This window comes from Macrobrachium rosenbergii, chromosome 32, assembly GCF_040412425.1.
Source record: "Macrobrachium rosenbergii isolate ZJJX-2024 chromosome 32, ASM4041242v1, whole genome shotgun sequence".
Taxonomy (NCBI): Eukaryota; Metazoa; Arthropoda; class Malacostraca; order Decapoda; family Palaemonidae; genus Macrobrachium; species Macrobrachium rosenbergii.
Window position 1 is genome coordinate 11,770,135 of NC_089772.1, and position 72,089 is coordinate 11,842,223.

Here is a 72,089-nt window from a genome sequence, read left to right on the forward strand (position 1 = left end):
ACTCTTACGATCTAGTAATATTCAATCATTTATCTTCATTTTGCAACCAATTGGAAGTCTCTAGCACAATATTTCGATTTATGGTGAATTTCTGAAAAAACTTTTTCCTTACGTCCGCGCCAGAAATTCTTTAAATCACGTTGTCGTAATGTTTGCACTGTTTTATATTAGTAGTTACATAAAGTTTTATATATGGAAATGTGCGCAATTTCATGTAGAATACAACAGAAAATAACTCATGGTTGTAGCTTTATCAGTTTTGAAATATTTTCATATAAATCACGATAACTGCAAAATTTCAAGCTTCGGTCAACTTTTAACTCGATCGAAATGGTAAAAACGCAATTATAAGCTAAAACTCTTACATTCTAGTAATATTCAATTATGTACCTTCATTATGCAACAAACTGGAAGTCTCTAGCACAATATTTCGATTTATGGTGAATTTCTGAAAAAAATTTTTCCTTACATCTGCGCAAGACGGTAACTCGGCCGAACATCTCAGAAATTCTTTTTCGTCATGTTGTCGTAATGTTTGCATCGTTTTACATTAGTCGTTACATAAACTTTTATATATGAAAATGTGCGCAATTTCATGTAGAATACAACAGAAAATAGCTCATGGTTGTAGCTTTTATCAGTTTTGAAATATTTTCACATAAATCACGATAACTGCCAAAATTTCAACCTTCAGTCAACTTTAACTCGACCGAAATGGTCAAAAAATGCAATTGTAAGCTAAAACTCTTACATTCTAGTAATATTCAATCGTTTAACTTCATTTTGCAATAAATTGAAGTCTCTAGCACAATATTTCGATTTATGGTGAATTTTTAAAAAAACATTTTCCTACGTCTGTGCGGTAACTCGGCTTAACATCTCAGAAATTCTTTCGTCTCGTTGTCGTAATATTTGCACCGCTTTATATTAGTCGTTACATAAAGTTTTATATATGAAAAGGTGCGCAATTTCATGTACAATACAACAAAAATAACTCATGGTTTTAGCTTTTATCGGTTTGAAATATTTCCATATAAATCACGATAAATAGAAAAATTCGACTTTCGGTCAACTTTAACTCGACCGAAATGGTCGAAAACTGCAATTGTAAGCTAAAACACTTACAGTCTAGTAATATTCAATCAATTAGCTTCATTTTTTCAACAAACGGGAAGTCTCTAGCACAATATTTCGATTTATGGTGAATTTTTTAAAAACATTTTTACGTCCATGAGTTACTTAATTCATGCATCATTTTGTGATAATATTTTCTCTGTGTTGCTTTGATCGTTTTTAAAATTTGTTATATACCAAAATCATCGCAATTTAGTGTACAATACAACTAAAAAAAAATTAACTCAGCTTTAACCGTTTTGCTTACAGCGCGATTTGTATACAATTATATAAGAGTTTTTTATTTTTCGCTGTCATATATTCCAATATTTATATATGATAATGATATTTTTTGTCATTTCTGATGGTTGCATACTAAACTTCAGGCAATGACAAAAAAAATGAGCCAAAAATGAACTCTTAATCTTATAAACTAAGTGTGCTGTGATTTTTGAAAAACTTTTTTCCGCTTCGGCGCTAACTCACCGAACGCCGCCGGCATACGGGAGACGTTTTTGTAAATAGGGCTTCGGCGTTAAAGGGTTAATTACTTCATGAAATCATTGCATTTTAGCTTTGATTTCGTGAAGTAATAAAAACTATGTCCAGCATCATAAATCCATGTACTGTTTTGGGTACAAAAGTAATTGTTATGCCTCAGCTAACTCGACTGAGTGTGTATCAACTTTTGTCTTATTTTCAGAGAGAATGAGAGAGAACGAGAGAGATACCGTGATAATGAAAGAGATCGTAGGGATAGATACAGAGACAGTGATAGAGAGAAGAGGAGACGTAGGTCAAGATCAAGGTCACGATCACGGGATAGGCGACGTCGACGTTCAAGGTCAAGGGACAGACATTACCGATCCCATTCTCGTTCTAGGTCACGAGATCGTAGGTAAGGTAGAAAGATATTAACTGTTGTGCAAAGAATACTTGTAGATTAACCTTGTTTATACTGTATATGACTGGTTGAGCTATGCCCTCAAAAGAAAATAAATTATCCACATTTTTTATGTATTTGATATAAGGAGCCGAGAAAGCTCAAGGAGGTCGCGGTCAAGAAGAACAAGATCAAGAGAACGCCGTACAAGATCTCGTGATCGATCTCAATCAAAAGATAGAAATTCAAGGGACAAGATTGTTCGTGATATTGAGGAAAAAAAGGTTCTGCCAGATTTACCTGAAGAGGGTGAAGTTCAAGACAGGAGGTAAAAGAGATGACTTTTTAAGTTTTTATTTCAGTTTATTAACTTGTTCTAGTGACTCTTTTTTGATAAACTATGCAGCAAGATTTTAAAAAGTGACTTATTTTCATAAATACTTTGTAATAACATTTTCAAAGTGACTTAAATATGTTTTGTTACTGTACAAGATCTTCTTACGGAAAATATTTTGTGTAAAAGAATCAGTGTTCCAGTGTAGGAAAGTGTGAATAGGCAAGGGAAGGAGTGAAATGTTTGTTATGAAAATGTATAGCAGAGACACATAACAAGAAGAGTAAAAGGAAGGTATTTCTTGAAAATTTGTCTTGTGAATTGGAAAAGGTCGTGAAATTCAATTACTGTGAAATTTGCATAATCAGTTTTTCCCCTCTGAACTGGCTTATTATTATTAGTGATATTAATTTTGGTGTAAAATTTCAGGTGTTAAAAGAAAACTCAAGTAATAGATATTTTTCTGTTCACATTGTATTTAAGTAAAATTTTTGCTTGTCTTGGTAAAGATGTTCATTCCAAATCTTGTCCAGTATTATTTGGTGAATCTTGTGAATATGATTTATTAAGGTTTTAAGAAAGGGTTACTCAGTCGGCTATTAATCCCCCCCTCTTATTTGAATAAATTTTCAGCATTTTAATGATTAATAGATGATTTAGTGCTCACAAAACACATGCGGTAAAATTATAGTTGTACCTTATCACATATGGAACCTGTAAGAAAACTGATGGTGGAACTGGTAATGAAATAGGTTCAAGAACATTTCTATGATAAAATACTAGTCAGTAACAGAGCATGTGTATAGTGGTTGCAGTATATGCTGTAACCATAAAGGCATTTAGCTTACATTCTTGTACACTTATTGTGGTTTGGAATTTTTTCTAACACAAAGTGGTTGAACAATCAATACCATGAACTATTTGGAAATTTTATATATATATATATTTTATTCTTTTATTGCAGAGATGAAAGTCTTGAACAGGGAGAAATCAGAGATGACCATGATGGTGTGGAGTGAATCCAATGACCTTTTGTTTTATGAGGATCACATTGCAATTATTTTTTATGTGACCTGTTATCAGTATACTCCAGATACCTGTTTTTTTCATTATGCAGGATGTGCTTGTCTTTGGAGACAATTACATGTGAAAATTACTTTTCAACTGGTAAGGTAGTTTGCTAGGCTGAAAAATTATATTAATAAAAGATGTTTCATCTTTAGGGAGAATGAGTCAAGTACTTTCGTAATACTGTTGGTAATTGGTAATGCTTTGGTTGTTTAATTTTAATGTGCAAATTATACAGTAAAGAATATAGCATAACTGTATCTACCTGCACAGGGTTACATATAATTATGAACTAGTGTCAAGGTAGAAAATGCTTGCCATTGTTAAAATGATTAAGACTACCTGAAACTATGACAAATGTGACCATCACGAACTCCAAATAAAGGGGAAATGTACAAGATATATATGTAAGTTAATTTTCATGCTGACTGTCTCAGTTTTCTTTGTTTATAATTTGAAGGCTACTAGTAATTCAGATATTTTCCTTTGAGATAAGATTTCACTAAAGAGAAATGTTTAATATTGAAGTGTATAATCAATTTGGGTAGTCTTCCAACTTGCAATGACTTAGTTAAACATTACACATAACCTAGTGTATATAAACCATAAATCATATTTAGCATGTTGGATGTCACTATATTGTGACAATGTTAGCACCCTGATTTAATGTGTTAGTACTGTATCAGATGCATCTTTAATTTGGTCATTTATTTTTTATATATGTATCCTATACTTCTACATATCTGTGAAGAAACATTATGGCTGCAGTTACAAGATGATTACTGTACTTTCTAAAGTTGTGGAGAAAAGCAAAGTAACCTCTTGGAAATACTTTCTTAATGTCAAAACTAGTTTTATTTTCTGAGTTTACTCTGATAATCATTAAAATAAAAATGTGATGGAATCCAGGTGGTGAAGTAGCTAATTGTGAGACTGCAATTATCAGTCATGAACCATGTTACTGCAATGGTATTGCATGTCATGGTAAAAGTTAAGACTCAAAGTAGGTACTATGTTTTTCTAGCATATCACATTTCAGAATCTTAAATAGTGATAGAAATCTTATGATTAATTTTAATGGATGAGCACATGTATATTACAGTATTTAGTTATTTGTTATTATACAATAATAGGCCAATTTGTATATTTTATAGTAATACTTCATCCACACAGTTACCCATGTCATTAAGGGTTTGCCTGTTTTCAAAATTAACTGCTGCTGCTGGTAAAGAACTTGAGATTTTTTAAATGAGTGAAGTTCTGTAAGCAAGTGTTCCTATAATTTTTAATAAAAGAAATTATTCACTTGTTCATTTAATTTTTAGGAAAAAAAAAAAAAAAAAGATTCACTTAACTTTTGTGGTTACTGTTCTTTTTGTTCATTGGAAAAGATAAATTTCTTTTTAACTGTACAAGTGCATTACACAGTCTCCAAATTTTTTGTTTATTGAAAAAATGTATTTTCACACTGATTTACGACATGCTTGTAAGCTTGGTCTAGTGTATAGATCAAGGCTTTGGTTGATAGTAAACTGCATTTGCCTTTCAGAATCATGATTACTGACACAATAATCCAAATATGGTTATGATGGCATTTGTATTTTGTAATTATCCTTAATATATCAGTAAGCAGAAATAATTAATCCATATCGTAAGGTGTTGCATGGGTTGTGCATCTTGCCCAAACAAAAGTTTGTGGATCATAGTAATGGAGCACTGTATACTGATAGAAGTAGGTCCACAGTATTTTTAGGGGATATCATTAAGAAGTGACATGATTTTGAGGCCTTTTTTTTTTTAATTTTTATAAAAGCACATACCTTGTAGTACTAAGTTTTTGAGAGCACAACAGTGATCCAAATCAACATAAATATAATTATTAATAAACAGTTTAACCTGACCGCTGAGTTGACATTTTTAACTCTCATAGAGCTGACCCAGAAGGGATTGTTCATAATGCAAATATTATATCGTTTAAAACATTTAAACTAATAATTTGATAACTTGAAATACTGAAGAGACAAAAAATGTTTCAAGGTTTTCTTTCCTGTACCTAATGAATATATTGTTGGGGGAGTTTGACTAAGTTTGACTACTGTTCTGTATCCAGTGAAAGGGTTATTCATATACCCATATTTAAGAGTTTTTGATGAATCCGTCAATCATTTTATTCTTTGATGATGATATTCCCAGAGCAAGTAAGATGTTGATTACTGAATACCTGAGAAAGACCTGGTGTACAATGGATATTCTAAGGGATCTTAACTTTTTCCACTGAAAGTTTACCTTGCATATCAGATGATGAAACTGTCATCATCTGCTGTGAAGGAAGGGGATCCTTCCACTGCAGTGTACCTTGCAGTAACTGTTCCGTTGGTAGATTCAACTACCTTGGTTCTACCCTTGATCAAGCCATTGACATGGAAGGTGTACAACTTGTGAGAAGAGAGGAAGGAAATGCGGTCATTGTTCCATCTCTTCATCCTCATAGCTGTTTGAGAGAAGACATCTTCCCCCTCCTACTGTCCCAGAATTCATCTCTGCTATGTAGGCAAAGAAAGAAGGGAAAATTAGGACCTTGTGTAAGAAGTCCAGATGAGTGATGGTATGAAATCGCCTGCAAGTGGTTGTCATTTCCCTTGTGGGGCAGCCTCTTGTGTGTGTGTTGCCTACAGTACTTAACTACAAGACTGCTCCCACCTCATCCGCCTGTGGGCTCTCATCAGGATGAATATGCACGTTGTGCTAGCCCAGCGCATGCTTAGTATACATGCCAAATATGAATGATGGCTCAAGATACCTCTGCTCCCTGTCCCGCTAGGGAGTTTTTTGGGGATGAGCATTCACAGCCAGTTAGCTATGTGCGTGTGAACCCTTTGGGTCATGCACTCTTGAGCCATTAATGTAGTAAGTGCTCACTTACGCTCTTTTGGAGTGTGTCGAGTGGAACCTACACCATTTCCTGGTTGGGATATCAGTGTTCTCAGAAGGATGTGCAATCTGAGTGCTCTCACTTGAGGGAGATCTCTGATTGCTTCCACCTCTAGTGCTTGTGGCACACTACAGGTACTGTGGGAAGATGCGAGAGGTGGTGAACAGACTTGTTCCTCCTCATTTGGTGATTTCTGGATTAAGAACAGGGGCAGGAGGTCAAAGTCTGAACTTTTTGTCAATGGTTAGATGGTGGCTGTCCTGGATCTTGTTTGCCTTCTTTGACAAGATAAGGCTAATGTCTGCTGCCATCTCCCAAATTTAGGTGTATAGGTTTTATTTTGTTCCTTCATATTTATTATTTATCACCTTTTCCTGTAACTTTATCTCTTTGCAGGCTGATTTCCCTTTGGAGCCCTCTTGGGGTTGTAGTCTGTTGACTGTATCCATGAGGGTTTTCAGCTGAAACTGAAGAAAGAAAAAAAAAAGAAGGGGCTTGTTCTGTTCAGTACAAGATTGGGAGTGAGTGAGGGAGCTCAAGTCTAGCATGATTCCCTTGGTGCATGAAAGGGTATGGCTCATGTCTCAGGGGAGCCAGTGGGGCCTGAAGGCCCTTTTCTTCCAGAATGCCTGCAAGCCAAGCTGGAACAGCATTTCTTTTAGAATACTGTGTTCATTCATGAGTGTGACAGTCTTAGAGCAGTAACCTTGGCTTAATACCTGCCCAAGGTCTCGCCAGCAGAGCTTTCCTTGGGGGCTCTGGAAGCTCATCCTCTGGTCAAATTGCCATTCACAGTTGAATCATGGTGTCTGGTGGAGGTAAACAACGCAATTTATGGACCAGGTGGTTCCTTTACTTCTACAAACCCTTGGAGTCTGCTGTCATGGCTTCACTACAAAATTTTTTAACTTGACTTTTGGAATCACTGGTACTGGAATATCAAATTTAGGTCAAAACCAAAGCGCTGGGACCTATGAGATCATGCAGTGCTGAAAATAATGTTGAAACAATTGTTAGGAGTGGGTGGAAAGTAAGATGGAGGAAAAGAGAATGTGAATGGAGTTATAGTGAAAGAGGTTGAAGCTAGAAGCTGAAGGGACACTTCAAAGAACCTTAAATAAAATGATGGCACTACCCACTTACGGGGAGGCTGGCTTGACCTTGGTCACAGGTGTCGGGTCTCACGACAAGAAAACATGGCTCATGGGGCTGATGTCTAGAGGTAAGGCCCCAACCTCCTTAGCACAAGTATACCAAACAATGGGCTAATTTTGTCCTTTACAGGATTGATAAAGTTTATCTTCCTCTTTTTGAGGCTTTGAGGCAAGTGTCTCAGGATAGTACCATCTCACTAAGGAATAGTTTGGTGTTAGGTTCTTTGCTTCTCTTCCCTAATGGGGTAGTGCTGAAACAGCAATAAAGCTTGGAAAATTGGATTCTGTGGACACTTGCCATCAACTGTGCACTGGAAACCAAGTCTGGCTCGGAGGCTATGGAAAGTGTACCCATGTCCATGGTTCCTTGAACTGTCTGGGATGCTGAAGAAACCAACATTTCCAGACAGTCGGCTTAATTCCTCCCATTAGGAAGGCTGGGGAACAATTCCAACTTTCACTGCCCCCCCAACTCACCAGCTGCAGCCTGGAAAGGAGGAAAAAGAAACGGAAAGGGGGCAGGAGGCCACATATGTTGACTGTCTCCTTCCTCCACTGCCACAAGTAGGGGGTTGCCTCTCTCACCATGGGCCAAGTAGCAGGAATAGAGCAAATGCTTGGGTAGTAGGTCTATCTGTTTGTATGTTCTCCGGTACATGTACAGGTTTCTGTTCAAGGATTTCTTCCCTCTCCTCTCAAACACACCAATACTTTTTCCATCTTATGCTATGAATTTGTGGAAAATTCAGATGCCACGGAAGTAGATTATTATCAGTCTGGTTTTCTACAGTTGAATCTTTCTTGGAGAGAGGGGCACATGGGGTTGGAGAATAGTGACTGATCTTTCTCTCCCTGTACAGTTGTGTGTTATAGACTTGGTTCAAGATGGGAATTCCTCGCTCAGTGTTGGACTTTATCCTAGAGCGACTTCCATGCTTTTGATACACTCACATACTGTATACTTTCAAGCAGCAATTCATCACAACTCTCAGAAGTATCTCCGTTTCATTTGCAATGGTACCGTTCTTCAATTCAAAGCCACAGCTCTTCACTGAGCATTTGCTTTTGTCTCAGCTTAGGCTCTATGAGCATTCAGTTACAATGATATCTGGATGATTGGTTGGTCCTAGCTTCTTCCAAGGAACGGACGTTACAGGACAGACAAACTTCTTTTGTTCTGGCACAAATTAGATATCCTGGTCATCTAGGGGAAGCCTGATCTCATCCCAAAGCAACATTTGAAGTGCCTGGGCATGCTTTTGGATCCAAAAGTGGTGAGAGCCTTCCAGGTGAAATCTCACATAAGCAGGTTCAAGGAGGTAATATGGCAGTTCCTTTCTTAGAAGGAACAACCAGCTTGGCTTTACCAAGTAATCCTTAGAGAAGCAAATGCCTCACAACTATGAAGAGTATAAGCAGAGTTAAAGTAAAAGGAATGAAAAGGATTGCAACTATACTTTACCAAGCACGAAAGGCACCTCTGGTGTGGTGTTTAAAGATCTGCCCTGTTGCCAATTTTACAAAACAACTTGACAGACCTTTGAATGTCTTTGAGACAAACCCTGAGCCTATAATTATGAGATTTTAGGGGTTCTTTTTCATTTCCAGGTATTTTAATCTTCCTATTCTGCCCCGCTTAGGATTTGTCTTCAGTCCAACCTATGAACAATAACATATTTTTTTCAAATTTTTTTGCAAAGATTTACCATTGTATGTATAGCTCATTTGTAAATATTTAACATTTTCGTCTAGACAAGAAACATCATACAGCATTTACATCCAAGTAACTGCAGGGGGAAACTGTTTGTATAATGAATTGGCGCTCTTAAGATCCCGTGCTAGCTCAAGGCTACCTTAATCTTAATAATGATGAATGTACATCTACAAGTACTGACAAAATAGTTATCTGTTTGCATACGATTATTTTCTCATTCGTCCAACTTATGCTACGTTATGCTTTATTTCATATTTCCTTGCTTACTAATTTATTCTTCATCTATGATATTAAGAAATTAAGACAATTGTAGAAAGGGGAAATGCCTCCAAACATACCGTGACCAATGAAAGTGCCCAATGGAGACAGTCTTAAGCTGGTTATCTGTGATTTAAACACACATGAGCTGTTTGAAATATTGGCAACAGCACCAAAATGAGATGCTGTGTTGATAAAAAATCTGATTCCGTTTCTTGTTACTGCATAGAAAAAACTTTATCAATTGTGAACCTATGTAATTGATTTAGAATTCTGCCTAATGGAAAAAGATGACATTTGTTATCTGTAATGGGAGAAATGGTTTTATCTGTCTGTTGTTGTTATAGATTTGGCATATATGCAGAGATTGAACACACATGGAGGGGACCCAAACAGCCCCACCAGAGAGCTCATTTCATTTTGGTTTTAGTATAGGGTCCAAAGGGACACTGCAAAATATCTTAAGCCTACAGTGCACCACATGAGGTGCACTGACAGCAATACCCCCGTAAGGGACATGTTAAAGTTCGGGAGGTACTGGCAGCATGACTGGCACTAGTCTTCCACAAAAGCAGTTGAAAGGACACTCAAATGTTAAGGAGAGGAAATTCCACTGTAGTGGTGCATATCAAGAAATGGGAATGGTGTTGTGGTCCCTATGTCAGTTAGAGTTGAAAATGTATGAGTGGGCAATCATCAAGCTGTCAAATTGGTGACCAGGCACATTCTGGACAAGAGGAACATACTGGCAGCCCAGCTCACGAGTCACAGTCAGGTAGTGGGTACAGAATGATCGCTACATCCTTGGGTAGTGGAGAAACTTTGAGATGTGGGGGCTCCCCATACCCCATTTTCAACCAGAATAAAAAGAAAGCTTAGTATTTTGCCAGTCTCAGACCCTTGGGCAGTGATGGAGGATGCCTTTCAACTTCCATGGGAGAACCTGATTATGCATTTCCACCATTCAGTTTTCTATGTGGGGTGATCAACTGAGTATTTATCACCCCAGGGCTTTGGATATGACTGGTGGCCTCAGGCTGAGTGGTTTGCAGTTCTCCTGACACTACTGAACGAAGTGCCAAACAAGTTACCCGTGACTAAAACTCCACTCTCCTGTGTCAACCATGCGTTCACAGGTACCACAAGGCAGTCCATTCCCTGCAACTTCACTCAAGGTTATCCAGCACCTTCTGCAAGAAAAAGGCTTCTCTTGCAGGGCTGCATGGGAAATGTTAGGGTACCTCTGTCAATCCTTTGGGAAAGTGATTGATGATGAAATTTAGGTCTTGAAGACCAAGCACTGGAACCCACCTACAGTATGTGTATCAAGGAAAGTGGGTAAAATTCTGTGACTGGTGTCTTTCAAGAGATACCTCTTTGTTTGGAGAGTGTGTTCAGCAGTTATCATTCAACTTTGCCACAGATCTTCAAACTAAAGGGACTACACCTTCCCACTTTGGTGTATTTATCCATGTTACCAAAAGGTTTCAAACAGTCTGCTCTCTCCTTGAGAGCTTGGCTCTTTGGAGTGGGATGTTTCATTACTCCTGGAGAGCTTTAAAAGGCCTCCCTTTGAGCCTCTGTCCTGCTTCAAACAAGAAACTAACTTCTTTCAAGACTGTATTTCTCTTGGCTTTGGCCACAGCAATGAGGATGAGATGGGAAAATTTCAAGTCCATCATATCTTGTTCACTGCTCGGAGGGTTAGGAATCGTTTTCTTTGTCCTGGAAGTTGTGGTAAAAACTCAGAACCTCAGTTGCAGAAGAGATTTGGTTCTTAATTCATTCCCTGTGAGACAATGATGTTGGAAACAAGGATAAAATGCTGCTTTGTCCGGTCCATGCCATAAAGTACTATCTGATAAGGACCTTCTCTCTGAGGCCAGGGTGTGAAAGACTTTTCATTAGTACTGGTAGGCATAAGAATGTAGTTTCCAAGAGTATCCTGTCCTGGCTGTGTGAGGTAATAAAAATGAGCTGGTGACTCCTCTCCAGAGATGTCCTCCCTTCCTGCTCATAGCACACAAAGTCATGGGCCTTTCCCTAGGTCTTTCAGAGGAAAAAGTAAGTATCCCTTGTTTTCAGACCACTGAGCTGATTAACTCTGTCCATCAGGCTAAGAACCAATTGGTTAGGGCAGGAGTCTGTGGGTGAACCACATTATAGCGAGAATAATTTCTATCACCAGAAATAAAGTCCTCTAACTCTTCTACCAGCCGGCCGCGGGAATTGAACTCCCCGTCGATGACAGTCTGCCCACTCGGCCAACAGGATGATGTCATTTCTTTCTCTCTCTCTCTCTGCAAGTACAGTTAACATTTGGACAATTTTGTTTTCTTCCAGTACTATCTGAATTATTAATCTTAATCAGGAGTAGTGTACCACCTTCAAGCTGTAATTGTCAGCAGATGCATAGCATATGAAGGCATGAGTGCATGCACAGAGAATAAGCACAGTGGTCCACAGGTGCTCATGCATATACAACCACTTGTTTGTCTATTTATTTTATCTCTTAGACTACTGAATTTTTGTGTCTAGGGACAATCATGATAGCAATTTAGGCTCCATATGATTAAAGGGTTTGAAAGAAAAATATCTTATGGTAAGTTATACAAACCTATGGTTTAATCACTGATATGCATTTGGTCATTTTCTCAAAAGTAATTATCTGCATCACTAATTAACAATAAAAAAGAAAAAATATCCAACAATCCATTATGCTATGGTACCAAAACACATTTGTTCATAATGTAAGCAATCAGCTCTCCTCCTGACCATCATCATCATCATCATCTTCATTATCACTATCTTCCATTTCTTCCACTGCTTCCGTTTCATCCACAGCTGAAACCGCTGCCTCCTCTGGCTCTGCTGAATCACCTTCCAAAGACTGCTTTTTAAATCTTCTTAGCTTAAAATTTGTTAGGTAACGAAGTTCTCCATTCCAAGCCTTGAAGATTTTCAGTGATTCAGGATTTAGCAAATCTATGGTCTCTGTGGAATCACAAAAATATTAACATCAAGAAGCCTTTGGTCTACATAAAGACTAATATTAACAACAAGAGGCCTTGGTCTAAATAAAGGCTAACAGTTTTTGCTTGTCCTCTAACAAACATGTTACTTTGGTACAATGGGAAATATAGCAACAAATATCAGTACTATGATCACAGTACTCACCTAAGACATCTAGCCACTTCTGCATGTACTGTATAGTATTCAGTCAAGAATTTCCCTATCTACCTGTATTCCTATAAAACTCTGGACACCTACTGTGACCCTATCCTGGTCCCTGGGGCTATGGTTTGAAAAAACTTGAATGTAATCTACATCAGCAAGACTGCATATTTATCTGACACAATGCAACACTGCTGCTCTTGAGAGGAAAGTTTCCCTGGGGGCCACGGCTTGAACAAAATTTAATCTACACTACATATGGAAGTTTTGACATTTCTAGCACAATGGTTCTTGAAAAGATTTTCAAGTGACCCCACCCTATTTTAGAAAAGGGTGACCCTCTTTGAATGACACTGAATCCTCTCTACCCATGGATGCTTTATGCAAAGTTTGTTTGAAACGGGTCTGGAGGTTGTGAAGTACAAAATATGAAAAAAGTTAGGCCTAACAGATACTCACACACACACAATATATAGTTTGACCAGAAAAGCTCACCCACTTTCAGCTCTGGCGAGCTAAAAATAAAGACATTAAACAAAAGTCTGTGATAAAGTTCTTAAAATTTACCAAGTTTTCTAATTCACGTCTTCTTTTTAGGCTATACTGTTGTATTTTTTTCTTTCTATCATTATTGCTTTACAAACTTTTTTTCTCAATGCTTTTATTTGTTTTTAGGATGTGCTATTATTATTATTATTATTATCATTATTAAATAGTTTACCCCGAGCTCTATGTCAACATTCTTACTTCTTACAGGGTGTGGCCTGAAGGATTCATTCTTATTAATAAACTGCAACAACTTGAACATTTAACAATAGTAAAAATTAAACTGCTGAAGATTCTGAGAAAATTATTTTCAGACTTGTTTCTGATATTCCATTCCATTGTTGGTTGAGAGTTGGACAATCACTGAAGATATATTGGACTGTAAGTGCTGATCTATGTTCTCTGCATCCAAGGATTTGGTCATGTGGGCTTAATCAAATTACCAATAGGTTAGATCAGTGTTACCAATATGAAGATAGGATATTACTCCACTGTGGCATTCTTTTTTGGAGTGAAGGACACCACATTCCCACAGCCAGTTTAAATTGTTTAATATGCTTTTGTCAGAATTTATTCCATAATTCCTGCCATTTAGCCTACTCAAGCCAATAGGTTCTGAAGATGTGCTGGAGTAAAGAACACCACATTCCACCAGGTGGTTTAAACTGTTTTAATTTATTACTGCTAGGATTGTTATTCCATACTTCTTGCTGTTTAGCCTACTCAAGTTGATGGGTTTTAGAGATATGGTGGAGTGAAGAAAATCACATTCCAACAGTTGTTTTAAATGGTTTTGTTTCTGTTGGAATTGTTGTTCCATAATTCCTGCCACTTAGCCAACTGACTGTGTTATCTCTAAAGGAGGTGCTGAGGAGTCTAACACTGATCAGGGGTCTTTCTTTCTTTGCTTATTAACACTGATCAGGGGTCTCTCTCTCTTTGCTTATTTCTGTGACTGATTGATTGATTATGAAATTTAGGTCTTGAAGACCAAGCGCCGGAACCCATCAGAATTATTCAGGGCAGCAATGAAGATGAAATATATAAATTAATGATGTGATTGATAATGAAAAGGTGAATGATAACATACTGTGCTAGTAAAATTCAGTGTTAAAATATGAATGTAAAAATGAAGAATGATTTTAAGTAAAACCCATAAAAAATAAATAAAACTAAAACTATTATATTTAAAATATATAATTAAAACATAAATATGACAAATCTTTAATAAATATACTAAATTATATCTCATTAAAAGATCAGATGGAAGGAGCCATGATTGATGCCACCAAGTCATCCTGCATGGCTGTAAGGAAGTTGTCCGCCTGATACTGGAGAACAGGAACATCCTGATCTGCAGCAAAAATTTAAACTGATCCAAATCACCACAAGCAGAATGCAACCAAAAAAGTCAGAACTGCTTTTCCTTCTAAAAGGAACTTCAAGGCCCCTTCAATAAGTTCATAACAGACTGGCAGTGTTGCTTCCTTGAGACCATTAGGCACACCAAAAGTCTTGCGGTAACGTACAGTTGGCCCTCAGTATATGTAAGTTTACTTTACACAGTTTCACTCTTGCAGGGTTATGCATGGAAAAACAAAATTAAACGTGAAAAAAAAAATCGGTATGAGCAAGTGAAAACATGATCAGGAGATAGGTGTAAGGCAATGCTACAGCATTTCCATTTCACTGCTTTAATACTTTAATTATTAGGTTATAGAGAGAGAGAGAGAGAGAGAGAGAGAGAGAGAGAGAGAGAGAGAGAGAGAGAGAGAGAGAGAGAGAGAGAGAAGCCTGTACTGTACACACACACACCCTTTCTCCCTAATCGCGTCTAATTTTTTATTTCTTCATGCTTTGTCATAATTTTCCTTGCATAAAACAATGCCAAACCATAAAACTGATAAACCTAAATCATCACTACAGTCCAGGATAATGTGCATTTAGTGCTGTGCATAGTACAGTAGTTACATGGTCGAAACAGTGTCAGGTGACACTTAGGCATTTCCTTTACACTATGGTTAGTATTAGGTTATTGTGTGTATGTGAGAGAGAGAGAGAGAGAGAGAATTATAATGCTAGATCTTCACTCTCCAAATTCAGGATAATGCACATTTAGTGCTGTGATCTGCACAGTAAGGAAAATATACACAGTAATCATAAATTGTCTATTTACTCTATTTACGTTTAGTTTAATATTTTTGTTCTTATTAATACTGTACTGTATAATAAATATTGTATCCACGATTTTTATGTATTCTTTTCTTTGTATAACTAATAATGGTTATAAGAGGTATATAGTATCAGGATTTATATGGGCATAAACAGGCTGTTTGTACACTATGTTACATAAGGGGTTTGCACTCATGCATGGTTTCAAGATTACATAAGGGATCTTAGAACGTATTACCAGTGTATGCTGGGGCCCCCTGTTCAACACTATTCAATGGTTATAGGAAGGAGTAAAGAACATCCAAAGGTATAAATTCCCTAAGGCAAGATTTGACTTCCACAAAGAAGCTGACGCATCAATAGCCACAAGTTCTTTCTGAGGAGTGAATGTATACAAATGGCAAAGTCAATGACGATTGCTAAAAAGTGATTACAGAGTTGTAACCTTTTGAAACTGTAGTTCATTATCCTGTAGATTTTCTCACAGTAACAAATGAGAGTACAGATTGCATCTGCCCCAGAGAACATGTTTGCTGAGTGAGAAAAAGTCTGTTTCTCTCTATGCTTCCCCCTTCCCCTGAAGCATGAAGTATAAACTGTTCTGATGCTAGAACAAGCGTAGTCCTGGAGACCATGCGTGCACAGAGCAAACAGATTTCTCAAGCCTGCCCTTTTACAACTCCCTGGAGACCCAGTATGGGAAAAGTGAGGGGGGATGTGCAGTTCCACCCCAGTGCGGGCTCAGGGGTGCATGAGGGTGATGGGGAGGGAACAGTCTTCTCTTCTAAGTGGGCATGCATAGAGGCAACAACCTTACCAAAAGTATGATGATCAAAAGCAGGTGATTTGACATCTCTGCTAATCTGTGACGAGGACAAGCACGAGAGGTCATTCTGGACTTCTTACATGAGGCCTTAGACTTTACCTTTTTCTTCTTCTTCGTCTTAAGCAGAGGAAATGGGTCCAGGGACAAGGAGGGGGAGAGAAGATGATCTTGAAGATGACAATAATGGTGAGAAAATAGGAAGTGAAGAGGAATTACATATCTTCCTTTTCATTTGGAATGCCTTGTTCATCTGACACATCAAAGATCTGGTCTGGAACTGGAGATGTGGAAAAACATTTGCCAGAGGTTCAGCTACTGAAAGAGCCACTGCAACCAGAGGATTACCTTCCTTAAACAAGGAGCAGCAGCTACGGGTCATAAGACAACAGCTGCTGAATGTTGCATAATTCCTTGTTCCCTAACAAGATGAAATGAACAGAGTTTGTTATACTTAGGTTCAAAGAAAAAGAGCTGGAGGGGCCCAGTTGCATCAGAAACAGTGAGCACCTCTATTACTTCCCCCTCTTACCAAACTACAAAAAGAGTAATACTTATGTGAATCTACCGATCAGAAATAATCACATTGGTGCCTGTGTTCCTTGCATTAGTACTGATCATATTTTCACTCCATAAAGAAAGAAAAACACCACCAAGCGACACAAAAAACTAACAGAGTACACAGTGAAAAAAAATCCAATGCAAATGCAAAGAAACAAGCCACTCACCTAGTCAAACGACCACACACGTAGAGAGGAGGAGGCACGACGGTACTGTGCAACAGCCAACGAAAAAATGGCTAGCATCAGTAGGTGAGTGAGGGGTATTCCCCCTCCTCCCCACTTTGCCACCAGTGAACTAACTTGTTATCAAGCTCATTGACTGTTCCAGCTCATGCTGAAGGATGTCTCATAGGAACAAAATATCAATCAAGAATTTCTCAGCATCAATCAAAAGAAATAGACAGAATAATCTGATGCTAAATAATATAACTCCCCCTACTCAAAATATTCGACCTACCTTCATACCACCTCCCCAGCCAGCTAAACAGGCCCTGCCCAAAACCATCCTTGTATCATCACCACCTACCATTATGAGCAGAAGTTTGCACAATGGCAGCAACCTTCAAGGGTCACCACAAAACGATCATAATTCAAAACTGGAAGCAACTCCATGCAGACAGATCACTAAATTTAAATCAATAACACAGCTTTGTACTTCGTAAGTCATCATCTGATTTTCCATGAAAACATGAGACAGCTACAAATAACACTACACAACAAACTGCTGTTGAGTTTATATTGTGCCTCCTCCTCTTGGCATTTAAATTTCTTTGTTTAAGCAAGTAAATCATAAAGCAGCTGACTGAAGTTCCTTGTTTCAGCTGGTTAAGAAATGCACTTCAGACAGCTGCATCATGATTTACCTGCTGAAATGAAGTGGAAAAGGCACAATATAAGCTCAAGGATATACAAACTGCCATTGTTCTTATTAGGTGTGCCTCATGTTGAATTTGTTATTATTTTTTAATTTTTTTCATATCTGTCATCCTGTTCGACTGGATGGTATAGTCTGGGGTTCCAGGTTGCATACTGCCTCATTTGGAATCCATCACTTTTCTCACTATGTGCTCTGTTTCCAACAGCACGCTCTTCTGCATGAGCCCTGGAGCTACTTTGGCATCTAGTTTTTCCAGGTTCCTTTTCAAGGATCTTGGGATCATGCCTAGTGTTCCCATGTTTATGGGTACATGTTCCACTGGCATATCCCTTACCCTTCTTATTTCTATTTTCAGGTTTTGCTACTTATCAATTGTTTCTTTTTCTTTCAATGACATAATAATAATAATAATAATAATAATCATCATCATCATAATAATAAAAATGCTTTATTTATATTAAATGATTCAGTTCCTGGGTTGTTAGCTGAATACAGTGTTCAGACTTACATCAACTCATTTCAAAGAGCACATAATCTTCAGTGATGACTTTGCATTTCATTACCTGTACCTGTACAGCAAAAGTCTGTATCATGTGCACTATTTTCATATTAAGAGTATCCTCTCATATGCCATCTTCCATGCAATAAATCCAATGAAATAAGGACTGAGCAATTAATTAGTTCAATTTAGTATGATTCACTGTAGGCAAATTTGCCTCTAAAACCTCTCTCACCACTGCCTTTGGGGAGAAAACTACTTTAATCTCTGGTCCAAAGGGCTGTCGGAAATTCCTTAATTCCAGGTGCGGACCCGGTCAGAGATAATCATCACCCGAGGCAGGTCAGCTGGTGGGCTGAACACATGCGTTCGCCACCTTGAAATTGCAGCCACGCTGCCCGCATTTCCATGTGGTCAGAGTGATCACAACGCCACCTTGGAAGAAGAGAAAGCGTAATCCCCAAAGCCATAAAGGGCCTTGGAGAGAGACTCTTGATCTTACAATTGTTCGGGCATCCATGGAGGACAGACAGAACTCCGTCCCTTGCTCCATTAAATTGCCTATTTCCAACACGTGGCTGGCAGCATCCAAAGTAACTTTTGTTGTGACTTAATTCACTTGCCCTCCCAATCACTGGCCCCTCATAAGAAGAGAACTTCAGCTCCTAAGAAAGGTAAAGTACCAGGATTTAAGGTTTTTGTCAGCCACATTCCCTAGTTGCCTTCAATGAATTTCTCCTATTTTTCATTGTGCGATTTACCTACAGTGGGACCTGTATTGCTTTTCATATATTGTGCTGTTTAATTTGCAAAGCGTTTATGAGAAGTGTAACGTAATTGTATGATGTTCGAGTCACTGGAATCGAGTTCAGTCTCGGCATCTATGCAATTCCTTGATTCCTTCATTACAGTGCTAGTTTTGGTTGAGTAGCCATAAGTGTTTCAATTGCAGGTCAGGAGTATTCAGCTGTGGATCTGTGCACCATCTTGTGTGCGTAGTGGCCCCAACTACCTCGTTTTCAACACCCTTTGAAGCAGGCAACCCATTGTATTCCCTCCAGGGAATTCCCTGTCATTTGCTCTTCAACTTATTACACCAGAATTACGCTACCATTCTTCTGATGTGTTTCTTTTGTAAATGAAATGAATTAAGTTAAATCCCAGAGTTTATCTAATCACTCCCCTCTCAAAGTAGGCCCTCAGCCATATTTTGTTGTTTATAATTTTAGCTGTCCTTAAGACCAGAGTCCAGATTTTTGTGGTAATTAAGGTGAGTTGCATATCATCCTACTATACCCCATTCCTCTAGCAAGACCCCAGCTTTAAAATTTTACCAACGACTATTATTATTATATCATTATTATTACTACTGTATTTCTAATTTTGGTTGTTTTGTTTAACCAGACCAAAGTCAAAACAATTGACTTTTGCACTAACAGTTATATTGAAATAAAAATACAATTAAACAAAACTTACCAAATCCTGCTCCAGTAAACAGATTTGTTTCATTTTCATAAGTTATATTTATTCGATCTTTGCGACTGGCATGCTGATTGAAATTTCTTCCAGCAATGCTTTGTTTCAGGGATATTTGCTCCAGCTCTTCTGAGTTACGATCAATATACCTGGAAAATACAGATAAAGTGAATATTCTTTCATCTTAGACAATTTTGTAAAGTTTCTGTTCAAGCAAGAGAAATTTATATCACAATGACCTCTAATTTGTTTAATAACAAACCCCTAACTTATGGTGTAATGTCCTTTGTCATGATATGTTTCTGAAACAAACCTTTTCTGAAGAAAGGTCAGTCTCTAACAGGCAAGCAATGTGCCTTTGCTGTAAGGTCCAATAAGTTTTTGGGTGCCAACCAAACATTTGTTGAGAATTGTCTAATTTGTTCATTTTTACTCATTTGCATATTCTCATCATTCTCATAATAAATATTTATTATTTTGTCATATTTTTTACTAATTAGTACACAACTTAGTTCACACTAAAGCTTATTGCATCACCTCCTTTGGATGGTAGTTCAAGAGGGGTAAAACTACTATACAACTACAGTATTTTCTTTCTAGGATATTGTTGTCAGGTTGTTTTCCATATTTAAGATCAGACTTAGATCCCTTTTCTTCATGTTGCTGGCTTTCTTATATATCTGTACACACTGCCTCTTTCAGTATATATGTTAGTCAGTGTCTACAAATTTTCCTCATGATACATTGTTTGCTTTATACAACCATTTTAACTTTTTGTTTAGTGCTTGACTTAATGAATTATTTGTTTTACTTCTTCACGTTTTACAGTGAGCTTTCTTTTTGTTCTGAGCTATTCATTCATAAATGAAGTTAATGTTGCATTTCTGATGTTCTTTACTTTATCATTACTCTTAATGCTTAAGTAAAAATGGATGGTAACAAAACTCAATGACAACGGCAAGGTTTAGCAGGCAGGCGTTCCATGCTTACATTGTAACTAATGCTCAAGACCCTCCCTTGTTATTTTTGGCTAGTCTCAGAAAGGTATTTTATACTAATCTTGCCTGTCCATTACATGTGGATTGGTTTGAGTCAATTGCCGGTTTATAACAAGAGATGTTATGAAAGAGATCCCTTTTGTTCACAGTGGCTCAGTTATTTGAATAGTGGGAGACTATAATCATCTTGGAAGCAAGCATCTGATCATTAAAATAGTCACCTGGTCCTATGCAATATGTTGTCTACTATCATTAAGAGAAGCTCGAACTGGTTCCTGTCCTTATGAAAAAATAACTGGCTCCTGCCCTCTGAGGATGGGTGGTTTTTGCAATCTGAGATTGGATGGTTCCAGACCATGAGATCAAATCAGGTGTAAGGGAGTCAGGGTCATCCCTGGTCATTACCAGTGTAGTCCTGGATCTGGTAGAGACTCCATAAGTATTAGGCTGTTAGAGGAAGGTGATCAGAGGCATCCATGGGATGACTGTAACCTCCGCTAGAACTGTAGCCGTTCAGACGAAGCATGACATCCTTGTGGATGGCTTACAGAAGAAGAAGAAGAAGACCACTGTGACCATTGTTCAGGGTGATCCAGGTTTGCTTTTCCACCAAGTTACATGAAAAATTTGTTAATTAGTAATTTCCTCTGTTGTTTCCCTCTAAGGGGAGCAGGGTGTGTGTGTGTGTGAGGACACTATGGCTGGAGGCATCCACCAGAGACTTTTTATACCTGTCCAGGCATTTGCTGGAACCATTAAGCTAGAGGCATGGGTTCACACATCCAGGAAGGGAAGGGCACCATTGACACTGTGTTCACAAGTGTGTTTACAAATGAAACAGGAAAACGGCATTCTTCAAAAGTCCTCCTTAAAAGAAGGAGTATCTCTGAAGAATGCTCTGTTCTCTGCTTCACTTCCTTTCAATAAATACCCCTAAATATCTGGATTTCATTACTTACCTCTGAATCAAATTAAGGATATCCATAGGTGTGTATTTTTCTAATGAAGAGTCCATATTTTCTTTGAACCACAGCAATTTATCACCTAAAACTTGCAGCTTCATGTTACTTTCACTACGACGTTTCTGCATTTTCAAAGACCTGAGAAGATAAGAGAAGAGTATTACTAAATAGAGGTTCCAGGGTTTCTTCATGCTAAACAGAAAAAAATGAAGACTATTTCAGAGTGAAATTCACACTGATATAAGGTCTCAGTCCACTATAGTGGTGAAATATTTTGGAGAGATGAACGCTTACTGAATTTTGTTACTACTGTATTAAAAAGCCTTTTACAGTACTTACAGCAACCAAATCTCAATTTGGGAGGGAGTAAAATTGTTAAAGCCCTAAACCACACTGAGATATGAAGAATCAACCTTGCTGTTTAGATGAACAGTATATATAGCACTAATCTACAGAGCTGTGTATGAGTGACAGAACCCTTGTAACAGTAAAGTAAAAATCTGTAAATGTATGCCTTTGGAAAAATGACTACATTTCTCAGTGGATCTTTTCTTTTCTTTTGTTACTACATAATTTACTTTGTAAGTACAAGTTTCCCTTTGTTCTATACATATTTTACTTTTTTTTTGTAAAAGGTGGACAAGTAAGTCCGCAATCTGCTGCAAAGTACTTCTAACCAGAGAGAGAGAGAGAGAGAGAGAGAGAGAGAGAGAGAGAGAGAGAGAGAGAGAGAGAGAGAGAGAGAGAGAGAGAGAGACCCACTGTGGCACCAATCAGGGATGATATACTCCCTGGTGCAAGGTAGTTCAGGCTACCTCAAAAGTGTGGCTAAAAGTGAAGAGTGGGCAAAGAGGAATCTCTGGCTGCCTCAATCACAACAACTAGTAGATTGGGATACAACTCGACATGCAGCCAACAGCAGCTACCTGGGTTATCTGACACATGGAGTGACAAGGTTTGGTTGATCACTCGGCAAATAAGACTGACAGGAGGAAAGGTGGATGATATCCAGATGTCCCAGGGGCTGCTGGAAGGCATTTTCCATGGCAGTCCTGGATCTTGAACAGAAGAGTAGAACATCTGGAGCTTCCTGTATACCCATGTGGCAAACAGGTTGACCAATAGAGTTCACCAAAGCTCAAAGAGCCTCCCCCAACTACTTAACTATTATAGCTGCAGTGTTCCTGGCTGACAGCTCAACAGCTTGGCAAACTGCCTACTTGTGCTGCTTCACTAATTGACAGAGGTAAAGGGAAGCTGTACCCCCATCGTGTCACTCATTAGTCAACACACAAAGTGACCCATCACACAATCCTGAAATACTCGTAAGGCTAGCAGCGCTGCATTCATTTCCAAGATGTTGATATGTGGATGAAGAACAATATCTAATACAGGTTCTCTTGAGGTGGAATTTAGTGTCAAATTACAAAAAACAAAATCAAGCAATGGGCAGAATGAATCAGATTTGGAAGTAAACTGATATTACATTTAAAATTAAGAGTATACGAGAATCTAGTTAAATCTATATTGCTGTACATATTTTTATAAAATTTCGTTATCATAATACCATAAGGGTACTGGTAATTATGGAAGTTCCATTTGTGGATACAATAATGATGAAGGGTGGATGAAGATGACTTGGGCATGCCCTCTGTACAACCCCTATAAGAATTGCATGTGATAGTGTAAGCTGAGCTCTGGTGGGCACAGCATGGGCTGGAAGACCTAAACCAATTTTGGATAAGAATAATGAAAAAGGAGGCTGGAATTGAGTGGAAATCTCTGAAAGATGAAGAACAGAAAGACATAAAAGTAAGAATTTCACAAAGCCCCTTGCATCTGATCACATTGGAAGAAATGAAGTTGAATAAAAATAAATATAAATATTTTTAGTATCACTTGCCACATCAGGAACTTGAGAGGCACCGACATGGTTACCTCTTAAGTTTAAACATTGATCATCCTTAAATTAACAATCAATGGCAAATTTCAAGAACCCAACTAAATTAAACAACAGGAAACTGCCAGTGAAACAACTTACGATTTCATTTGAAAATATAAAAAATTCACTTAAGTACTTCAGTGTTGAAACACAATGTTCAATGTCTTGATATAAAAAGGATAGTATAACTGAATGACATAAACTTGGTATTCTCACTTTAACGCACCAAGAATATCAATGATGATTATAAAAAGGGAAGATGGAGTCCCTCTAGTGAAGGCAGTCTCACTTGCTATTAACCACCATTTTGCTTGTTTATAACTGATATTGAAATCTTGGTTCTAGAATTCCATGCAGAATCCAGTCAAGATTTATTTTTCACATGGACACAGGAATTTTACACAAAAAATATATATATATATACACCCCAAAACTCTAAAATTTCCAGTAAAACAGCAAAGCTGTGTATTTATCACAGACAACTTGAGTGCCTTCCTGGACTTTTTGTTAATCAATATCGTAGATTCTGATATGGTCTTGTATAATATTGCTATGAAGGTGCAAATGAAAAGCTACACAGCACAAGAAATAATAATAAAAAAAACTCTTACCTGCTGAACTGCTTATTCAATTTTTTTGCTTTCCGACTCTTAGGATGTACCACTTTCTTATTGTCCTTAAGTACGTTTACATTAGGTTTCCCCTGAAAAGTATAATTAATGCAACAATACATTAATGAATTGTATATAAGTTATTCATACAGAATTAAAACATGATAACTTAAAATATTTTAGCAATCTAGCTCCGCACCTGTTTTTACCTTGGGAACTTGTTTTTCCTACACTTTTAGGGCTCCTGAAAGCGGAGATGGACTTGCTTGAAGGTGCTAACAGCGCAATGTGATTGGTTAGTTAAGGGTTTGCAGGGGGTTAGCTCCCCAATCTCAGAGTTTCCTCAGAAAGGGGCTGAGACATGAACAGATGGCTCCCCTATAAATGTTTGGGAGGGCAGCAGTAATGGTGGGGCTTGTCTTTGTGTCGGCTCGCTTAATGTTCTTGTTTGCTCTCTGTTTATTTCGTAGTTTCTCGTGTCTGGGGTGCCAAAAAATGTAGATTTTGGCCAGTTTCTCATCCCCAGCCGTGTACCCCACCCATAACCCCGCTTTCCCTTGGGGTCCCCTGAATTGCAGGGCAGAAACAAGCGGGGGAACCGTTACATAGCCAACTAACGCTCTCCCGGGGGTATACCCCACCCAGAACCCCGCATTCCCATCGGGTCCCCTAGCTTGTTGGTTGAGGGGGAGCAGATCACCTGTCCCCAGGTATACCCCACCCATAACCCCCCTTCCCCGTCGGGTCCCCTACCTTGTTGGATGAACTTCAGGGGTTAAATACAGGTTAATTAGACTCGAGCGCCAAAAATGAAAGGTAAATTTATAATTAGCAACCAAAAAACTGTAGAAAAAGTCAAGTTATAGTGCCGTCGGCGCCTGGAGCTACTGTATAGTTCTACCTTTCTAAGTTTCAATTTTGCAAAATGCATTAAGGGCATTTGAAGGGACATTTGACCCTCCAGGGGCTAGTACTGAACATGGCAAAGGACATTTGACCCTCCAGGGGCTAGTCTAGTACTGAACACGGCAAAACAGTGTAGATGAATCACTGTTTGGGTTGTTTACAGTTTAGTTGGCCAGGCTGCGCAACACCTTCTGCCCGCACTACAATCACTCCGCCAAGGTAAGTAGTTCCACGACCCGACCCTGCTCGCGACCCCACGTGGCCTGATACCAGACCCAGTTTGCCAAGATGTCGTCCGTGCTGTCCGCGTCGCATCCCGCACACTTGCAATTAGCTGCCGCCAATTCGGTGACGATATTTGATTTACCTGTTCTATGCAATGACGAGAAGTCATTGCTAGTGTTCTTAATGAAAAGTGGGCTTGTTGGCGATTTCAGTGGTGTTTATGGCCACTGCAAAGAATGCACTGTTGGTCTGGTGAAACATGGTGACAGTTTCCCTTTCAAAGCCTTTCTTGAATTAATAAATGTACGTATCCATTAAGTAGAGTCGATTCAACACCCACCCAAATACAGCCTAATTTCGCTGAAACCCGACAATCCTGAGACGTTCGCCATACAAACGGAATCGCCATCTCCACCCGTTCCTGTTCTGCCAGTTCCAGTCGTCGAGATCCTGCCAAAACCAGCCATCCCAGCCCAAAAGAGAAGAAGAACAGAGTTGCCGAATTTTTCTGATGATTCTGATTTCGACTAAGGTAAGTGTGGTTTTTTATCAATTGACAGTTATACATTTTACTGGCTTTCTGTGGGGAACCCCCCTCGGCCAGGTCAGGGCACGCCGTCCTGTGTGAGGTTAGGCAGGTCCGATCTTGTTAGGTCAGGACCTGCCATAACAGGAAGGGTTAGGTTGATTTATGTCAGCTGGCTTTCTGGGGGGCCAGCCAGGTTAGGGCACGCCGCCCTATGTTAGGTTAGGTAGGTAACGTCTGGTTCGGTCAGGACCTGGCACTACAGGAAAGGTTAGGTCTGCTTGTTACGGAAACGATGGTAAACATTAGCTTCCGTCCCGGCGCCATCTTGTTTGTATTCGTCCAGCTGGTTTCCTAGTCGGAACCTACCGCCATCTGTTTCAGGGCGCGGTCCCCTAGGTTAGGTTAGGTTAGACGCGGTCGGTTGGGACACTTGCGAACGAAACAAGTCAGGGATGTTCATAGGACATTAAAATATAGGAAAATTATATTTCCAAGTCCAAAATGCGATAAACTTTTCAAGGAAAATTTTACTATACGGCAACGGGACCATTAAACACGAACGACCTCAAAGACAATGTATAGCAATTAACCCAGGTCTAAGCTTGTCAAATATCAGATTTTGGTGGATTTTTCTGCTTTTGGGATATACATGACTTTAATGTATTTGAAAGTGTGTAAAAACTGATCCACATCATAAATATAATGACTATTTCACTCTATCACGAAATAGTCTCTACAGTTCAGAGGCCTACTTGACATTTAACACCAATACCAGGCTTATATTACGTCTAGCAGGAGTGAAATTTCCTCTCTAATCTTTAATTGGACCTCATCTAAGTTAGGGGCCTGCCATATCAACTTACCATTGTTGAAAAATTTCACTGAAGTCGCGAATAAAAACGGTACACCAACACTGCTTCAGAACACTTTGGCTACTAACACTGTATCACAGTTCCTTCAACACGTTGTTTACTACTGATATTTATGGTGGGAATTCTTATTTTTCAAGTTTTATGGTAGCTATGACCGCGAGGATCTTCGCGTTTACAGTGTAAAAGTATAATTCTGTGTTTTAACGTTAATTTTCTTCGTTAAGTTTAAGAAAATTTAGCTGTAAACGAGAAACGGCACATGTACGTGTAGTAGTATTAGTTGTAGACGGGATTTGCCTTTGAAACGGCTCCCCCGCTCGTTTTATTCCTCCCTTGTATGCGTTTAAGTTTTTTGTCTCTAATACCATAAATCTTTTTATAAATATTTTCATATATATAATATATCTAATATATATACATATCTATATAGTAGAACTATTTAAAGCTCCGCATGGGGTATCACCTTGGAAATTTGACTATTTCTATGGTATTTTTGTTGCTTGTCAAGAATTTACCGTTATTTTTTGCCTGTCGACTGTAATTAACCTCAGAAGTTATATGTTTTTGTATGCTTGCCATCCTGGAATGCTATCGCGCATGCGCAGTTATAGGGGAACTTTTGGAGTTTATTTCACTGGAGGGGTGGAGCCCCCCAACTAAGTAACACGGCCTGCTAGGTTAGGGTACGTTAGGTTAGTATAGTTCCTTTCATAATAGGTTTCCTTAGCCAATCCATTCTTGAACGTATGTCTCCCTAATGACCTGCGCATGCGCGGATCCATTCCATAACATCATGACAGTCCGGTCTTTCTCCCAACAATTTCCCCCCAAAAAAAAAAAAAAAACACGCGTTCCCAAAGGGTCTCCAACCATGTTGGATAGAGATGATGTGAAGTTAATAATAATTGACTGACAAACATCACCTCCTTCATCAGCAACACTAAAAGTATAGGAAAAATCAACTTCCAAGGTAATAGTCTGTGCGGAGCTATTATGTAGTTTTACCGTATATACGTATGCACACATGTATAATATATATGTATATAATTATATACATATATAAATATATAATATATGTATAATATATATATATATATATAATATATATACAATATATATATATATATATATATATATATATATATATATATATATATATATATATATATACAAAATATAAATATATTATACATACATATATGTATAAACCAATCAAAGCAGGTTTACGTAGGTGAACTGAAATGAAATGAAACCGAATAAAAGCAAGCCAACTTCGGTGAAACCACCGCCACAGAGAATGCATTTGCATTGGTACACTGTTTGTCAAAAGTTCATGAAAGCGAATCTTCATCAAGATTCCTTATTTACTGATAAACGTGAATCTTGAAAACTTCACATGTACTGAAATACACCAGTCTTCTGCGTGAATCATGGGCAGTTGAAGGTATTTTTACTTTGAATCACCGAGTTGATAACGGTGAGTTCGCCAAGTAAATGCGTTTTCTGCCATTCTGACTTGCCAAGATTTAAGATATAACGAGATGTTTTAATATGGGATTAATCATATCTGGAATTGGCCTAGCAGAATGATATGCTGTGTTGCTTGACGTCCCAAACAAATTTTTGCAGAGAGAATCTGCTTACGGTGATAAAACACTGGAAATTAAAAAAACTTGCTTGCTCAGGAAAGAGCTAATACGCATAGCAACTGTCAGATTTGCAGTTACAACGATGTTATTCTTCGCAGTGTCATACAACACCCAAGTGCATAGCTTTTCAAGCGCTGAGAATGAATATGATCCCACGTTCCCCAGGTCCCCTTGTCCCCAAAAGATGACCTGGTCATCGCTATCCTCTTCAGGTACTTAACGGACTCCGTTCCATTAAACTAGCCTATGTCCCCGCCTCCCCCCAGCCGGCCCGTTAAACACCTGACTCAAAAGGCCACCATTGAAATCTGTCCTTTAGGTTAGAGTTACACGGTGTTTGCAGTCTTGGCTTGTTATCCTGCACTGCTAGCCTTCGTATTACTTTTGTGTTCCTTGAATTCTATATTTTGTTTTTAGAGGCCAAGTCACCTATCACATTTCCTCATTTTTTTCTGGTTTTTTATGTTTCTCGTGCGCAACAAATCACAAACTAAATTTCAAGGCGCTGCTAAAACATCTGAACGTTGTAAAATATCAAACAATATGAGACATTAAAAAACAGATGGCAGAGCTTAAGACAAATCAAGATGCCTAAGGCAACATCTGCTTGAAAATGCTATCAAACGGGCCTGTGGACAAGCAAATATACTTCAAAATATCAACGCCGGTCGTCAGACGTTCAAGGACTACATGCAAAACTCTGCATACAGTTTCAGTACAGCCAAAACAATTTAAAATTTCAAAACTTCAGTTAAGAATGCTCACCATTAATGATCGATATAAGGTAATTTACTCCAAGCAAGAATTACCTTTACAAAATGCTCAAGTTTGGTAATTTTGTAACACTGGAATATACAAAGTGCACTTTAATAGCTCATACAAGATATAAAATCTAAGAACTACGAACTTGGTCTGTTAAAAAGGAAATAATTCTGACCAACCTGTTGTTACGTTTGAGCACCAGCTTCGTCTGGAATTTACATAAAATTTTCTACCAATCCTGAGAAAAAAAATTTCGCTACTAATCTATAAGGATATTGCAGTTACTAACCAAATCAGGAGAATTTAATAGAAGACATTCCAAGACGTTGCTTTTCTGAACGATGTCCATAGTAGCTTATGCCTCCACATGGAGATAATATACCCAGAAATGTCAGGTTATGGAAACTACACGTACAAAATTAATTTAATTAAATTAGCATCCTTACAATTAGGTGTAGACTTGATATAGAAAATCTGCGTGTAATCTATACATGTAATATCTACATTTTAAAGCAAAAATAAAGATACTGACTTAGAAGCATTTCCTGTGCACAATTGAGGGTCCAGACTCATCGTACTCTTGTTTGCTGATCCACATCTGTTGGAAGGTAGAAAGAGAAGCCAAGATTGAACCGCCGATCCAGACGGAGTATTTGCGCTCGGGAGGTGCGATGATCTTGATCTTCATGGTGGAGGGTGCCAGGGCAGTGATTTCCTTCTGCATTCTGTCAGCGATTCCTGGGTACATGGTGGTGCCACCGGACAGCACAGTGTTGGCATACAGGTCCTTACGGATGTCGACGTCGCACTTCATGATGGAATTGTAGGTGGTCTCGTGAATGCCGCACGATTCCATACCCAGGAAGGATGGCTGGAACAGAGCCTCTGGGCACCTGAACCTCTCGTTACCGATGGTGATGACCTGACCGTCGGGAAGCTCGTACGACTTCTCCAGGGAAGAGGAGGAGGCGGCAGTGGTCATCTCCTGCTCGAAGTCCAATGCGACGTAGCAGAGCTTTTCCTTGATGTCACGCACGATTTCTCGCTCGGCGGTGGTCGTGAAGGTGTAGCCACGTTCGGTCAGGATCTTCATGAGGTAATCGGTCAAGTCACGACCTGCCAAGTCCAGACGGAGGATGGCATGAGGAAGTGCATACCCCTCGTAGATGGGCACAGTGTGGGAGACGCCATCTCCAGAGTCGAGCACGATACCTGTGGTACGACCGGAAGCGTACAGGGAGAGCACGGCCTGGATAGCCACGTACATGGCTGGGGTGTTGAAGGTCTCGAACATGATCTGGGTCATCTTTTCCCTGTTGGCCTTTGGGTTCAGGGGAGCCTCCGTCAGGAGGACGGGGTGCTCTTCGGGGGCAACACGAAGTTCATTGTAGAAGGTATGATGCCAGATCTTCTCCATGTCATCCCAGTTAGTTACGATACCGTGCTCAATTGGGTACTTCAGGGTAAGGATACCTCTCTTGCTCTGGGCCTCATCACCGACATAAGAGTCCTTCTGACCCATACCAACCATCACACCCTGAAAAACGAGGCAAATTAAAACGTCATGAAAATTAAGCCTATTTCTAACGGTATGCCTAGCGGCGCTTTCACTTAAACCTGGAATATTAACTCACAGCACATCATTTAAAATATAGAAAGTATTTTCGGAAAATAATGGGTAAATCTGCTTACTAAATGTCAATAAATGAATTTTAAAAAGCAATTTTCTTACCTGGTGACGTGGTCTGCCGACAATTGAAGGGAATACAGCGCGGGGGGCGTCATCTCCAGCAAAGCCGGATTTGCACATTCCTGAGCCATTGTCAACAACCAACGCAGCTACTTCGTCGTCGCACATTTTGGTTTACCTGCAATAAAAATGAGGGGTTACATCGTGGCTAGAATTGATAAAATTCAGACTTCAAGTATTTCATTGAGCAGTTTTCAAATTTTAACTTTGAAACTAGAACCACTGCTATTTTGCACAACAGTGGTCATTAAAAATAAGCATCAAAACCTTGATATCTAAACCCTGGAGTCCCCCTCCCCATAGTTAAATACTCTACTACAAGACAACCGCTATAGACCTTCGCTCGGCTGAACGCGAAAAGAATTTAGAATGACACGGTCCACCAACTCCTACGCCTCTGGTCCATTTACGCTTGCCCTACAACTCGCCAACTAAGCCTCTTAACGTTAGGGGGCAGACGCGCCACCAAAGTACCGTAAGGTATCCGATCCGTTGGTCGCGTCAGCTGCGGCGTCTCAGATCCCGATGACCGGTGAGAGCTTAGGAGAGACCACAACCGGCCACGGAGTTTGAAAAGAACGCTCGCCGGCGGTTACTTTCAGAATTTACGGCGGTTACACTCAGAATTTTGGTTAATTTTAAGGATATTAAAATTATAACCGCCTACAAAAGATTTTTCGATACATTACCAAAGAATTTATAAGAAGCTGAGAAAAGTCTGATCTATACCAAGTCATGATTTGAGCTCAGAATGACTTTAATGAAACTGTACTTAAAGAATCTGTCATTAAATTGTCAGAACATATGCGATCGTCACTCGACTATACGAGGCATATAGATCTAATATTGAAAAGTGACTATCAATACAGCTTTTAAGGCGTTTTGTCAATTAGGGTATTTTAATACGAAACTTTACGAATTTCAGCTTACTCAAGACAAGATAATGTCGAACCAAAGCTTAAAATGTCAGAACACGCGGTTACAATGACTGCAGAAACGTTATTAGTGTAGTTACAAGACCCGCCCCACCCACAACAAAGCCGGCAGGAACGTAATTAAAGTTTTTAAGCAGTTGATTTACTTAAGTTCTCCAAACGCATCTCTTGCGTACATCTATTGCTAAATGCCCTGCAACAAAACCGGGCAAGCATCAGTAAAATCTTTACTACTAAAACAAAGGCTCGCAATACTGGCCGAAACGTTGATAAACGTTTAAAGGATGATTTGATACTTAAAATTCATAATATAATTAACGTTGCTGAATGGCAAACTCCCTTCAAATGATTCAATTCATTGTTACCAGACTTTATCAACGACCAAAAACAAAGAGAGCCCTTAAAAATCAAACTTCAAAGATTAACAGGCTAGTTTAGCGAAACGTTCGTGCGCCAAAATGACACCACACTGATCAACCGTTTTCCACGTCGATACAGAATTATTTGAAGTCCCAATGCACCGACGATCCTCACAAAATCACATAGCTTCTTGACTCACACAACACAAATACACTTCCTCGATATAGTTACCGTTTGATATAGTGAACGAAAAAGACTAGAGGGGAGTTCTTTCTCCAGCTGTAGATTGCCAGGAACTGACTTGAAAACGCCCGCGTGCTTACATTTATACACACCTTCCAGGGTGACGTCACATGGACTCCCGGGGAAACGGAGTTCTGGGCCAGATGGAGGGAGGGAGTGGAGTGTAGGAACAGCCGGACTAAAACTATCGGTAGTGGTAGACCATTTTTACCCCCATCCCCCTTCCAGCGGTGGAAAAACTATCCCCATATGTTGGGAGACCTTCGCTCACTTGGCATGGTACCGGAAGGGCATGCAGGACTATCGATTCAACAAGTTCTTTCTTCTCTTGAAATCTCCTGGATAGGGACTGAAGGATACGCCTCTATTTAAATGTTTATTTGGTTCCCCGTAGAGTTTTAGCACATGCCTAGTTCTAACAGGCCTGTCTCCTGAGCATTATTTACGTAGAGTCGCTAAGGATATGGCATTCCGTTTTTTTTTATTATTATTAACGTAGGATTCTACAGTTTGCACAAAAAATTAGAACGATTACGACTGTCAATTCCCTCAATAGTCTTTGTGTGTGTGTGTAATTGCTACACTGACTTGATTAGCTTATCAACTGCATTTTGTGACTGCAATTATCAACATCCTAGATACTGCAAAAGAGAGAAACATTAAAATTATGAAGTATAACGAGAGAGAAAGAGAATCATTGAGCCTGGGAAGGAGGGATGCAAAGAGAGAGGGGTGTGGTAGTTGGTAGGTGTTTCTGGGGGGTGGGAAGGGGGAGCAAGGGAGAAAAGATCAGCTGAGAGCGCCATAGAGCTCCGGCGAGGCCGGTACCCGCACCATGACCAAATAAGGAGAACATGTGTGGAGGGGCGGAGCTTAGCGGCCCTCGTCACTAGTCACACACTTTCGGTCTACTGTTGGCGAGCTTGGCGCCGTTTGCCGCGGCTTCCGTTAAGGAGAGAAAGAGTGACTCTGCTGTCTGCTGGCAGCTGGATTCCTGTCTAACACATTGATGTTCTTGTTGTTTTTGTTGTGGATTTACGTTTTATTCAAGTCGATTCCTCCAACAAGTGTGTTGTTGCATGGAAAGCTGACATGCTTCCTCAAGATACGGCAACGCTTTGCAAGTGTGCAATAAAAATTATTGTTTGAGTAAATGATTTGTGCCTCCTGTTTCAAGACATGTTCATTGACAAACCAGCCAAGTGAATCGCTTACCCGAATTCAATCTGATGGATTTACAGTAATATACAAAATAGATTTGATGCCATTTTACTCAACAGTTATTGACTCATAAATGTGAATCATCATCAAAGGTGAACCAAACTGAGACTGTACCTAACACTAGTTTTAATGAAAATCAGACGTGCATTTCAAGTAGGCGTGAAATAGCTGGCCAGCAGGCCACAGGTCTACTTAATAATAATTCATACACAACTGCCTAGCTGCAGGGGTGACAGAAAGGGGCGGGGCTGAGAGAGAGAGAGAGAGAGAGAGAGAAACCTGCGATGCTTCGGACCTACTGTCTGGAGGTTTTGAGATAAAGGAGTGCAAAAATACGATTACTTACAAAGCATTTAATTCTGGAGAGCTTTTAGCTTTACTGTCGAAATGCAGTAGTTTAGGACAGGCATCCGTATAAATAGAAGCGATATCACCGATATCATCTGCCAATGCTTTCGTTTCTGTGACTCTAATTTAGCAAGAAGTTGTGGTACACTGGAAGGTATTCCTCATCTGATTGTCTCGGTAATCTCACAGAACTTACTCTTACATGAACACAATGTAATATCGTAAAGGGGTAATTTCTTCTAACAGGGATGGTTTCATAGAATGAACATCATAATGGTCATGAAACTTTGTCCATTCGTAATACTGCTAGACTTCTATCATTATAGGAATTGCATCAAGATAATCACATTGGTATTGAAACTGACTTTCACTATTTAATAGCAACAGTTATGGAGGTGCCGTGACAAGGGAAGGAAGTTCGGAAGCGTCTGGGTAAGGTGAAGCAGGTGGGTTTTTGGAGAGACAGAGACTCAGATTTTAAATAAAAAATTATAAATAACTGATAATTAATGGAAAATACATATAATCTAAACATTACAAACTAAAAAAGTCTTTAATATTTTCACGTTTCCATGCAATTTTTTCGCGAGAGGAATTCATAAATAAATGTGACTGCTGTGTAGCTTACAGCGAAAAGCAGTCTTAATAGAGAATGCAAACGGTTGCTTTAAACTTTTAAATCAGGTCGAACTATTATTTTCTTCATCTTTTATTCTTATCCAAACCTTTCTATGTGCTTTTATGTCTCTATTTTGTTCTGCAAGATAAAATAACTACTTTTGAAATGTTCACTACATTTTCCACCATGTGTTGAAGTTAACTTGCATCTCTCTCTCTCTCTCTCTCTCTCTCTCTCTCTCTCTCTCTCTCTCTCTCTCTCTATATATATATATATATATATATATATATATATATAATAGGACGGCGGTTGAAGGAGGAAGTATATCTCAGGTGGTCCTTAAAATACAATAATTGGAGACGTTTCAAAAACGCAAGGTTTCATTTCAAGCAATAAAGAGAAAAACAACAATAAAATCAACGTTAAAAGCGCTAAAATACAAATATAAGACACAATACATTGTAAAAAACGAAATTATGACTAGCTATAACATAACCACCCATCACGAAGGAAGGACGAAATGCCCAAACGAGCAAACCAGGAATGACAAAAGGCAGCAGCTCACTTAAGGTAAAGAGTCGCCTAGGAAGGAAGACTGCCTGTTCAACTGGGGAACAAGTTGTTTAATACACAAAGATTCCAGGACTGTCAGTGGTTTGATATTTGGTGCCTGTCCTAATATTTCAAAATCCTTGTACTGGATATTATGCTTGCATTTCTTAGTGTGTTGTCCTTGAATTTAAACAAACTGCCTTGAGTAACGCCTTTGGGATTTGTTGGGATGGTATTAGATTCAACTGCATTGAACTTGTACACAAAAACATGAGGGTTATCAAGGGGCAAGTTTGTCCTTGAATTTAAACAAACTGCCCTGAGTAAGGGGATCTGTTGGGATGATATTAGATTTAACTGCAGGTATATAATTACATACAAGTTTTCTTAGTGCATCGTAGAAATTTTTATCGTGGATATGCGTTGAAATTAATAGTAAATACTACATTTTAGAACATAAATATGTGTGTATGTGACTTTTTATTATTCTTAAAATACTGAGCAACAAAAATAACTCGATATAGAATTCACTTCACCTCGGGAATATATATATAAATATATATATATATATATATATATATATATATATATATATATATATATATATATATATATATATAGAGAGAGAGAGAGAGAGAGAGAGAGAGAGAGAGAGAGAGTATATATATAGGTATATATACATATTTATACAAACACATATATTAACTCCCCTATAAGTTATTCCCGAGGTAAAGGGAACTCGATATTAAGTGATTTTTGTGGCTCAATATTTGTAAGCATGAAAAGTCATATGTGTTTAAGTGACAAAAATTCGTACATAAACACACGCAATATATATATGTGTGTGTGTATGTATGTATCTATATATATATATACATATATATATGTGCGTAAATTTGTGCGGAGAGAGAGAGAGGAGAAGAGCGAGAGGGAGAGAGAAAGTTTTGCCTTTCATATAGCCTGGCCGTTATCGTATACAAGGCGTGCTTTCTCATCAGTTACTCACATGTGATGATGATTTACATTACTGAGAATGAAACAGGCCACACACCTGTCACAAACTACAGAACATATACTTGTTAGCTACAACTATCTAGAAGCGACTAGCAAGAATAGATCTCAATGAATACTGTTGTCTTCAAAATTGACAGAAAAATGAGGTCAATGAAGCCAAGTTACAGGATTTTGGATCCCGTAGCGTGGGCAGCGCCGTCAGTGCACCTCATGCGGTGCACTGTAGGCATTACTTAAGGTTCTTTGCAGCGTCCCTTCGGCCCCTAGCTGCAACCCCTTTCGTTCCTTTTACTGTACCTCCTTTCATATTCTCTTTCTTCCGTCTTACTTTCCACCCTCTTCTAACAATTGATTCATTGTGCAACTGCTTTGAGGTTTTCTTCGTCACACCTTTCGAACATTTTACTGTCAATTTCCTTTTCAGCGCTGAATGACCTCATAGGTCCCAGTGCTTGGCCTTTGGCCTAAATTCTATATTCAGTTCAATTCAATTCAATACAGGATTTTGGATTGACATTTCGAGGAAACCGAGTGATGAGGATCGACGTCAGCCACTGAGATGGAGCTTTAAAATCCCTCTCACGTCACTGGGTAACTTCAGTCTTCATTATCAAACAAGTATTAAATGCTCTGGAACTCTCTTCTTCATCGCATTCTATTTATCAAGTGTACTGGTAGATTTTCTTTTGTGACCATGTATTTGTAACAATACAACCCCTAACCACCTTTCCTAAAGACTCACCTTTCTTATTTGCTTCCAGAACTCTATACCTGCCAAGTTCCTCGTTGGGCGAGTCGGTGGAGTTGTGGGCTAGCACTCGCTAGGCCTGAGTTCGAGTCTCCGGCCGGCTAATGAAGAATTAGGGGAGTTTGTTTCTGGTGATAGAAATTCATTTCTCGCTATAATGTGGTTCGGATTCCACAAAAAGCCGTAGGTCCCATTGCTAAGTAACCAATTGGTTCTTAGCCACGTAAAGTAAGTCTAATCCTTCGGGCCAGCCCTAGGAGAGCTGAAACGGAAATTGACAGTTAAAGGTTTGAAAGGTGTAACAGGAGGAAAACCTCGCAGCTGTACAATGAATCAATTGTTAGGAGAGGGTGGAAACTAAGATGGAAGAAAGAGAATATGAATGGAGGTACGGTAAAAGGAACGAAAGGGGTTGCAGCTAGGGGCCGAAGGCACGCTGCAAAGAACCTTGAGTAATACCTACAGTGCACGGCATGAGGTGCACTGACGGCCCTACCCTCCTACGGGGGTTGGTCTCAAGAGATCATATAGACTCATCTGTCTTTTAGAGGGTATTTCATTACTCTCCAGGGGTTTAAAGTCCTCTCCCAGGCGCTCCTTTTTCCATGGGACAGGCTGTACTGGAAATTTAAGTCGTTGGCACTTTCTAGGGAAGGAGAGTCTAGCAGGTGGTGCCACTAACAACCACCACACTGAGCCAAATATATATATATATATATATATATATATATATATATATATATATATATATATATATATATATATATATATACACATAATTATGCATATATTTATAAATGAAAGCCTCTTCCCTTTACATGGGTTAGCTCAGAGGGGGTTACACCTTCTGATTTCCAGCAATTCTTTTTGGGATGAGATTGCTTCTTTCATTCCATTTTCCATTGCGACTGCAGCTCTGCACACTCGACTAACCACCAAGTACTTAGTCCAGTTGAGGCCAACAGAAGTACACTGGGTTTTGCAGGAGGCGGAGCCAACTCGTCCCTCTTCTGAAGGACAGAACTCAGGCCACTTTGCTGTGTTAGGCGAGGCTGAGACCAATGAACCAATATATATATATATATATATATATATATATATATATATATATATATATATATATATATATATATATATATATATTCATATGTGTGTGTGTGTTTCAACAAAAAAGACCAATAATTCTATATACTCGTTAAAGCAACTCGCTCAAGACGATTTCCGTTCTCTATTTATCTGGAACTGAATCTTTGCTTCAAAGAGACAGAGAGCACTGAAATTCCACCCAGTGTATCCGACAGTGTCAAGACAATGAAACGAGGCTTGGGATCACCGTATCCATGTCACTCGACTCATCTTACCTCCAGTGATAAATACGACCATAAGACCCACAGTTATGTCCTTCTATTTCTCGTTTCGTCCTTCCGTTTTCGACTCGTTTCAGTGACAGAGATTTAAAGTGCAAGTAACAGAATTTACTTTGGTTGTATATATAAATTTGACACCATAACAACAAATGTTCTGATATACTTTCATGTGCTTTCAGAAAACATCATAAAATGGTGACAGAGCATATTCTTAAGTATGGTGTCCACGTTTCAAGCTGCAAGAAAACAGTTAATGAATGAAAGCCTTAATTGAATTGGTGGTCCTGCTTTCGAAAGAAGCCAGACAAAAAAGGGAAAACAAATGAAATAAATCCGAAGCAATTAAATTTTCTCCCCAGCGACATTTTCTCCCAACCTGCTACTCTGGGCAACACCCTCCACTGCTCTGCTAACCGCCCCCACCTCCTCCCCCACCCCTTCCCGAGCCACATGAAAATTTCTACCTGATACCCAAAGTTCTTTATGACCCAACCCCAAAACCGTGGGGTGATCCCAAAGAGCGAGAGAGGTTGACAAAACTCGGCAGTTCCAAACCCTGACAGCCATATAGGGATGATCGTTCTCCCAGGTCATTGGCCCTGTTGTTCACCCTCCCCCCCCTCCCCCTCCCCCTTCCCCTTCCCCGCCCTCTCCCTTTATTCTTGCCTTATTTCTTCCCTCTCCCGAATTCGTTGTGAGGAGGGGCGAAGGGGGGGAGGGGGTAGGAGGAGACGACGATGGAGTTGTTGCCATCCGGGTAATCAGCTGTTCGTCTATGTTAACAGATGACGTGGATTGTGTTACCACCGCCTGACATCTGATGTCCGCCGAGCCGTTTGGCATGGCGAGAGAGGAATTCGTTTTGTTATTATGATTATACAAACATACTTTGCTCATTTTCAACTTTTGCAGACTGTGCCTTTGTAAACGTATTGCGTAAACTATTTCTACAAAGCGTCTGCTTTTTCCATTTTTAAAAATTTTTCCCTCTTATAATTTTTAGTCTGTGTCATGAATTCTGTAATATAACTGTGTCCTTGCCATTACCGTATTTTCTTTAGATCCTAATCTCCCTGCATTTATGTCTGTGATAACGCGAGTGCTAATGTCAAGTCTCATCACTATTGCTATATTCAACCCTACTCATATGCATTATTAACTCCAAATATAAAATATGTATCCATCTTGATATTAATGATAGTCCCTTATTGCATTATGGTGTCCAAGATAACCGGCTTATGTGGTGTTTTGTCTTTTATTCATCTTATGAGCTTGATGGCGCGCGCTACGCTGTGCTGGAACCCGGCGCTGCACGTCATGTCTCCCCTACCTACCCCGCCCCCACCCGGGGCGGGCAAACAGGTTTGCAGGAGGAGGGTGGATGTGGCATGTCTCCCCTACCCTCCCGATCCCCTACCTACCCCGCCCTAATCTACTCGGATTCTATTATTATAGTTACTTTTCCAGTCAAGAAGAACACGAAACGCGGTTCCACGAGTTTTCTGTTACCTTTCCAGCATTTTTCTAGGAAACGTTGCACAATACACGACTTGCGATTAGGAATGAGTTGCTTAGCATATAATGTTCAGGCAGAAAGATTCTCTTAAATGATGACGGAGCACACGAACAAGCAACGAATACCCAAATCTCGGGGTGGAGTGCTGAGAAACTGACTCAGTCGCTTTTCATTTGCAAAAGGGCAACAGAACTGGGCTGCGGGTGATGGCATGTTTGATGGTGCTCGGAAAAATCACCTGACTTCTCTTCACTATTCGCCACAGCGGTTTATGAATTAATCTTACTTTTGGTAACTTTCGCGCAGTTTTTCCGTGAGATTATCAGGAGGAGCCGGCGCATTCTTATCTCCTGTCCCGCGCAGACTTCGAAGCTGCAGAAAGTTTAAGATGTTAGCCTGACTACTCCATGATTTTTTAAAATGTGGAGTGGAAAAAAAAAAAAACGAAGTTGATTCGGCGATTTCATAAATTTCGACGCCACGGGTTAATTTTCTGTTTGGAATGGAATGGAATATAGAGTTTAGGCCAAAGGCCAAGCACTGGGACCTATGAGGTCATTCAGCGCTGGAAAGGATATTGTGAGTAGGTAGGTTTGAAAGGTGCAACAGGAGGAAAACCTCGCAGTTGCACTATGAATCAATTGTTAGGAGAGGGTGGATAGCAAGATGGAAGAAAGATAATATGAATGGAGGTACAGTAAACCGAGTGAAAGGGGTTGCAGCTGGGGGCCGAAGGCACGCTGCAAAGACGGCACTGGCGGCATTACCCCCTACGGGTAATGTTCCATTTGATAACTCTATTCATACAACTTGTTCCGTCTGCCAGTCATTTGTCAGTTGACAAACTGCATTCACAACAGAAAGGTCAGACTTAACGATGTCTTAAGCAGGCGAATATCAAGGCTGTAATAAATTAGCTTTCGAGGTGAGCAGACTTCCATACTTATTTTATCATGTTACTGGAATCAGAGTCGGCTGTAAATTAAGCTTCTTATAGGACGCAACGGCTTTACTTAGTAATTTGTGTCGATTAGCTACGAAACTCGAAGTTATTACCTCCCGTAAAAGTGGACTTCTGACAGGGCCTCACATCTAACCAGAGATTATACAGGGGAACCTGGAGACACTTCAGAGATTCACAATTGTGTGCTGGGCCTCTTAAGAAAATTGAGAATGCTAAATAGCCAATGGATTTTGGAACAAGGAGAATATGTAACGCTTCGATATCTTGAGAGATAAAGCAAGATGCAATCGGACTGATGCTTTCAATTCGCGATGAGTTTAATTCCGATGAAATACAACCCCTGCAATCCGGTTACCATATTCTAACTTGGATACTGTACAAGACCAATAAGAGCGAAGCCCATTTAGATGTGGTCTCGATAAACTGCAACTTCTTCAGACTGTATCCCGTAACAAATCTTACGGGGAAAATGTAGTGCTATAACAAAATGAACTAAGTTCTACCCTTGATAAGCACTGGGTCCGCTTGAGCGGAGGTCCTATTTTACCATGCTGTAATATCGAAGATCCTCCAGAGACGTCTATAGTATACATATGCCAAACCATGCTCCTGTTTCAAAACGTCTGAGCGCTAATGACAGTGGCATTTCTCTGCGACAGAGATGAAGCCAAAAGGTCAAACGTGGGTACGACAGCGCACTTTCTCAATAAAACCAAAAGGCAAAAGTTCACCGTTCATTTACAGCTATTTCCCGCAGTCTGCCACGGAGGCGGAGCGAACAGGGACGATTAGTCAATAATGCTAAATTAAACTGATATAAGTAATGCCGGCACTGGCGTCATCTCGTCGATAGCAGCGTCATAAATGACGCTCGTCGATAGCAGCGTCATAAATCCTTTGTAATTTATAATTTTTAAAAAAATTGATCGTAATTTTTATTTCTTTTAACCGTAGGAGTTATCTCAATACTCACAATACAAAAGCCGTCGCAGACAATTTTCAGTCACTGAAAATATGCATGGCTAATGGCATCTTTGTATACAGAGCTAAAGATGGAATAGCAAGTAATCAGCTTTAGGACGTATTTTCAGTCGTATAATTCATCCCGTTAAAGAAAAAACCTTTCGTCATCCAAAACGCTGATATCAACAGTAATTCGGACATTCGACTGTCCATCATTACAACACATCTCTCAGTGACAAAGAAATGACGGAGGCGAGTGTTTATTATCTTCGGATTTCCAACTGTAACCAAGTCCCTGGGTATAAGTGATAACAAACGACAGACGAACGGGAAACCGGATATCTGGCTTTCTTTGTTTTGCTTTGTTAATTTATCAGTTTGTTTTGCTGACTGGGCGCACCGCCCCTTCGCATGACCTTATAAGGAGGGCGGTGCCACACTCGCTCGCCTTAAATGGAAGAGCCGGGTGAGGATGCAAGAGAGAAGAGGGGGGGAGGAGGAGGAGGAAGAGGAAGCAGGCTTGAGAATTCATGAGGAATCATATCGTTTTCGTGTTCTGTATCTTAAAAACTACTGAGGCTAGAGGGCTGCAAATTGGTATGTTGATCATACACCCTCCAATCATCAAACATACCAAATTGCAACCCTCTAGCCTCATTAGTTTTTATTTTATTTAAGGTTAAAGTTAGCCATAATCGTGCATTTGGGAACGATGTAGGGCAGGCCACCACCAGGCCGCGGTTAAGGTTTCATGGGTCGCGGTTCATACATCTTTATACCGAGACCACCGAAAGACAGATCTATTTTCGGTGGCCTCGCTTGTACAGAAACTCCGGCGCATTTTTTACTTGTTTATATTTAGCTTTAATGTCTAACATTAATAATTGATCCATTCTGAGTTAACATGGAGGTGCCTAGTATCGAACTCCCTTCACGTGAAATGCGTCAAAATGAAAGAAAATGAAGTAAAATCGAGAAATGACGTTCATTGCACCTACCAAAAATCTCCTAGTGACATAAAAGAGCTAAAAAAAAAAAAAAAAAAAAAAGTCTCATCTAAGTCCAACTTACTTTTTGGAGAAGATATCTGCTACTAAGTTTTAGTGACGATAATTCTTATAATGAGCGAAGTCATGTTCGACCATCTGTGGCCTTAACCACCTTGTTAACTTAAGGAGAGTCTAGTGGTGAAGGCGGTGGAGATGTGGCATTGGCGAAGACTTTTGGGGTGAATCGATAATAATAATAATAATAATAATAATAATAATAATAATAATAATAATAATAATAATAATAATAATAATAATAATAATAATAATAATAATAATAATAATAATAATAATAATAATAATAATAATAATAATAAAATACTCACAGCAGCGCGAGACTTAGAATGGAGAAACAAATCCACAGTTCCGTATACGAACATATATTTAAAAATAAAATTGCACGGACATCTTTCGGGAACCTGTTCGGTTCCCGTTTTCACTCAGGTTGAAAAAGAGGAATCGACCAGATTCCCGAAAGCTGTCTGTACAGTTTAATCTTTAAACATATGTTCACACACGCAACTGTGGATTTGTTTCTCCAATAATAAGGATAATTTGAAGATTATTGTCTATTATTGAATATTTATATAAAATAATTAAAGGAAGACTTCCACGACGGTATATTTATGGCCACATAGGAATTTGTACGTTGCGTGAAAATGTGGCAACGAAAATAAAGTAAAAATGATCACCACAGTAAACAGCAGAAATGACAAGTTGAAACACTCAAAAAAGCATATTCGTAACATTTGCGTTTTTCTTTGCCGTCGTCGCCAGAGTCTTCAGGCTGTGGTTTTTCGTTGATAAAGAAAGACATTTGATCATCGCAGAGGAAGCGAGATATCCTTCTCGCTGATCGGCGTATCCTGTTTACGACCGATAAAGCTACGAAAGATTCAAACGTATCAAGAAAATTGTTTTCCTTCGTGTAGCGTGAAAAGTATCTTCGGTTGCTCACACACACACAAATACATATACATACATACATACATGGATATTTACATACATACACACACATATATATATATGTATATATACTCTGAGGAGTTTTTTTTATCTGAGAGATCCGTCTGACAAATACGTATTAAAGCATTCTTTAATACTTGTTTACGATTTGAAATAATTCAGTGCTGGCTTTGTAGAGAATTTATTAAAAACAAATCTTAGTGTATATATATATATATATATATATATATATATATATATATATATATATATGTGTGTGTGTGTGTGTGTGTATGTGTGTGTGTGTGAAACGACGCACACGGCAGATAGTGAGTGTTATCTACACTAAGATTTTTTTTGTAATAAATTCTCTACAAAACCAGCACTGAATTATTTCAAATCGTAAAAAAAAAGTATGAAGAATGCTTTAATACGTATTTGTCAGACGTCGGATCTGTCAGAGGAAACAACTGGTCAGAGGAGTTCCCATTTGTCGATCTACAGGCTGACGCATCATAAATCTTTATTTAGAAATTGCTAAAACTGACCCAAGCTTTATTGTCAGGCATTACAGGTGTTTATGAACCCGTACTGACTTTCACTGAAAATTTGTGTCGGTTTGTTAGGTATTCCTGAAGATTTCTATGGAATCGTAGGAATGGAAGGGAATGTAGTGTTTAGGCCAAAGGCCAGGCACTGGGACCCATGAGGTCATTCAGCGCTGGAGAGGAAAATGAGAATAAGTAGATCTGAAAAGTGTAACAGGAGGAATACCTCGCAGTTGTACTATGAATTATTTGTTAGGAGAGGGTGGAAAGTAAGATGGAAGAGAATATGAATGGAGGTACAGTAAAAGGAACGAAAGGGGTTGCAGCTAGGGGCCGAAGGCACGCTGCAAAGAACCATAAGTAATGCCTACAGGATAGTTTATAGTTGAAAGCTGAAATTTTTCTGATTTTCTCATTCTTTCTGCTTTTCTTTTTTTCTAATTCGTCTGCCCGCTGTTCCGCATCGGTTGGCTGACCTGAGTCCACATGTTCACACGGGACCCGTGCTGGCATAAGGGCCGGTTAACCAACCACCACCGCCTGCGGTTTAATTTTTCAGAGTAATTTCTTTCAAGTGTCTATACCCATTAATCTCAAGAATAAAGCTTTAATAAAAGAATGGTTGAAAATTCTGACAAGAGTGAACAAAGACAATAAAAATAGTGCCCAGGTGTAGCGATTTCCAATAATGTGAAGCTTGCCAAGCACTTCATAGAAACATGTACACCCCACAGATTATAATTCAGATATACTTTATACCCTATCTGACCTTTCCTCGCATTAGAAACAGACTCGGAAACACCACTTTGATGCAAGATGGAAACTCTGTCCCTCGGCAAACGGGCCGAAGAAAGGAAACGTTTGTCTTGGAAAGTCTCACCGAACCTCGTCGTTCTCCGTGAGATGCGAGAGAACTGCGGAAACGGAAGAGTTGCCAAACCTCTTCGGCTTTTCAGCGGCGCTGTCTCGCAGCTTCGACTGAAGAGAAGTGTTTTACTGGCTTATCGGGCAAGAAAGAGATGAAAAAAGGGCTGAGAAAAATAAATGAACACGTAACGCTTTATGGTTATGGATAAAGAGGTGGCTAATGTCTTTCAAAGTCTAAGTCATGCATTAAATTTTGAAGGGAGAAGAAAGCAATATTTCAGGGTTATTTTCAAAGAGCAGCAGAGTCGAACACCTTTAAATCTCGTCTGTGCCGCTGGCATTTTCAGGTCCCCTAGATGAAGGGCAAAAATGCAAATAGTTTTAGTATGTCAGAGAGAGAGAGAGAGAGAGAGAGAGAGAGAGAGAGAGAGAGAGAGAGAGAGAGAGAGAGACCCGGATCTGAATATTGCAAATGGTTTTGTGATTCCATCTACCTGTGTCTCAAAGCGTCGCATATCTTTGTATATTTGCCATTTTCATTATTATTGATTTTTTGACTGTTCGCGAGATGTCACTGACATTTCCGTATGTATTCAGCTCCTGAAAAAATCAAAAGTCATTTTACACGCAGTGAATTCCACAAAGGTTGCCATGCCTTTGTTTCTCAGGTCACTCTTCCTCGCCCTGTTGACACAGGATAACTGCATATATTTAGATGCATTAAAACCAAACAAAAGCCTGTATTAAAGCAATTCTCATACCCAAGTGTAACAGCAGTAGCTCGTTCATTGCAACACATCGCACCAGGATAGGTTCCGTGACGTGAGTGACGAGGCCAGACGAGAGGAAAACAGGCTGCAAGGCCTCGCAGAAGAGGCCGAAGTTTTCAGGACTTGACGTGAACCTTGACCCGCCCGTCATGGGCCTCGTTAAGCCGTATTATGGCGTCTGCATCACGCAAACAACTCCATTGGTCTAGTTAATCTTCGTTTACGATGACGACAACATTTTTTTTTCTCTCGGGAAAATAAGCTTGTTTCGATTCGAACCTGCTTCCAGATAAGGGTCGTGAAAATGTCTAATTAAACAAAATAAAGATTCGTAGGAGACGTCATTATCTTTATGCTTACGGTATTTAAAATGACGGTGTATTTTATCTCGAAACGTTTTTTTTTTTTTTTTTTTTTTTTTACCTAAGAGCCAAAATCCCTACCGGACTTCCAAAGTACGATGTCAAAGCTGTCAACAAGAAATGGTTTTCGTAATCTGCTTACCGGCGTCAGATTCCATTTGGGAGCGTAAGTCATCGCACCTCCGGCACTCGCTTCATGAATGAACGTTTCTTGACCATATTTGGATGTTTCTGTTGCTCGCTGTTGCAGTGTATTGTTCACCACGACCACTGGAAGTGTGACCCCGTCACTTTATATAGCGATCCGAGCACGGATGTAGATTAAGCAATTTATTCTGTTTTTCACACATCTTGGCACAATCCTGAAAGATGTAGTGGCGCCAGTATTATCGTACATCGCACAAGGAGAGGTGTGACGATTTATATTAAACTATATCTAACAATGCCTCTGATTGTAAGTAAGAGTCTTGAATGACAAACCCTTTTAATTTTCTAAGCTAGCTTAGTATTAACTGCAGGGAAGGCTGCAGTTAAGATTGTGACGGTATTCAGCAACAATAAATATTATACAGTGCAAAAGAGACAGACATTAGCATTCTGTACGCATTTATAGAGTCCATAGAGTCCTACACATTCTCAGATTTGGTTTTACTTATTTGTTCTATTTATTTATTGACTTTTTCCGTCTCTCTATTTATCCTTCAAATCACCCCAACCCGAAGAGTATCTTAAAAATTTATTCTTCTATTTTAAATAATCCTTCAACTGCATCGAGTTGTTATTGAGATGTGTTATTTTGAGAGATGAAAAACAAATTCTGGGAAAACAAACAGGTGAGTAATTAGAAATGAGATTGCCATGGTGCTCTCTTTTTTTAGAGAGAGAGAGAGAGAGAGAGAGAGAGAGAGAGAGAGAGAGAGAGTAAGCTTTTTTTTTGCTACGTAAGATGTGTCTAACTTTTCTGAATGTTTAAAGAGATATCATCGGGTTTTCAGGAAACAGGAGCAAGATTGAACTCTGGCATCTCACCAGGTGAGAAGCTGGGACCACTGAGCCACAGATATATATTCTCTCTCTCTCTCTTTACTATACACACTCACAGACACACACATATGTATATACATATGTATATGTATATATATGTTTACATCTATACACACACACATATATAAATATATAATGTGTGTGTAGGCAAGTACTTTCATCGCCACCTAAGGAAAACATACTGTGAAGGAACTTAAGCGGAAGCTGTGAATGAACAGACATGTTAAAACATAAATATTAACATAGATAAAAACATCATACCCTCTCATAAACTCATTTGAATCTAAAGCACTTCTAGAACACTTTTCTGCAGTTCAACAGAAGGAAGAGAAATAAGTGGTATCATGGAACCTTAACAGAAAATATGTTCTGGAACAGTAACAAGGAGCAAGTGCTGATTCATGTTGCTTAACCACTGAAGGCGGTAAAGGAGCTCCCACTGGTGAATAAACATCATTTATAACGAGAAGAATATGATGAAAAACCTATACAATGTAACATGATGTGCATATCCCAATATTTTAATAGTATGGGTCTTAGTCTGGGTGGGGAAACCTCATTAACCAATTTAAAACTTTCGATTTTTAAAGTATACACAAAGGACCTACTGCAACATAAAGCAAGTAAAAAGTGGGCCGAAGTTTCTTCGGCGCAATCGAGTTTTCCGTACGGCGTAAAATGCTGTATGAGCCGCTCCCCATGAAACTTTCACCCACGGCCCGGTGCTGGCATGTCCTATACCGCTGCCAGACGCACGATCATAGCTAACTTTAACCTCAAATAAAATCAAACTACTGAGGCTACAGGGCTGCAATTTGCTATGTTTGATGATTGGAGGGTGGATGATCAATATACCAATTTGCAGCCCTCTAGCCTCGGTAGTTTTTAAGATCTGAGGGCGGACACTCAGTTCAGGGTTGCCAAGTCATCTTAAACGAGGAAAGAAGTGAGAAATGTTTGAGGAGAGAGTGTAGTGTGAAGGAAAAAAATATGAAATTGCTGAGTGATGGTTTCTTCTTTACAAGAGTGATAATTCAGACTCTTTAAAGTGGCTCTTCCTCTAGACTTTGTGAGTGCCACAAATTTTGTACAGCAGCTGCACCCACATTCAGTTGAGGTTCCGCGATGCCGCTGTAAAATTGGCAATATCAATGAATTGATGTTCATGCAGTATTTACTAATCTTTATTGCTCCATTTTCATTTGCTCAATATTTATCTGTTAGTGTCTTTATTCCTTTAATTTGCCTTTTTGGCACACTGGCATTCTATTCCTCTTGAAACTTATTTTGCAAGTAATATCCTCCTGGACTTATTTCACACACACACACACACACACACATTGAACTTGATCTGGTTCAATCTGCAAAATGATTCTAATTTGACGACGCGATTTTCGGATTCTGGTCTAATCAGTAGGTCACCTTGTTAAAAAAAAAAAAAAAAAAAAATCGCGCCACTTTGGAATAGCCGGGTCTTTAAAACCGCCGATGGTAATAAATTCTTTAGTTCTCAAGCCAATGGCTATGAACGCAATCTCACCACTGAATAACAATTTCTTTCTTGTGACGAACGCAGGCAACGGCTTCTAATCAAAGCGTCCGCAGAGGAAACTCGATCGTTAGATTTCTTTAAGCGTTACAACGAGGGTAATAATTCGAAGGCGGGAATGTTCTCTTCCTGCGAATCGAGGAGTATTAGCGAAAAACGAAACCCAAGCTAAAACGGATCGGGGTCTTTATGGGGGAATGCACCGAATGATTGCGTATCTTTAACATTGTTCTTTTTAGACATCTTCATTTCAATGTTGTGCTGAGTTCTCGGTCCAGTGTATGCTAAAGGAAGAAATTTTTATGTTCTTTTCTTGTGTAATTTTTCTTGATGTAAATATAACTTTAATATTTGGCTCATCACAAAGGCTGGAGAAACAAAATAACCTCAGGGTATTTTGCGCAAATGTTATTGCAAGTTTTGGAACATATACAAGTGCTAATGTTTATAGATGAATAACAAACTTGGACGAAGAAGAAGAAGAAGAAGAAGAAGAAGAAGAAGAAGAAGAAGAAGAAGAAGAAGAAGAAGAAGAAGAAGAAGAAGCCCAACTTATCACAAGTCTAGCAGTCATAATGATGGAAGAACTGAAATCAAAACGTTTATTTCCGAAAGAGCCTACAAAGTTTCATAATCACATGAAAGACGGAATGAAAGGTGCGCAATGATGCTAAATATACATCCGCAACATAAATTCATAAAACAAAGTGACACAAATGCCACAATTTAGTCCTAAATTTATTGCCATAGTATGACAAGGTCCTGTTTTGTAATATAGGCTCTTCTGATTCCTAAGAGAAACACTGAAGTTATTTGCTGACTTTGTGAATTACAGTAGTAGAACTGCAGTTAAATTCAGGATTAGTGGTAAAGTTGTGGAAAGAAGAAATGAGAAGGAAAGAGAAGCTTACATAAATCTTACTTTTAGGAATTACGTGGTCCATTCTTCATTCTCTCTTCACACATGACCCCCGTAGGGGGTAGTGCCGTTAGTGCAATTCATGCGGTGCAATGTAGGCCTTGCTTACGGGTCTTTGCAGCGTCCCTTCGGCCCCTAGCTGCAACCCTTTTCATTCCTTTTACTGTATCTCCGTTCGTATTCTCTTTCTTCCATCTTACTGTTCACCCTCTCCTAACAATTGATTCATAGTGCAACTGCGAGGTTTTCCTCCTGTTACACCTTTCAAACCTTTTACTGTTAATTTCCATTTCAGCGCTGAATGGCCTTAGTTACCCCAGTGCTTGGCATGTATGCCTAAAATCTATCAATCAATCAATCAACCAATCTGCACACATGACAAATATAAAATGAGGACTTCCTGAAGAAGAAGAAGAGAGAGAGAGAGAGAGAGAGAGAGAGAGAGAGAGAGAGAGAGAGAGAGAGAGAACAAATCTCCAAGAGTCTGCGAACAACTGTTATGCAAAGAACTTTTTCACGAATATTAAGGTAAAAAAACAAACTAATCCTCGCTGAAAAGAGACTGACTTTCTGAAATGAAAGGGTGTGGCAGCATTCACTAGAAGTCAGTTGTCGAGTAATGAAACCTCTATGGTGAAAAGAGGCTGTGCTTAACGTGACGGGGAAATCACGAAGCCTTATACACTCTGAATACAACCAAATACTGTTACCAGCTGCACAGGTCAACTGCTCCTCGTCAACCTACGTAACAACTATCTGAGATAATGTCGGCGTTCAGCATCAGTTACTTGCTTACATAACAGCATTACACAGTGATGTCGGCTTGTACGCGTATGAAAATGCAAGATACACACAATTGCTATCACTCCCTTTGGAGTTTTTAGCACTGAGGGATTCTCTAAATGTGATATTAGTAAGAGGTTGGAATATTCTGAATTGACCTTCATGAACGTCAACTACAAACTTCAGGGAAGGGATTACCAGAGTCGTGACCGGGAGTATTCCGACCTTATTAAAGCTTTGTATCATATGTATGTATGTATATATATATATATATATATATATATATATATATATATATATATATATATATATATATATATATATAGCATTTGTATTTCAATATGGAATGATAGATACTGTACCCACAAAGAGTAAAATATATCAACGAAACCACTTTCCTTATTCTATTTTTATCAGTTGGATGAACTGAAATTCATCCTTATCCTGTTAAACTGAGAGTAGAAAGGGTTGATTGATTTGTTATTGTTAAGGTGTCACAAATGCCAGGATGGAATGGGAAAACCTGGGACTCTGTTTCACTGAAAAGGAAATGAATCAGTTGTTAGGAAACAAAGGGTGGATAGCAAGATGGAAGAGAGAGAGAATATGAATGGAGGTAGAGTAAAAGGAATGAAAGGGGTTGCAGCTAGATTTATCTTTAAATATATGTACATATATATAACCGTGGGTTTGTTTCTCCATTTTAAGACTCGTGCTGCTATGAGTATTTTGTAATTAAATGCTGCATTATCCAGAGAACAAGGTATTGGGCGATGGTGCAGGTTGCTTGTGCAATAACAGTGTTGGTGATTGTGAAACGATCATTTCACTAAATGTAACCCAGGGTGAGCTTCCGTAGGGCTGGACACCGCCTATGGGATGTGGTTTAACTTCCGGTAGTAACTGTATAATTAAATAGAGAGAGAGAGAGAGAGAGAGAGAGAGAGAGAGAGAGAGAGAGAGAGAGAGAGAGAGAGAATTATCTACTAATTTTAGCGAATGAAAAAGTCAGAGAGAATAAGTAGCAAGACTGAAGCGTGCTTGCTTGTGTGAGCCAATACTAGAGAGAGAGAGAGAGAGAGAGAGAGAGAGAGAGAGAGAGAGAGAGAGAGAGAGAGAGAGAGAGAGAGAGAGAGAGAGAGAGAATTCAATTTGACTATACGATAGGTATATATATATATATATATATATATATATATATATATATATATATATATATATATATAAATAAATGTATGTTTGTATTTAATAATAATAATAATAATATAATAATAATAATAATAATAATAATAATAATAATAATACCTCGGAAGAAGACCGTCTCTCAAACAAACTTCATTGAAAAGTATGGCCATCTGGATGCCGTTAGCCTGTACCGTATTTTCTCAATCTCTCATTAAAAACTGCCCCTTTTTCCTTTTGATTCAGATCGTACTGATAAAGTATCTTCGATTCCTATTTTTGCTAAGATGAGAAAACCACGTGCTGGAGAGGAAGGAGACTGGAAAAAGAATTTAGTGACAGATACTAACGAAGGCACTGGAAGATTACTTGGGATTTTCTCAGGAAAACCATTGCACCTGCTAATAAACAATTTCTTTTAGAAATCATGTTTGTTCCTCTTAATCAATCAAGATGATAAACGTCTTGCTGAATCTAAGTTTCTTTTTTTTTTTTAGTTTTCTGTGAGAGAAAACTATTGTGCTGGCTTTGTCACACTTTTTTCTGTCAGTGCTGCTTCTGCCCACCCTCAAAGCTTAAAAGCTACTGAGGATAGAGGGCTGCAAATTGGTATGTTGATCATCCACTTTCCAGTCATCAAACATACCAAAGTGCAGCCCTCTAGCCTCAGTAGTTTTTATTTTATTTAAGGTTAAATCTAGCCATAATCGTGCTTCCGGCAACGATATAGGATAGGCCACCTCCGGGCTGTGGTTAAAGTTTCACAGCTTTATACCGAGATACAGGAAGATAGATGTATGAAGGTGGCCTTGATTACAAGCTGTGGCTGCTGTACAGAAAACTCGATTGCGCCGAAGAAACTTCGGCACATTATTTACTTGTTTTTGCTGACCTCGCGAAATAGGAAAAGGAGCGTTTCCACGGTGACGGTTTGCAGGTCATAAAATTATTTGCGCTTGCAACAAGCAGGAACAGCCTGACAGGAAACTGCACAGGAAGGTAAAAGAGAACTAGACGCTTTTTAAAAATAATGCAAAAAAAAGAAGTTGCTTCTTGGAGAAAAAAATAATAACTTTCGAAACGAAAGTTTGAAGTTTAGAGGCTGGACGGAAAATTTAAGGCATCGCATTTCCAAAATTGGCGCCTCTCGCCTGTTCGTTGAAAGGAACATCGTTGCTTTTTTTTTAAATTACATACCCATCCACCCACACCCACACCCACAAACACATATATAATACATCTGTATATATATATATGCACACACGTGTGTGTGTTTAATAACATCAGATGCTAATCGGTGAGTGTCATGGTATCTAATATATCAATGGGTCTGTACCTTATATGAAGAATAGATGTTTTTTTTTTTTTCTCCCTAAGAAAATCAAACAAATGAGTTGTAAATGACCAACAGATTTTGTGTCAACATTGTCCAATGAATTCCAAAGCTTACAGCTGGAGGTGGTTGATGTATGGTCACTCATTGGGTAGGAAAGGACTATTGCCAGCGAGACATCTTCCATGGGTACTGTAAAGTCAGGTGGGTAAGGACTCGGGGCATGGAGAGAGAGAGAGAGAGAGAGAGAGAGAGAGAGAGAGAGAGAGAGAGAGAGAGAGAGAGAGAGAGAGAGGAAATTGCTATAATATACAGTATTAAGATTTTATAGATGACAGTGCCTACGCAATTGCAGGAAACTCGCTGCTATTTCATCTTTCTTGAGTTATAATTCTATCCAGCCTACAAATCCACGTTCAGTGCCAGCAACGGGGAATCCATTTTTGCTAATTCATTGCCTCTCACGTAAACATGTGCTCAGATTATGTAATTTTCATTTCCATATCTTGAATTACAGAAAATCCATTCTCATTTTATGCCCGGGAGTCAACTGATACTGACCGTTCTTGTAAAGACTTCGTTCCAAGAGAACAAACCAAAACGAAGTAGACTTTTTTTATATTTTGTTTTAGCTGATAGGTAAGATTGGTGAAAGAAGAATGAGGGCGGTTAACTAGCTATAGCCATGGTAGGGAATGGTTTAGAAAGTTAAATATTGGTAAGAGCAATGTAAAGTGTGGTTTAGCCACAATTTTATTTAGATAAAAGGTAAAATTTTTTTCACTGTGGCCTTGATATCAGCACATTACAAAAATGATTTTGAACCATATTAACACAGTGAACTGTACAGATTATATATTCTAAATTTTATTTCTTAACAGTATAATTCTGAAACAGGGTTACGGTCACTCACAAACAACCACCAGGAACAGAGTAGTCAGTAACCAAGTGTCACAGTAGCTGGCTTGGGGTGACAGCTGGCCGAGCGACAGGTGGTCGTGTCAGCTGATCTAGTCTTATCAACCACACCACATCCACTGCCGTTTGCCAGTGCCACCGGCCACATTAAGGCCTCTCTTGCCTGCGGTGAGAAGTTTTCCTCGTCCTGATTTTGTCGTTTCTCCGTCTTCCTTCGTGCATTCTCTTTGTGACTGATGATGTTCGATGCTTTCCTTCTCTTTGAATATTACATCTTGCCGGGTATAATAGCTCTAGTTTACAGTCTTTTATTATGCTTTCAGTGATATATATATATATATATATATATATATATATATATATATATATATATATATATATAATATTAGAAATAATCAACACACAATCACGTGTGGAACAGAAATAAATTTCTGACTCATATCATGACCTGGTCTTTCAATTGAAAGACCTGGGTTCGATCCTGATGTGAGTCAGAAACTTATATATATATATATACATACACACACACACACACACACACACACACATATATATATATATATATATATATATATATATATATATATATATATATATATATTATTCCTCATTCAGCATCATGTATCACGGTTCCCTGGGAGTGACCCTAACTTGCATTCTTTCATTTGCTCCTTACAGTGGTAAGTCTGGAGTGGATCACAAAGTGGAGAGTTCAGTGATAAGGTGGGAAACCTTAGGAGAGCGCCTGTACTGATGAGCACGTTCATCGTTACTGTGACATGTTCTTACTTCTGTTTCGTCGCTATCACAGTGTCATTATTAATCATTATCATCTTATTACTGTTGTTGCTGAGATTCAATTTTCAGTTTTCTGTAGAAGGAAACTATTGTGCAGGCTTTGTCCGCTGTCCGTCCGCACTTTTTTCTGTCCGCCCTCAGATCTTAAAAACTACTGAGGCTAGAGGGCTGCAAATTGGTATGTTGATCATCCACCCTCCAATCATCAAATATGCCAAATTGAAGCGCTCTAGCCTCAGTAGTTTGTATTTTATTTAAAGTTAAAGTTAGCCACAATCGTGCATCTGGTAACGATATAGGACACGCCACCACCGGGCCGTGGTTAAAGATTCATGGGCCACGGCTCATACAGCATTATACCGTGACCATCGAAAGTCCAGATCTATTTTCGGTGGCCTTGATTATACGCTGTACAGAAAACTCGATTGCGCTGAAGAAACTTCGGCGCATTTTTTACTTGTTCTTTTTTCCGGAACAAACCATTCTCCCATTTAGCTTGATGTCCTTCTAAAGTTATAATGGAAAACCTGTCCTGCAAATGGAACTATAATGATGAAAGTGACAGCCTTTATGATGACATTGTTGCAGATAGTTTTTCCGTTTTCGTAAACTGATTGCCTTTGCAAACGATTAGAATTTTTCTCTAACTCCAAATCCCTACCTGCACGATCTCCTCTCCACGCTCTGCACCTGAAACTCATCCATCGTTGCAACACCACTGTTGCAAACTCCACAATCAGAGCAAGTCCTCATTACCAAAGCAGTCACCAGTCGAACCGAGCAACCTTTGCCAACAGGACAAGTGCTCTTAAAGGGAAACTGATCAAATAATCTCTAAATTTACTGTTTGAATTCCATATGCACATACTTCATCGCCACTGACTTTGTTTGAATTACCCGCGCAGCAGGCAAACAGTTCTGGCCACGGCGGCCCGCATTCCCGTTCGCCGGCCGACCTACCAAGAGATTTCTGTCAACAAATTCGTTGTTAGGAGAAATCGATCTCCTGCATCTGCTGTGTATACGCTTCAGCCGCTATGCCTCCATTGCATATGGCGGTCGCTAATCATCGTCTTATTTGCGGACTCTAGGGTTTTTCTCTCTCTTTCACTCAGTTTGAGGGCGCCTCTTCAACAGATGGAAGACGCTCGGTGTTTATTTGTATCCTCGTTCTGATTTAGATTTTTATATATAAAGCGCACTACGTGTGAGAATCAGCATGTAAGCTGAGGTTGAATCCGTAAATGTTCTGCCGACAGAATGTTTCGTGAAAACAGCTCTATTGTTGTGCTAATATAGCAGAATTTACTGCCTGGTTAAAATGACCAATTTCTCTCGTTTATTTGACCCAGACTGTTCTGACGCAGGTTAAAGAAACAGACTGAAGAGAAAGTGCTTAAATCTCAATAAAAATACTAGTGAGTTTGTATTTGTGGACAAATCCCAACGTCTCCGAATCCCAAAAATGTTCCAGGGAAAGAGAATCTGCGCTTTGGGGCTTCTTGTTGCAGATTTGTGTAAATTTGAAAATGCTCCAGGAGATGGCTGTCGAAGATGTAAGGTCGTCAAATAAGAGGTTGGAAAATGGGAGATGTCAGAAGTTGACGAGATTATTAAAAGAGAGATGCTGCAGTACAGTAATGGAAGCTTGAATGAGTGGCTGGCCACAGGGTGTTCAAGGGATGCCACGGTTTAGGGAAGGTTTAAAAAAGAATGGATAAGAGGAATGGTGTTCTTTTATAGAAATGTGATAGAACGACGACAAAAAAGACTGTATGATATTACTCTATATACTGGAGAAGGTTTAGACAAGAACAGGATATCGAATTATCGAATTTAGGCCAAAGTCCTAGCACTGGGACCTATGAGGTCATTCAGCGCTGAAGAGGAAACTGAGAGTAAAAAGTTACAAAAGTGTAACAGGATGAAAACCTCGCAGCTGCACTATGAAACAATTGTCAGAGAGGGTGGAAAGTCAGATGGAAGAAAGAATATGAACGGAGGTACGGTAAAATGAATAAAAGAGGCTGCAGCTAGGGACCGAAGGGACACTGCAAAGACCCTTAAGTAATGCCTACAGTGTACCACGTGAGGTGCACTGACGGCACTAACCCCCCTACAGGGAAAATAGGTTTATGTTAAGATTTTCACTGAGAAAGTAAGACAGATGACATGAAAACTGACAGGGGAAGAGCAGTGTGGGATCAGACGAGGAGGAGGTTGTGTAGGTCAAGTGTTTATCATGAAAAAGTTGCGTAAGAAATTCGTAAGTTGAGGAAAAAGCTTCAAGCAGCACACATGCACCTAGAAAAGCTTGTGAAAACCCTTGCTAGGTGCATGTATAGAGTCTGTTGGGGATGTCTGGTGTAAAAAAAAAAGGGGGTAATAAGCTAAAAACGATTAAAGGTTTTATGAAGAAAATGAAGAACGTTTTCGAATTTGTAGTAGACATTCAAGAGGCGTGTGAGCGATGGTCTTAGACTAGGGCAGTGGTTCTCAACCTCGGGGGGCGTCAGCAACTTCCAAGGGGGGCGCGAGCCCTAGGGAAAAATTAAAAATTTCTTATTATATTCGTTATTCCCTTAACAAGAGTCGCTAAGAAGCAGTGTCAAGTATCTCACTCATTCATTCCCAAAAGAATAAAAACATCTCTTCTCTTTCATTTTTTTTTCCTTTAAATCTGGGAGGGAATTTTACTCATAGATGCAAGGGGGCCGTGGAGAGAAGGACCAACTCTTAGAGGGGGCGTGGCAATAAAAAGGTTAAGAACCACTGGACTAGGGTATGTTAAGTCTCCACGACTATTTATGTTTTCAAGGATGGAGTGACGTGAGAAGTCACTTAAAAGACATCCGGTATTCGTTAACAATTCCGGGATAAGGAAATTAGTAATGAATGCAGTGTGGAATGGTTAACGTCAGAAGCCTACACTGCCCTAAAATGGAAAACTACAGTATCTGCAAAATTTTCGAAATTGAGATAAACCACCTATTGGGCTCGTGAAACACTAATACACAAGTGACTGCAGTTTCAGAATGATTCTTCAATGCTTTCCACTACTATTTAACGGGTCCCATTTGCAGTATCTGCAAAATCAGTAGTACGGCAAGAGAAAACTGCAGTATCCATCATTTTTCTCAGTTCTGTATTTTTGCAGATACTGCAGTCATCCATTTTAGGGCAGTATTATACAGTATTGACTGGCATCGTGAAGAGAAACTGTGGGAACTTAAAAACGTTTCAAGGTGTTTGCATGAGGAGGAAGTTCATAGGAAATGTGAGGAAGAGTAAATAATCTGGATATATGTAGAAATGGTCAGGGGGCTAGCACCGGTGAAAGGGTGGATCTGAGCATCTACAAATTGTTTGTAGACGACGGTAGTTTGGTTGAACTGAATTGAACTGAATGCAGAATTTAGGCCAAAAGGTCAAGCACTGGGACCTATGAGGTCATTCAGGGCTGAAACGGAAGCTGAGAGTAAAATGTTTGGAAGGTGTAACAGGAGGAAAACCTCGCAGTTGCCCTATGAATCAATTGTAAGGAGAGGCTGGAAAGTAAGATGGAAGAAAGGGAATATGAAAGGAGGAACAGTAAAAGGAACGAAAGGGGCTGCAGCTAGGGGCCGAAGGCACGCTGCCAAGAACCTTAGGTAATGCCTACAGTGCACCATGAGGTGCATTGACGGCACTTCCACCCCTACGGAGACGATAGTTTGGTGAACAGTCTATAATTAAGAGGCGTCAGGAGGGAGAAAGAGAGAAAGACCTAGAAAGGGTTGGATAGACGGCGTGAAGTAGGTATCGGAAGCGTGAGAGTGCGAACAAGATGGAGGTGAGTGGCACACTGTGTGCCGGGTGGTCCGACGTGTTGCTGACAATCCTTCTGTTTAGGTCTACGAAGACTCTGGTACTGTGGAAGCTTTCATAGATGACTCAACAGTTAAAGAATGAATCGCATCACTTGGTGTTATCTAAATTCCCTACAGCTGACTTCGTCGGTTTAGATGCAAATCCTTCCTGGAGGACTGCAGAGCACTATGACAAGCCCTGTGGATACCTCCGGTCCATACTTAACTTTTGTGTAAGAAGAATATGAGATGAACTTAGTAAAGGGAATAAAAATTGTAGCATACACAGCAAAGCCGTATACAGGGGTGAATCCTGTAAAAGGAAATTTGCCTGAACTATTTTCCAGAAAACAGTACAGGCATCTAAAATCTCATAAACTTTGAAACAGATGAAATAAAGACCTTCCTAACAGGATACTCCCGAATCATTAGGAAATCTTGAAATATCTCGCAGCTTCTGTGCTCTCAAACTCTCTCATTTGGCTTTTCATTAAGTAAACTGGTTTGTGACTACCATACCGTCATATCATCATGACATCAGCATCTTTAATTCTCCCTTTCTAGCTCAGAGTTATTTTGCCCTTCTTAGAATGATGTCAGTTTCGGTCTTGCAATTTTTTTGTGCCATAAATACTACTTTATGATGAAAATAACAACACCAGAATGAGAACGTGGCAGGTATTTTTTTTTTTATTCTTGCCATTTGCTAGACTGACTATTACGGGCTGGCTCGTAATTCCACATAACAACTGATATGACACACTTCGCTGACAGGTAAATAATCGCTTGTTTTTTCCTTGATGCGGAATAAAGCAGATGTGTATTTTGTATGTGAAGCAGAGTTTAAAGTGGAATGAGGCAGATGTGTATTTTGTATGTGAAGCAGAGTTTAAAGTGGAATGAGGCAGATGTGTATTTTGTATGTGAAGCAGAGTTTAAAGTGGAATGAGGCAGATGTGTATTTTGTATGTGAAGCAGAGTTTAAAGTGGAGTGAAGCAGATGTGTATTTTGTATGTGAAGCAGAGTTCATCGAAGAATATGGTTCGAAGAATATATTTCAAGAAAGAGAATACAATGTCCAATGTGGTCAATATCTTTCATGGACTTGTCTATTCACATCTCACGATATGATGCAGGAGGACAACTAAAAAAAATGGTAACAATATTGTTATTGAAAAGCAAGAATCTTTAAAAAACGAAAAAGCAGAAGCCATTTTCAAAATATGATAAACCAAAGCTGGGTAACATAGCAACAAGTGTCACGCCAACGGTATTCTAGATGAGTCACCTCCGAAGGAATCCAGTAAATGATCAAATCTCTTGTTGCCCAGCCTACGTATAAGCTCTGGTGGGAAGAAGAAGAAGAAGAAGAAGAAGAAGAAGAAGAAGAAGAAGAAGAAGAAGAAGAAGAAGGGGGATAAGAGGAGAGAGAAGTCTGAGAGTAAGTAAGACGAAGAAGTCTAGAATTTGACGGTGAAGAAGTCTAGAATTTGACGATGAAGAAGTCTAGAATTTGACGATGAAGAAGGCTAGAATTTGACGATAAAGAATCCTATAATTTGACGATGAAGAAGTCTAGAATTTGACTATGAAGAATGCTAGAATTTGACGATCAAGAAGTCTAGAATTTGACTATGAAGAATTCTAGAATTTGACGATGAAGAAGTCTAGAATTTGTCTATGAAGAATCCTAGAATTTGACGATCAAGAATTCTAGAATTTGACGATGAAGAATCCTAGAATTTGACTATGAAGAAGTCTAGAATTTGACGATCAAGAAGTCTAGAATCGATGACGATGAAGAAGTCTAGAATTTGACGATGAAGAAGTCTAGAATTTGACGACGAAGAAGTCTAGAATTTGACGATGAAGAATCCTAGAATTTGACGACGAAGAAGTCTAGAATCTGACGATGAAGAATCCTAGAATTTGACGACGAAGAATTCTAGAATTTGACGATGAAGAATCCTAGAATTTGACGATCAAGAAGTCTAGAATTCAGCCTCAAAGAGAGGCTGAAGATATCAAGGGTCTATATAATAGCAACAGACGAAGCACACCAAAAGCAGGCCGTGAGGAACCGAGGAGTTTGGCGGCGGACGAAGCAGTCAGTCCAAGACTTTCAGATGTAGATATAGGTCGCTCGACCGTCGGTGACAAATGTAGATATGGCGGATGAGAGAATTAAGCCCATCTGTCTAATGCTGTTGGACTGCCCCTTGAAACCTATGCACATGACGCCGTGTAGCCGGGACCACACACAGGAAATTATAAAGTACAGGTAGAGGAAAGTATACAGCTTTGGGCCTGACAGCAGCTACGGGAGGAGAAACTGGGTGGTTGGTCTCGCATGAGATCAAGAGGACAAGAAAACTCAGATCCAGAATACGGAGGGACAGACATAGACCTGTTGTTGAAATTATTTTTTCGACGGTAATTTTTCATAAACCTAGTTTATTAGCTTTCTAAGCAAACACACACACACATATACAGTATATATATATTTGTGTGTGTTACAGGAAGATTGTGAAACCAGGGATTTCACGAAATCCCTGAAATTTTCAGGGAATTCGTGAAATCACCAATCCCTTAGGGACATTTGATCTGCGAGGGGCTAGTACCAATCATGGCGAAACACATTTGATCCCCGAGGGCTAGTACTAATCACGGCGAAACAGTGTAGAGGAATCACCGTTTCGCCGTGTTTAGTAGTAGCCTTCAGGGATCAAATGTCCCTATGTGAATTGGTGATTTCACGAATTCCCTGAAAACTTCAGGGATTTCGGGTTTCACAGTCTTACTGTAACACTCATATATATATATATATATATATATATATATATATATATATATATATATATATATATATATATATATATATATATCACTTAGCTATAAATATTACTGCAGCCTGTAAGGATATATTTGCACTGTACACAAATGATCTCCATTTGCCACATGTCTATATATATATATATATATATATATATATATATATATTTATATATATATATGTATTTATACATTTACAGTATATATATATATATATACATATATATATATATATATATATATATATATATATATTTATATATATATATATATATATGTAATATATATATATATATATATATATATATATATATATATATATATATATATATATATATATATATATATATATATATATATATATATACATATATATATTACACACTGTACATATGCAAGACAGAAGAACACAACGAACGAAACGAGCAAGACTAATTAAATAGAAACGAACAGCGCAAACGCAGGTGTGTTCCATAGTTAACTCTCCCCCCAACTAGACTAGGCAAGTGAAAACGGTAAGACCTAGCGACCAGCGAAGCAGCGTTGGGGCAACACTTCGGAAGTCTTTATTTGGGAATCGGCAGTGGTCTGGAAAAAAAAAGAAGGTTTTATTTTATCTGGTGTTCATCAGAATTTGATGTTAACTTTCCCCTCTTCACGCGTCACTGGGCTTCTCCTTCGTCGATTTGACTCAGTTAATGATCTGGTTTTTAATTTTTTTTTTTTAATTTCTGCACTGCTGGAAAGCCAGTTTCTATCTGCACTGCAGAGGGGTTAGGTATGCCTTAGTTTAACCAGACCACTGAGCTGATTAGCGGCTCTCCTAGGGCTGGCCAGAAGGATTAGATTTATTTTACGTGGCTAAGAACCAATTGGTTACCTAGCAACGGGATCTACAGCTGATTGTGGAATCCGAACCACATTGTGAAGAGAAATGGGTTTCTATCACCAGAAATAAATTCCTCTAATTCTTCACTGGCCGGTCAGAGACTCGAACGCTGGGCCAGGCAGAGTGCTAGCCGAGGACGATAACCACCCGTCCAATGAGGAACTTGCACTGCAGAGAACGCTGGAAAGACAAACCCTTACCAAGCTCATGCAAGTAAAAAATGCGCCGATGTTTCTTCGGCGCAATCGAGTCTTCTGTGCAGCCACTACAGTGTATAATCAAGGCCACTGAAAATAGATCTATCTTTAGGTGGTCTCGGTATAATGCTGTATGAACCGCAGCCCATGAAACTTTAACCACGACCCTGGTGGTGGCCTATCCTATACTGTTGCCAGAAGCACGATCATGGCTAACTTCAACCTTAAATAAGATAAAAATTACTGAGGCTAGAGGGCTGTAATTTGGTATGTTTGGTAATTCACAGCCCTCTAGCTTCAGTAGTTTTTAAGATCTGAGGGCGGACAGAAAAAAGTGCGAACAGAATAAAGTGTGGACGGACAGACGAAGCCGGCACAATAGTTTTCTTTTACGGAAAACTAAAACCGAGCTGAACTGAAAATCAAGCGACAGAGCAAACTCTTGAGATATGGTTTAAAACAGTCAGGGAAAACAGAAGCAGAGAGAGGATTCTAGAATAAATGAGCACCGAGCTGAGCAATCAGGATCTGCTTTTGACTCAGTGTTTTTGGAAGGAAACTGAGTAAAATCCACTCCGCGAACATGGCGTCAGCGTTCCAAATTGGGACAATTCAGAGCAGGAAAGACTTTAGTAATTGGCATAAAAAAACTTACATCTGGTTTCCCCTAACTAACTATGTTTTGTCAAAGTATTTCTCTTTAAAAACTCCATGTCACTATTAGTGTTAATACTAAAATCCGTCGAAAACCTTTCCCCTCAGACATAGATGTTAAAAGAATAGATAACCACCAATTATAATGCCGCTAAATCCTCGTGATTTTGAAGGATCAACGAGAATCGCATGTCTGGAGATACGAGCAACATTCCCCTCGCTGGTGCATAATTAAGATTGATTTGGTGCCTCTGCTCCGTAAAGGAAGATGAGATAATGATGATGATTATGCTGCTTTGAATGATTAAACAATTGGGAGATAATAAAGAGTGCTTCCCACAGAGAGTCGCAGAGTCCAGAACGCGTTCGACTGACTGTTAATTTGATCTCATAGCTATGCATAAAACCTGTCGTCAGGAATTCATGCCCGAGAAGTCAAATTTATGCTGGAGTGTCTCTCGACATTAAGATAACAAGCTCCTCTAAATGTAGATGCAGTTTTTTTGTGGGTGCATTCTAAAACCAGTGACAGGAGGATACTGAAGTTATTTTACTTAATATGCAACCACACACAAGCATAAACCGCTGGGACCTATGAGGTCATTCAGCATTGAGACGGGAATTGAGAGGAGAAAGGTTTGAAAGGCGTAACAGGAGGAAAACCTCGCAGCTGCACTCTGAGCCAACTGTAAGGAGAGGGTGGATAGCAAGATGGAAGAGAGAGAATATGAATGGAGGTACAGTAAAAGGGATGAAAAGGGTTGCAGCTAGGGGCCGAAGGGACGCTGCAAAGAACCCAAGTAATGCCTACAGTGCACTGCATGAGGTGCACTGACGGCACTAACTACGGGGGAGCTCCCTTACTTGAAAGTACACTGAAGCACAATTCTTATTCCTTAGCTCCTTATTTATTGACTGACTTAGTCTATAATTACATGCAACCACTTTTACTAAGTGTATTTTGCATTAATTACATACGTGTACATATTCAATTTCTTGCTTTGATTTTGTTATTTATTGAGTATCCAGATCTTATATATATATATATATATATATATATATATATATATATATATATATATATATATATATATATATATATATATATATAAAATTGCTTTTCCTGTGGAAGCATAGCATGCAGTATAAAATCATAGCCTTTTGACTGATGTCATAATAATAATAATAATAATAATAATAATAATAATAATAATAATAATAATAATAATACCTTTATTAGTTTCATTTCCTTTTTCAGATTGACTTTTGTTTTACACATCAAATGTTGCAATGAATTCTTTCATAAATTATGATTTCACCTTGAATATTCAATCAATCAGTTTTATATTCAGGCTTGTACTTAATTACACTCAGAGTTCTGTCATTTTCTCAAACTTTAGAAACCATTCCTTCAGTGAAGAAAACCTGAGCATTGCATGATCATCCAAGTCTAAAAAAAAAAAAAAAAAAAAAAAAAAAAAGTGCCGAAGTCTCTTCGGCGCAATCGAGTTTTCTATACAGCGTATAATGCTGTATGACTCTCAACCACGGCCCAGTGGTGGCCTATGCTGTTGGAACCTATAGCAGTGCCAGGCGCACGATCATGGCTAGCTTTAGCCTTAAATAAAGTAAAAACTACTGAGGCTAGAGGGCTGCAATTTGGTATGTTTGATGATTGGAGGGTGGATGATCAACGTACCAATTTGCAGCCTCAGTAGTCAGTTTTTAAGATCTGAAGGCGGAGAGAAAAAGTGCGTGCGGACAGACAAACAGCCATTTCAATAGTTTTCTTTTACAGAAAACTAATAGATGGATCATACTTTTTACCACAGCTGTGCATTCCATAGAATCTTGAGGATCTCCCGCGCTATCCTGCATTTATCTCGTGTAATTCCTTGAACGGGGCAACTTTCCTGAACTGCCAGTAAAACTGGGCAAAATCCTTGCACTGCATCCTACATACCAGTACTTTGCATCCTTTTCAGGATATGGGGGATATCCAGGAAATGCCAACTTGATGCCCATTACCTCCTTGTGACTGCGTGCTGAAGTTTTTGCTGCGAGCAAGTGAAGGTCCCTATTATCACCTCTGGCAGACAAAAATACTCAGGAGGAAGGAAGGAAGAAAGGAAGGGCTCTATTCCAAACGTCCCCCCCTTCCCTCAAAGGATCTACTATCCCCCCCCCCCGCTCCCAACAACCTCCATTTCCATCTGGAGACCCCGAATGAGTCACAGCACGTCCGCGCGCTAAGCGAGGTCGCCCAACAAGGTCAATATTTGTGCCACATTCGACCTCTCTCGCTTTGGTACTCGTTCCGCGCCCTTCCCACGTCACCTGTAACTGCCGACAGCTGTGATATCCCCCGTGGCATACCCTACCCTTTTGCCGTAGGCGTTCTCCTTATTATCCATAGGTCCCCGTTAACTGGCTGTTTTATGGGCAATTTATTTCCCCTCTGGGTTTTAATGATTGCTTAGGGTCACAGGTGTCCAGGCTATCACAGTACCTGCATGACTACGATGCCTTACCCAGAGGAGTCAAGTGATTCATTTCAGGCAGACTTTTGCAAACAGGTGATCTCGAGAAGTAATTTTGCAGTATCCTGAATGAGAGAATAGCTGCAATGCATGCAATAGTCATTATACACCAGTATTTTAAGCACATGCATCCATTGAGAAAACGATCTCTCTCGTCGGCAAAAATGACGTCAAGTATCTCAGGTTGAAGGGTTTAGTTGCCATATCCATACTAGAAATAATATATATATATATATATATATATATATATATATATATATATATATATATATATATATATATATATATATATATATATATATATATATATATCTATTATTGCTTATTATGTGGCCCTTGCAATTTCATATGAATATGAACTGAACTCAATATAGAATTTAGGCCAAGGCTAAGCACTAGGACCTATGAGGTCATTCAGCGCTGAAATGGAAACTGACAGTAAAAGGTCTGAAAGGTGTAACAGGAGGAAAACCTCGCAGCTGCACTATGAATCAATTGTTAGGAAAGGGTGGCGAGTAAGATAGAAGAGAGAGAATATGAAAGGAGGTACAGTAAAAGGAACGAAAGGGGTTGCAGCTGGGGGCCGAAGGCACGCTGCAAAGAACCTTAAGTAATACCTACAGTGCACCACATGAGGTGCACTGGCGGCACTACCCCACCCCTACGGGGCATATGAATATGGAACCTAGTAATTTACTGATGCTGTATTCCAAGATAATTCATAAATGTATAAAAAAAAAGCAAGGTTTGGCATTACATTACAATATAATTACAAAATAATTTGTTGGCAATTCGCTGAATATTTTTACAATACAGTTTTGAAAAGATTGTAATCAAGTCTGTCGCTAACCTCAAAATTGTTCTCAGGAACATTATGACTATCTGACGAGACTTTTTTCTTTTTTTACTAAGAATCACCTCGAAACATTTAAAGAACTCACTCATAAAGAGAGAGAGAGAGAGAGAGAGAGAGAGAGAGAGAGAGAGAGAGAATGTTTGGATAGGCAGGTAAAAAGGACAATCAAAGGAGTTATGACTGCCTTTATAATGTACAAGCAAATGAAGTCAATGCATACACTCACACACTCACACACAATATTTATATGTGTATGTGTGTGTGTGCGTCCGTCCGTTCGTACACGCTTAGGAACCAGAGAACGTTTTGTGTCCGATCTCGTAATCAACAGATGGCCTGAAACACATTACCGCCAGATCGTGGAAAGCGAAAAACACGCCGACTTTCAACCAGATGTTTCGCTTTTGTTTTTCTTGTCGATTTTCCCATTTGCCTCAAGAATCCCCGTCGCTCAGATTTCTCCTTCCCCGTCATTGCTGTTCGCATGTTAGATGACAGTTAGCTCCAGCTAAGTAACGAATAAATCTTCTTGAGAGAGAGAGAAAAACAAGCATAAAATAAACCCTCAAATAACTTCTCAATGCTGTTTCCTGCGGAAAATTACCAGGAGGAATAAACTGAATGTTCTGAGGATGTGTCGACCCTTATCTGAACGTGATGACAATGTTCTCCTTGCATTTCATTACATTTTTATCTATCTGCTAATTTATTTATTTATTTTTTTAATAAGTGGGATCTCTTCTTTCTGTAATACTCTTTACACCCTCTTACTTCGTAATGAACGCCTTAATATTCTTTGGAAGCTTGAATTTCAAGTCAATGGTCCCTTTGGTGGGCTCGTTGCATGTGAGTAGGTTTCATCTTCTGAATAATAATAATAATAATAATAATAATAATAATAATAATAATAATAATAATAATAATAATATAGAGAACGTCAAGCAATAATCTGATAATCGAACACGAAAACCAACTGAACTTTACGAGTTGATCATTTCCAGGTCGTCCAGCGAATATAATTATCTGACAAGTTCCATCCAATTCTGTACACCCATTCTTGGGCTGTCATACTAACGTAAACACAGAGGAGGCAGCCTTTTTCAACGCTGTGATTAACATGAGAGAGAGAGAGAGAGAGAGAGAGAGAGAGAGAGAGAGAGAGAGAGAGAGGAGTAAAAGGTATTTCTAGGAATGCGTGAAATTTGCTCTTCTTATCGTCTCAGTTCTGAAATGAAAGAGAAGAAATTATTTTCTTTTTCTGTCGTAGCTGGATGAAAAAGCCGTGCTTATAAAATTGCTATAGAGAAGACAGAAAAGGTTAACGAAGACTAGGAAGAAATGCTCTTTGAGACAAATCTAGTTGTCTTCATACTGAGGATGAAAATTAAATAAGTAAAAAATGCGCCGAAGTTTCTTCGGCGCAATCGAGTTTTCCGTACAGCGTATAATCAAGGACACCGAAAACAGATCTGTCTTTCGGTGGTCTCCGTATGATGCTGTTTGAGCCGCGGCCCATGAAACTTTAACCACGGGCTGGTGGTGGCCTATCTTATATCGTTGCAAGAATCACGATTATGGCTAACTTTAACTTTGAATTAGATAAAAACTACTGAGGCTTGAGGGTTGCAATTTGGTATCTTTGAAGATTGGAGGGTGGATGATGAACATACCAATTTGCAGCCCTCTAGCCTCAGTAGTTTTTAAGGTCTGAGGGCGGACAGACAAAGTGGGGACGGACAGACAAAGCTAGCACAACAGTTTTTATTACAGAAAACTAAAAAGTAAAACGCATAAAATAATATGGACCTCTCACCGGAATGATAATTCTGCATAACACAAACAAGGCCGCCTTTCTGTTTAATGTGATGATGAATTCTGGTTAAGTTGACTTCAGCGAGAGATGTGACACAATTTACTGTGACACCCTGGGCTGACATTCCGGCAAAGTCCCGCCCGAGGAAAATTACTGGAACGGTGCCCACAGTCGGGATTAGAACGTCCCATCAGTTACAGTATTTTGTTTATCATTCACGTAGCTTTTGTTTCATTCCGGTCCGCTTTGCTCTCTCTCTCTCTCTCTCTCTCTCTCTAGGTTTTTTTTTTAACTTCAGCGTTCACTCTTTCTATTAATCATGCTCTCTCTTTTCGTTCTTGGTGACAGCATTCTCTCTCTCTCTCTCTCTCTCTCTCTCTCTCTCTCTCTCTCTCTCTGCTTCAGTCCAGGCAATCCTCTTTTTTCCACGCAGTCTCTTCGTTTACGGTTACAATAACTTTTCCTTTATCTTTTTATCTTACTCTTTTCTTTAAACTACATCACAGACAATCATCTTTTTTCTTTGCGGTTTATTTGTCATTCCTGAATACCTATTTTTTAAATAAAACTTTACTTCTAAAAAAAAGAAAAAACAATTTCATCTCCTCACCTAAACTCCTTTTTATATTAAAGTTTCGAACCTCTTTGCATAATGACTTCGCATTTCGGTCTCTTAATTAATGCGCTTTTATATGGCCTCTAATTAAAGTTCCGGTTGATTTCGCTCAAACTGGGTCCTCGCCAGGCATATTCGGTGCGGGAAATGGATTCTCAAATCAGCCTTCAATCACCTGATGAAGCTTCTGCGACGTTTCTCTCAGTTCTGAGTCTCATTTCAGTCCAAGGATGTTTTCCTTCTGACTTCCGGCTTTCCACATCGCAACTTAGTCAATTCTCGTCGAGTTTTCAGCTTCGTGGGTCCTGGTTTTCAGTCGTTTTCGATGGTTCTGAAGGGAAACGTTATTGAACAAGTTAGAAATGTGCCGAAGTTTCTTCGGAGCAGTCGAGTTTTCTGTACGGCTTATAATCAAGGCCACCGATAACAGATATATCTTTCGATGGTCTCGGTATAGTGCTGTATGAGCCGCGGCCTATGAAACTTTCTGCCGGCCGTGGTGGCCTGTGCTGTTGCTTTGCCAGAAGCACGATCATGGCTAACTTTAACCTTAAATAAAAGAAAAACTACTGAGGCTAGAGGGCTGCAATTTGGTATGTTTGATGAGTGGAGGGTGGATGATCAACATACCAATTTGCAGCTCTCTAGCCTCGGTGGTTTTTAAGATCTGAGGGCGGACAGGAAAGTGCGGACAGAAAAAGTGCGGACAGAAAAGTTGCTGACGGACAGACAAAGCCGGCACAATAGATTTCTTTTCAGAAAACTAAAAATGGGGATATAGACCATTATTTTATATTTCTGTACAAAACGGAAAGCCTTCTATAATGAAAACCTCAATACACTGATTCATTCAAAGATTTTTTTGCCATATGTGGGAACGCTCTGGCAACATGGCAGAAATGAGGGCGTATCAAAATGAATGCAGAAGAAATTTGTTGACGGAATGCAGAAATAATCATGTGCATTGTGGCGGTTGTTGAAGGTACATGGCGTAGAAAATAATTTGTTGAAAGCAGTTGAACGTATTTATGTGAAAAAAAAAAGCGAAGCGCGTGGGAGAATGTGCGTACGTGAGAGTGACTTGTTTGGTGTAAAAGTTGTGGGATAAGAAAAGAGGTTATGTATGGAGCACGGGGAGGCAGAAAAGTTGAAAGTGATTGTAATTGGGAGTAAGATATTGAGGGAGACTGGAAGCCACGAAGGTAGAGCACTAGATATAAATATAGTTTAGGGAAGATTAGAATCGGCTGATAGCAGTAGATGGTAGGATGAGTGAACAGGTGATTAACAAAACTTGTGCAACAAGGGAGGTCTACAGAAGGTTCTCTGGAAATGATGGAAACTTTCAACGGAAACTAAAATTGCAATGTATGACGGGTCTGTTGTACCAACTTTCCCCATATGAAAGCGTGGATGTTAATATTAATAAATGATCAGAATACTGAAACGGTTGAGATGGATTATAATTGCACGGTATATTTGGTGAAAGAAGAATTGAACAGTAATTAGAGGCGAGATCTGAAGACGTTGTGAAATATGAGAACTATTAATTATATGTCCCACAGTGGCCAGGAACACAATCTAAGGCAATCAACAGAAAACTGCTCTGCATTTCTAACAAGTAAAAAGTTTCTTCGGCGCAATGGAGTTTTCTGTACAGCCGCTACAGCGTATAACCAAGGCCAACGAAAATAGGTCTGTCTTTCGGTGGTCTCGGTATAATGCTGTATGAGCCGCGGCCCATGAAACTCTCAGCCGGCTGTGGTGGCCTGTGTTGTTGCGTTGCCAGAAACACGGTCATGGCTAAACTTAACCTTAAATAAAATAAACACTATTGAAGCCAGAGGGCTGCAATTTGGTGTGTTTGATGATTGGAGGGTGGATGATCAACATACCAATTTGCAGCCCTCTAGCCTCAGTAACTTTTAAGATCAGAGGGCGGACAGAAAAAGTGCGGAGAGGAAAAAGTGCTAGAAATGAGTTAACGATAAACGTTGAGATTCCAAAGGTTAAGGTTGTTAGTTTCAAGAACACTGAAGGATGATAAAGAAGTAATGACACTCATTTGCACCTATTACTTTTCCTGAGGGAGAGTGAATCAGCACACTCAACTCTTGGTGGCCTTTCGTCAGCCTAATTTAGTTGTCTGTAGAAGAAAACTATCGAGATGGCTCTTTGTCTATCCGTCCGCCCTCAGATCTTAAAAACTACTGAGGCTAGAGGGCTGCAAATTGGTATGTTGATCATCCACCCCCCAGTCATCAGACATACCAAGAATGCAGCCCTCTAGCCTCAGTAGTTTTTATTTTTTTAAGATTAAAGTTAGCCATAATCATGCTTCTGGCAGCGATATAGAACAGGCCACAACCGGGCCGTGGTTAGAGACTCATGGGCCGCAGCTCATACAGCATTATATCGAGACCACCGACAGACAGGTCTGTTTTCGGTGGCCTTGATTATACGCTGTACAGAAAACTCGATTGCGCTGAAGAAACTTCGGCGCATTTATTTACTTGTTTATTCTCTTTATTTATTAGTTCTGTTTCTGTAGACATTGCTGCCATCTATCTTAGCAGTATTATTATTCCGGTTCATCTCCCTGGCTTTTATATAGTTTTCTGAAAAACAAATTTGATTCAAATCTTTTTTAGCCAATTTTAACCTGTTGTCACTGGACATGCTGGAGAATGAGAAGTCCAAAACATGTTTATGTATGTATATATGTATATATATATATATATATATATATATATATATATATATATATATATAAATATATATATATATATATATATATATATATATATATATATATATATATATATATATATATATATATATATATATATATATATATATATATATATATATATATATATATATATATATATATATATATATATATATATAATATACTGTGTGTGTGACAGAGAGAGAGAGAGAGAGAGAGAGAGAGAGAGAGAGAGAGAGAGAGAGAGAGAGGTCTTCAGCACTAATTTTAAGAGACTGTCATCATTATTTTTCAGCCCTAATGATGACATGCCACCTTTGGCCTGATATTAAGCTTGCCAGGAAATAATTGTGAGATCAAGGTTACACTGTAGTTCCACCTTTGGTTATGTTCTTAGTAGCCT

The 72,089-nt window shown here is 39.1% G+C and overlaps 2 protein-coding genes and 1 pseudogene across 5 annotated transcripts in view; 1 reads left to right on the forward strand and 2 right to left on the reverse strand.

Moving 5' to 3' along the window:
• LOC136855689 (putative RNA-binding protein Luc7-like 1) overlaps window positions 1-5,298 on the forward strand; it is a 23,352-nt gene extending 18,054 nt beyond the window's left edge. For both annotated transcript variants that reach the window (XM_067133003.1, XM_067133002.1), the window contains 3 exons: window positions 1,817-2,011; window positions 2,145-2,324; window positions 3,295-5,298. In XM_067133003.1, the coding sequence (XP_066989104.1) occupies window positions 1,817-2,011; window positions 2,145-2,324; window positions 3,295-3,349 (430 nt within the window). In that variant the 3' untranslated portion in view covers window positions 3,350-5,298. The remainder of the gene's footprint in view (window positions 1-1,816; window positions 2,012-2,144; window positions 2,325-3,294) is intronic.
• Window positions 5,299-12,076: 6,778 nt separating this feature from the next.
• Window positions 12,077-26,915, reverse strand: LOC136855690 (translation machinery-associated protein 16). Of its 2 annotated transcripts, XM_067133004.1 has the most exons (5): window positions 26,623-26,915; window positions 24,100-24,191; window positions 21,544-21,684; window positions 19,587-19,735; window positions 12,077-12,450 (listed from the first exon to the last, which is right to left on the reverse strand). In XM_067133004.1, exons 1-5 carry the CDS (start codon window positions 26,623-26,625, stop codon window positions 12,215-12,217), a joined length of 621 nt encoding a protein of 206 aa, XP_066989105.1. In that variant the 5' UTR covers window positions 26,626-26,915; the 3' UTR covers window positions 12,077-12,214. The 2 variants fall into 2 exon arrangements, with proteins under 2 accessions (XP_066989105.1, XP_066989106.1); XM_067133005.1 differs by lacking the exon at window positions 24,100-24,191 and having other exon boundaries at window positions 26,623-26,760.
• A 2,539-nt stretch (window positions 26,916-29,454) lies between these two features.
• On the reverse strand, window positions 29,455-32,453 carry LOC136855691 (actin, clone 403-like; annotated as a pseudogene). Its single transcript, XR_010858101.1, has 3 exons — window positions 32,319-32,453; window positions 30,775-30,910; window positions 29,455-30,579 (listed from the first exon to the last, which is right to left on the reverse strand). The product of XR_010858101.1 is annotated as an actin, clone 403-like (transcript).
• Between the last annotated feature and the right edge of the window lie 39,636 nt (window positions 32,454-72,089).

What these genes read in the sequence shown, in the direction of transcription:
- LOC136855690 (XM_067133004.1), bottom strand. An exon ending in TTGAATAAGCAGTTCAGCAG is followed by an intron (nt 21,685 to 24,099) that starts GTAAGAGTTTTT and finishes TTATCTTCTCAG; the next exon opens with GTCTTTGAAAATGCAGAAAC. An exon ending in GTTTACTGGAGCAGGATTTG is followed by an intron (nt 12,451 to 19,586) that starts GTAAGTTTTGTT and finishes GTGATTCCACAG; the next exon opens with AGACCATAGATTTGCTAAAT.